Below are 72,089 nucleotides of genomic sequence, written 5' to 3' on the forward strand. Positions count from 1 at the left end.
GGGTCAACGCACTAGTGGATTTATAACAGGGGTGTCAATAGTGGGGGTGGGGGGTGGGGGGGGGGGTGACAAATTCATGGGGCCCAGCAGATACAGGTTAGAAGTTATGAACATTTCGTGTAAGCTCCTAGCGGTGCCCCAGACTGTAGACATTTAAACTGACTCCTAATCACTTCTGATCACTACAAAAATAGTCCTTGAAGGTAAAGTCTCTGCACTTTTACATAATTGAACTCCCATAGCGAGTTGTAAAAGATGGCCGACAGATAAACATTTCTACACATCGTCCCCTGACAGTCTGCATTCACTAAAAAACATAAAAGCATTTCCCTTCCATCATGTTGTGCAGGTTGTAATCACCAAAGCAAATGATGTTAAGTAAAAAAAAAAAATAGTAATGGTGTTGTGTTGTTCATTCCTACTATTATTACCTCCGCCAGGAGGGACTATGATCACTTTACTTTGAGTGTTTGTTTGTTTGTAAGCAACTTTACAGGAAAACTATTCCACCCATCTTTCCCAAATCTTCCCCACAGACAGGCCTAGGCCCTGGGACCAATCCATTAAATTTTGGTCCCAGTAGGCCAAAGTTCAAGGTCACAGCAAGGTCACAAAATCTACAATTTTCCTATCTATCATCATTGAGCAATTTTCAAAATTCATCAAAAATTCAAAACGACTCCGATTAGCCTCCGATTTGATCCACCCGTAGCTTAGAACAATATCTTGTATCTGGCACAAAACTGTCCACATCCACTGTGGAATGTGGACTCTGTGGACATTTACATTTAACAGTGAAAATCCCATTTACCACACATTTAAAATTAGAACTCAACAAATATTGATGTGAATTGAATCTAACTGGACAGACACATGACTGGTACCAAGCTGCAACTTTTTCTGCTGTATGGAACAACCTGGAAACTGTTGAATTTGAAAAGAAATAGTTGATCCACACATGCACACTGTTCAGGGTGCTTGGCGGAGGTTTGTGTTCTCTGAACACTTGTTAATATTTTAATGACTTCATTTAATGGAAGCAAATGAAAACTGTGTATAGTTTCCATTATGGTTCTCTCTCTCTCTCTCTCTCTCTCTCTCTCTCTCTATATATATATATATATATATATATATATATATATATATATATGTACATGTGAATTGGAAGTGTGCATGAAGGGCAGCATGCAATTACAATCTATGCTTGTCTGACAAAGCTGTGGTGTGTGTGTGTGTGTGTGTGTGAATGAACCTTAGTGCAGAGCCCTGCAGACTGAAAGGCAGATTAATTAAAAATGCTTCAGATACCCAGACTCAGCTGTCGCTCCCCAGACAGAAAAGACCTTCATAACAAAATCCCTCGAGCATATACCGACACACACACACACACACACACACACACGCACACACACACACACACACCCACCCACACACACACGTGCACACACACACACACACACACACACACACACACACACACACCCACCCACACACACACGTGCACACACACACACACACACACACACAGGTTGGTTTCAGGTTGTGTGTTTGCTGGTGCAGACCTCTGCTGTCAGACCCCACAGGTTATCCATAAACACAGAATCCAAACGTCAGTCCCATGGAGCGTCCAGCAGCGCTCATACACACAGTCACACACATGGAAGTGGAAGGATCATACTTAGTCCTACAGTAGATCTGCTTCCATCTCCCAAAAGGACACACGTCTCTGCTGCTGTTTTTTTGGGGGGTGGTTTTCCGGCCCCTCCTTAAGAGGAAGCGTCGCTGTTGAAAAGAGCGACAGTGACAACAGCTTGACTGTGACGGGCATTTTATCAGCTCTTCAACACAGCTCCGTGGGTGAAAACAGATGAGTGGGCCTGTTTTCACAAAGGTAAGGAAAAACAAAAAAAGGAAAAATCTTCAAAACTTAAAGAACAGAAACAAGAACCAAAACAAAACCAGTCAAATTGCAATTAAAGCAGTTTAAGTCGAAGTCATACACTATGTGGACAAAAGTATGTGGACACATTGAATCCAGGTGTTTCTTTTCTAACAGGGGTCTGGGATTCAAAACAATAATGACTAATATCAGAATAGAGTATTATATTATGGGATAAATATCACATTGATTATTAATATTGATGTTTCTATGTCCGATCCTCATGAACAGGACGTCTGACAGCTGGAGACATAATGTGTCTCAATATTTATGTCCATATAGTTTAGAAACATCAATATTTTCATTCATTTTGTCCATTTTTGTTCATTTTTAAAATTACATAATATAGTTTTATATTATAGGATAAATATTATTGCATTGATTATTTTGCTTTAAATTGTTATATTTGTTTATAAAATGCCTCAGAGATGGTTTGGACTTAATTTCTCTCAACATAGATTTTTTTTTTTTTTTTTTTTTTAATCTATGACTGATTTTATATGTTCTTCCTCTTAATTTCTGAAATATTGTTCCTGCTCTGACTGTAAATAATAATTTTCTACCACATCCAACCATCTATTTTCATAACATCTGACTAAGGAAGAAAAATCTACCATTAAACTTTAAATAAATATTGATGTATCTAAACTATATGGACATAAATATTGGGACACATCATGTCTCCAGCTGTCAGCTGTTCATGAGGATCAGACACAGAAACATCAATATTCTATAAAGCAAAACTTTCCCAAACTCTAAAAAAAGAGACTAAAAACAAGCTTAAAAAAATTACAGAAGTTAGAAAATTTTTAAAAAATTGCTAAATGTTATGAGAGAATTTAAAAGTGACGCAAAATGTTCATGACTTTAAAGAAAGAAGATAAAAATAACAGAAAATTCCACACATTTTAAGAGAGAAGCTAAAAATAAAGCTAAAATTTTCACAAATATTAACGAGAGATGCTAGAAACGAGTGTTCTGTATCTAAACTATATGGACATAAATATGTGGACACATCATGTCTCCAGCTGTAAAATGTCCTGTTCATGAGGATCAGACATAGAAACATCAATATTGTAGAAAGCAAAACTTTCCCAAACTCTAAAAAAGAGACTAAAACCAAGCTGGCAAAAAAAATAAATAAATACAGAAGCTAAAAACAAACTAAAACTCTGATAAATGTTATAAGAGAATTTAAAAGTGAAGCAAAAAGAGGATAAAAATAATAGAAATGTTCCACAAATTTTGAGAGAGAAGCTAAAAAAATGCTAAAATTTCCACAAATATTAATGAGAGATGCTAGAAATGAGTGTGAACTGGTGAGAAATGAAAACCAGGTTATAGAATCAGATCTATAAACCACCTGTGGTCTCTTTCTAAACTATATGGACATAAATATTGGGACACATCATGTCTACAGTTGTAAGATGTCCTGTTCATGAGGATCGGACACAGAAACATCAATATTAATAATGAATATGATATTTATCCCATTATATAAAACTCTATTCTGACATTAGTCATTACTGTTTTGGCTCCCAGACCCCTGTTAGAAAAGAAACAACTGAATTCAATGCGTCCACATACTTTTGTCCATTTCTGTTTGATTTAGACAATCATGATATGACGCTAACAATTGTTAAATAAATAATTCTGCTGAGTAAACATTGTGCTCTCTTGTATCCTACGGTATAAAGCGAGTCGTTTCTTCTCTCGACGTTCCCCAAAGTCGTCATTTTAAACTCCGACAGATCAGAAGGAACCATGAGAACCCACGAAAAGCATCCACGAAAAGCAACGTCATCAGATCAAAACACATCCAGAAGAAACAGAACAATGAAAACACATGTACTTCCAAGTAAATACATAAGTTAAAAAAAAAAAAAAAGAAGAAGTAAATACAACATTAGAAAGAAAAAGAGACACTTGGGTTCATTTCTACAGATGTTCGGTTCCGGTGCGCCCCCCCCACACAAAAAAACACCCGCCGTTTTGGCACTTTAAGACCATTTGTGTCTGTAAACGTGGATAGAAATAGTCAGTCCATATTTTGTGTAGGCAGGTGTGAATATGTTATGCTAAGTGTGTTGCACATGTGTGTAGGACGGTGTTGTATACGGATTTATGCATGAGAGCGTATATGTTGTGTGTAATCTCACATTTCATGTCCATATAGTGTAACTCTAATCTATTCAAACACATACAGTATATTCATTGATTCTCTACAATAGTGTGTGTGTGTGTGTGTTTGTGAGTGTGTATTTGTGTTTGTCACAGTTGGCCACCGGTAGAAACTTATCCACTTTTGTTGTTGTGTGTTTTGTTGGTTTTCACAAAGTCGGTAAAGTCTTTGTTATTTGGTTGACGATGAGTCGGGGTTGTTTCGACTTATCGGCTCAAACCGTGAACGAACCAACACGTTAATGAAGCGATCTCAACAGCAGACGGTGCGTCGTTGGCAGATCAAACCCACAGTCCCAGTCCTAGTCCTGCTTCCTGTCTCAGAAGCGGTAAAAAAAAGAAACACAGCCAGGGCCGACACAACTTAACTGTTCCAAGAGTATTCAGGGATGGAAAGGATGTGAAACTACCAATGACTCCTCCTCCTCATCCATCCATCCCCTTTTTTTTCTGTAGCGTCGTCAGGATTCGGTCGAATGGAATTCATCCAGATCAAATCTGTGCTTTTGTAAAGTAGGAATATTTGTGCTCCCGGTTTGTATAATGCCCACCAGTAAATACGTACCAATCAAATAATCATTATCTAGGTCACACATGAATACAGTTTGGTTTTCTAGTCCTGTGGAGGAGATCGAGTGAAGAAATGGAATCCAAGGGTGTATTCAGACCTGGAAAGTCCTTTGGTCCGCGTATTACCTCCGCCACGGAAGTTTTTGCCAGGGTTTGTTTGTTTGTTGGTTAGTCAGCAACAGAACTGAGAAAGTTATGGAAGGATTTTGATGAAATTTTCAGGAAATGTCTGAAATGGGATGAGTAACAAATGATTAGATTTTGGGAATGATCCGGATCACTGTCTGGATCCAGGAATTTTTAAAAGGATTCTTTATCATTGGGAGATAGGGATATTTTCAACATACAGTATATATGTGTAACTGGTCAGAGTGCTTGGTAAAAAAAAAACTATAAAATAAGTTCCCAACGGTTTCTACAAGATATTGAAGATTGATTCATCATGTGTAGCAAAAGTGCTATAGTTGTTTGTCTGTGTGCAAGATAACTCAAAAAGTTATGGACGGATTTGGGTGAAATTTTCAGGAAATGTTGATACTGGCACAAGGAACAAATGATGAAATTTTGGTGGTGATGGGGGGGGGGGGGGGGGGCAGGGAACAACTGATCTGTCTTGGTGGAGGTCTGCGCTCTCTGAGTGTTTTTCTAGTTTGGTTTCATTTTTCATTTTATTTGTGTATTTCGATCATTTTCAGGACACATGCAAATTCAAAATGCCATGGATGGAATGCAGACTTAATTTTTTTCATTTGGGTCGGATCACACTCTCATTGAACTTTTTGCGAGTGGACCAAAATTTGTAAACAGAAGTACATCTGTGACGAGCTGCGCTGGCATTGGACAGAAAAGTTTGGGGCGGGGTCAATCAGAAATGGCAGGTGTTGATGAAAACAAACATGGAGGTCCTGCGTGCAGTTGTCGTTTTCGGAATATGTGTTTTATTTTTGCGCAAATTTACGAAAATAACGTTAACAGTCAAGAACAGCTCATTGGGAGACAGTTACGTAACATGGACATCTAATAATAATAATAATAATAATAATAATAATGATAATGGATTAGATTTCTATAGTGCTTTTCAAGGCACTCAAAGCGCTTTACATTACGTGTGACCAAATGTCAATCTGACATTCAGTGTCCTCGTTGGTCCACGTCTGTCCACGGCTCATGGCTGCTGTTGTTAGCTTTGACTACCCATGAGGCTCGGCCATTTCCAGTGGCTACGGTGGCTCGTCAAGCACAAAAAGGCACATAGTTCCTTGGTTTGTTTGGGCTCGAGGTCGGTTCTATTCACACCAGAAGCAAATCGGCCCAGAGTCCATTTGGAAGTGGACCCAGACCACCTAGAAGAGGCGGTCTGGGTCCACTCGATTGGTTCAAATCAGAGTTAGTATGTTTGTGTTCACACCGAAAAAAAAAAAAGCCGAAGAAACGGACCAATGGAAGCAGGTCTGGATACACCCTTAAACAACCATTACAAGGTCCGCCTCCAAACGGTAAAACCCGTCAACTCAAACCTAATAAAATACCAAATAGCACTGCCAGATGGGAAATGTACTGGACTAGAAGTTTAACCCATAAAGACCCACCGAAACACCTACTGATCTGAACTGTTTAATACCTGTTGATCCACTAATTCTATGAATACATGTCAATAATTAGCGTAAAATACAGTTGGTCGTTTTTTCACAGTCATCAGATATGACCCATTTGGACGTTAAAGCCATGGAGTTGGATCAGTGACAGTGGATGGAGACTTTTGTTTTTATGTTTAGTTAAAGATATTCTCACTTTTTCCGAATTTTTTCCCAATTTGTTCAAATAACCTTTGAATTTTAATGAACATCTACATGATCAGTGAATTAAATATAGAAAAATACACAATTTATGCTGAAAAAACCTCAAATAAAGAGGATAATACTACAATAAATGGTGATAAATCGCTTAAAAAAAGGTTAAATATAGAGAAAAATCCATTTGAAAACTGCCATAAAAGTAATACCGGGTCTTTACGGGTTAAATATGAGATTTCCAAAGAGGATTTGATTAATGGTTTTGTTGACAACATCACCGTTAGCTTAAAGATGTACTATGAGCAGACACATGAACACAACACAGGATCCATAAGTTCTTCCTGGTTGTGTTAAAAATACGCACAACCATGACCTAAACATTCATACAACTGGCATTATCGATCATTTAGAAGGCAGAATGATCATTAAAATCAGATAATTATTGTACATCTGCCTTACGCTGACCGCTACCACAACAGGATGGATGTGTTTATACAATAACTATAGACTTGCAGTTGGGAAGTCAGAAGTGGTTTGGTCGTCAGTTAAGCCGTGACGAACCCTGATCAGCTTTTGAACAGAAAGCAGGACTTCCACCCCGTCACATTAGAGCACAAAAATATCGTTCAAATTGCACCAAACAGCAACTTCTGAAATATATCTGATGTAAAAAGGTATTTTACATGTTTACAACATAAATATACTTTTCTTTATAGGATAATACACAATTTTTCTAAGACATAAATGCAAATGGGCAAAGTGAGAGATTCACTTCTGGGGACACTGTCGCGTTCCCTTTACCACCGATTTCATACGCTGATATTAAACTCCAGAAGTCAGAAAAAGATACATTGGTTTGGACGTTGCATGAAAAGGAGGAAGGGGGGGTTTTAAGGGGAAAGGAAGAGGGTCCTTCTGGGTTTAATCCTGTAAGTGTGAAGCCAGCTTCTCTCTGTGCAATAATGTTTACAGCATTAAAAAAACCAAGTCCACGTTTCCCACTCTGAACCTCAAACGTGTAGATTCAGAAGTTTAATTAAAGAGGGCTGAAGACACTTTCCTGCCATTCCCAGGGAACCACTGCAAGTCTATAGTTTCTCTGGCTCTCAGAGCAACTACAACTCCAAAGGGAGGCAATCAGGAGGGTTGTTCCCTCCATTTTCCACGACTATTGATTTGTGTTTTTCAATAAGCCTGAACTTCGACAAAAAAAAAAAAAAAAGCACAAAACTGAAATGAGAAACCAAACTTATGAAGCAATAAGTTCCCGAAGGAGACGACAGTGTTGTCTTTAACTGTGGAAACCCCCTCATGAATTCATTTGAAGTGTGGAACTGGAACTATTGTTGTGGTTCTTGAGATAACAAACGGTGCTGCCTATTCACCAGAGCTGTTCTACCCACTGTCCCAGTGAATCACAAAGACCATAATCTGGACATTCACCCGACCCTCTTTGGCACTTGGAGTCTTTTTTAGAACTGCAACCGATTAATCGACTCAAAGTGATCCAAAAAAATCCTTCAACCATAATTCTCCTGAATCAAAGCTTTGTTTCCTTCATTTCTCTGCTGTTAAACATTGGTTCCACTGTTGTGTTTCACACGGACGCTTATTGTGACGCACAAAGAAGCTTCAATTCAGGAAAACTGCAATAGAATATTTCCCTTCAATTCGAATTGATTAATCAAATCGTGAATTTTTGCATTTGCTTCAAGCACCTAATCGATTAATCGGTTGCAGCTCTACTCTTTTGTTTCCCAAACTCGGTGAAAACCCGAGGCCTGGTGAACGGTTTTCATTATGTCTAGGGCTGTGAGAAAATATCGGTTCTGCAATATATAGCGATATTTCATTTCGCAATACTGCATCGATATTAAAAAATACCATATCGATATTTTTAGGTGTTTATTCAAATGCAGATCTTGTGGAGGTTCATTTTTGTTTTTCTTTTTTGTTTATATTTTCTTTATTATTATTTAACACTGTTTTATTAAATAATATTTATCTGAAGCATCCTAAAAGCACTTTTTACTGTGTGAGGGGCAGATGTTAGTTCCTTCGTTGGGATTGTGCAAAAATACTGTTCTGGTGTTAGTTCTGAACTAATAGAATCTGAACATTTGAACAGGATCTTAAACTGTAATGTCTGTAAAACAGAATTTCAGTTTGAACACAGGAACATTTTGTGATATAACATTAGATCCTGTTGGGATCAAATAAAAATGTGTTTAGTATTTGTGCAGATTTCTGGTGTAATTCAATTCTTCCAGGAAATAATCATTTAAAAAAGAAACAAAACCAATAAAAAATTGCCTTTTTAACAGTATCAAGATATATTGTGATTAGGGATGTAACGATATGAAAATTTCATATCACGGTTATTGTGACCAAAATTGTCACGGTTATTAATACTATCGCGGTATTGTTGAAATTGTGCTCATATTGTTCAAAAAGTACTGATACACACTGAAATAATCTAACCAAGTTGGATTTTGAAAAAAAAAAAAAAAAAAAAAAAAAAATAATAATAATAATTGGCACAATGTACTTTCTGTTGCAGAAACATTCAAATATTAACCCTTAGTGGTCTGAGCCTATTTTGTCCGTTTTTCAGTCCTTTTGATTTTGCCTTTATATACGATATAAACAAATGTTTACTATACCCATGTTTGGGATATTCTTTTTCAGCACAACTTCATCTATATCATCTGTCTATTATTTTTTTCACTTTAACCTAGTATATCAACATAAAAATATAAAAAATCCGATTTGAAAAATGCATATAATTTATTGCATAAATAACACACAGAAGCTTACTGAACCTTTTCAAAGACTTTAAAAGTGAATATTGGTTCCAAATATTAGGTATAGAAAATAAAAATTGTAATAAATTAAAACTATACTCAAATATTTGACATAAAAGCAGATCTTTACATCGGCGTTTTCTCCCCTAAATGTGCGGTAATCAAACACGGTTATCATGATAATTAGAATTTAAACGGTAATACTAACCATCTGCAATTTTACCGCGGTTTATCGTTACACCGGTAACTGTTACAACCCTAATCATGATATATCGTATCGTGATCCTAGAGTTGTGATTTGTATCATATCGCCAGATTCTTGCTGATACACAGCCCTAATTATGTCTTTGTGATTTAGCAGGACTTCCAGCTCTGGATGGAAATGGTTTGACTCTATTCTTCTGGGTTTTCGTGGGTTTGTCTGTTCCTCTTCCCCGGACGGTTTTTCCTCTAAAAGCCTGAGACTGTCAGCCACTTCCTCACATTGATTCATCATTGTTAATTAGGTAGACAAGCCAGAAGACGCAGGCCATCCCAAAGGTAAACTTATGTGTCTCAACTTGTGGACCCTGAGGAATAGAGTCAGACACCGTGGATATTATTTAAATACGCTTAAAAGAAGAAGAGGAGCAAGGCTTGACCAGTACGGACTATTAAAGCTTCATTCTTGTAACGGATGACTGACAAACTACCCACATTATAGAAGACTGGACAGAACTGTTTAAAGAAATTTCCCTGATGGAGAGACTCACATTTGCTTTGAGACTAGAACACAGGTGTCAAACATGCGGCCCAGGGACCAAATCCGGCCCACCGAAGGGTCCGGTCCGGCCCTTGGGATGAATATATGAAATACAAAAATTACACTAAGATATTAACAATCCTTTTAGTTCAGGTTCCACTTTCAGAACAATTCAGTCTCAAGTGGGTCAGATCAGTAAAATACTATCATAAAAACACAGAAATAATGACAACTTCAAATGTTTCTCTTTGTAAATGTAAATATTTTCATGTATTTACACGAAAACAAAGTATAATTCTGTAAAAAATGTGAATAACCTGTAATGTCTTAAGAGAAGTAAGTACAATTTTAACCAGATTCTGCCTGTTATTCAATGTTTTGTGTGTTTGTAGATCCACTGTGATCTGTAAGTTATAATGTACATGTGGAAATGATAAACTGAGGCAGAATATTATGAAAATTACACTTATTTTTTCAGTTTGTTCATATTATTCACGTCTTTTGAAAGGATAGTTTGTAAATGTAAACCTTTTCATAATGGAAATTAACTTTTTTCGCTCTAAAACATAGAGAAAAGTTTGGAGTTGACATTATTTATATATTATTATGTTATTATTTTACTGGTTCGGTCCACTTCAGATCCAATTTAGCTGAATGTGGAACTGAACTAAAATGAGTTTGACAGCCCTGGACTAGAACGTGACAAATTTACCTCCCAGTATTTTAATTAATTGAATGTGCAATAACCTGTTCTACATCCCAGTACTTTTAATTCAAATATGCAATAACTTGTTTTTACCTCTCAGTACTATTATTATTATTATTATTATTATTATTATTATTATTATTACTTTTTTTCCTGATCAATACTCTATTTTACAAATGTGCATTTGTGCTCGTCTGTGCAATAACTGTTTTTATATGTTTTAGCTGTGTTTATGTTTTGTTTCTGTTTTTTATTCATATCTTTATCTTTTTTCTAACTCCGTGACTCAGGGAAATGCTCAAGAATTTCAATGGACCTATACTGCTATGTATCTGTGCAAACGGCAAATAAAGTCTGTTCTATTCTATTCTATTCTATTCTATTCTATTCTATTCTATTCTATTCTATTCTATTCTATTCAAATTTGAGGAACACTGGAAACCATGGGTGGACTTTGTGAACACTCAACAGGAACAAATTGTGACACCCACTGTTGTTTAGCTACTATGACTGTCGTTTGTATTATTATTAATTATTTTATAATTTTTTTTTTTATGTTTTGTTTAAAAAAAAAAAGGGGGGAGGGGCTGTCAAGAAGTGAAAACACTGGAGATATACATAGAAAAACAATTGTATAGATAGTTATGTTTTTGCTTTGTTTGTTTGTTTTTTGGTTAGTTAGTAAGAAAACTCAAAAAGTTATGGACAGATTTTGATTCAGTTTTCAGGAAATGTTGATACTGGTACAAGGAACGAAAGATTACATTTTGGTGGTGATGGGGGGGGGGGCAGATTTTTTTGTTGGCCTGGTTGTTAGCAAGATAACTCAAAAACTTAAGGATGGATTTGGATGAAATTTTCAGGAAATGATTATATTGGCACAAGAAACAAATGATTAAATTTTGGTGGGGATGGGGGGGGCTGATCGGCCTTGGCAGAGGTCTGTGCTCTCTGAGTGCTTTTCTAGTTTTTTCTTTTCTGAAAAGAAAAGAAAAGAAAAACAACATTGTAAAATGCTATATGTGTATGTGAATGTAAAACATGTAAATATGTCCATTACAAAATGAAATAAAAACTTGAATTATTAAAAAAAAAGAAACAAAAAAAACAGTTCATTCCTGTAGTGTCCGTTTATAGACACACAGTCATGCCAGAATCCAGAAGTGTGTTTGGCAAACAGGCGAGGGAGCAACTTAATTAAAGTTTAAATGAATTTGCATGAAAACAACTGTTTAAACAACGGGCCGTGGTGTTTCTGAAGAACTGAGCTGGTGTTCTTCCATCTATGCGGAACAGCAGAACGCAGGTAACCTCGGCTCCATCCCCCATCCCATCCAAATGGAGCCATCATTTTGAAGCTGCATGGCCTGTGGTACTAATCTAAAGCTAATTGATTGGTGATTCCTTGGACCTAACGCTGAGGGGAGCTGCCAGTGGAGTCTGAACAAAGGGCCAAAAACTGAAAACTAAGCTCTTTATAAAAATGGAGGCTGTCCAACCGAGCGCCCAAGGGAGTTTTCTCTGTTTTTTTTTTTTTTTTATTTGGTTCCACCCGTCCAAATTAAGTTCTATTGATTTGATAGCAGAGTAATGACATGTCTCCGACATCCTGTTGAGAGCGCTGGTGGGTCTATTGGATTGGACCTCACAGGTGACATGGAGAGGTCAGAGGGACTGTCAGTATGAAAACACAAAGGGCTATTAATGCTGAAAGCACTGGGTACACAATGAAATCTGACAGCTTTTCATTGGAACATAATTAATGGGTTGCTACTATTAAATTACATAACTTCGTTTTCACCCCTGAAGGCAGGGGTGTCAAACTCATTTTAGTCCGGCCGCCACATTCAGCTAAATTTGATCTGAAGTGGGCCGGACCAGTAAAACAATAACATAATAATTACAGGTGTTAGAAAATATCGGTTCTGCAATATGCAATATTTCATTTCACAATACTGTATCGATATTAAAAAGTACCGTATTGATATTTTTAGGTATTTATTTAAATGCAGATATGGTGGAGGTTCTTTTTTTTTTTTTTCTTTTTTGTTCATATTTTATTCATTATTATTTAACACTCTTTTATTAAATAATGTTCGTTCCTTTATTGGGATTGAACTAAAATACTGTTCTGATGTTAGTTCTGAACTAATAGAATATGAACATTTGAACAGGATCTGAAACTAATGTCTGTAAAACAGAATTTAAGTTTGAACACAGGAACATTTTGTGATGAATTAATAATAAATCAACAAAATAGCAAGTAACATGAACAAAATAGGAAGAACTGAAGAAAAAAGAATGAAATGGAACACTGATTCACCAGTAAAACCCATAGAGTTGGATCAGTGACACTGGGCTTATGTTCAGTTAATGATAGATTGGGCTGAAAAAGTCACTATTTTTCAGTTTTCTCTGTTTTTGATTTAAAAACCTTTGAATTTACTCTGAGTTTTTATAAACATCTACATGATCAGCAAATTAAATACAGGAAAATACCTGATTTACACTGAAAAAATGCAAAATACAGAGGATAATACTAGAATAAATGGCGTTAAATCACTTAAGAAAGGTTAAATATTGAGAAAAAACATATTTTGGAGGTGACCCAAAAGGAGCCCTGGGTCTTTATGGGTTAAATGGACTCCTCATCTAATAAGTGACCTTTTAAACAGAGTCCACTGTGAGCGTCTTCATAGGTCAGAGAGTTAATGCCGTCCTCTGCACGCCTTTAAAAACTCACACTTTGAGCAGCGGGTGAATTCAAGTCTTGTCCGGATGATAATATCAGGGTTAACCTGATGGAAAATCACATGAGACGGTGTTACCTCAAGGCCTGAGCGACCACACTTTTCCAGACTAATCAGACTTGAAAGAAAAAGAATAACACCCGGGAGCCTAACAAAGCGAACCGCTGGCTCAGACCTAAGCCTGACCGTGATAAAGCATTGATTGCAACCTGTTGTTCTAGTCCAGGGCTGTCAAACTCATTTTAGTTCAGTTCCACATTCGGCTAAATTTTATCTGCAGTGGGCCGAACCAGTAAAATAATAACAGAATAATATATAAATTATGTCAACTCCAAACTTTTCTCTATGTTTTAGAGCAAAAAAAGTTAATTTACATTATGAAAAGGTTTACATCTATAAACTATCCTTTCAAAAGATGTGAATAACATGAACAAACTGAAAAAATAAGTCAAATTTTCACAATATTCTGCCTCAGTTTATCATTTCCACATGTACGTTATAACTTACAGATCACAGTGGATCTACAAACCCACAAAACATTTAATAACAGGCAGAATCTGGTTAAAATTGTACTTACTTCTCTTAAGACATTTCAGGTTGTTCACATTTTTTGCAAAATTATACTTTGTTTTAATGTAAATACATGAAAATATTTACATTTACAAAGAGAAAAATGTGGAGTTGTCATTATTTCTATGTTATTATGATAGTAGTTTACTGAATCCTGCCCACTGGAGATTGAATTGTTCTGAATGTGGAACCTGAATTAAAACACTGTTAATAAAAAAAAAAAGAGAAAAAAAATAACGTAAAAAAACAGTATTATTCTGGCAGCAGAGATGCTGAAAAAAAATTGTAAAATAACGGAAAACAACATCTCATAAAAATACGGTAATTTTCCATAATTAAAATACAGTTTTTTGCCCTAACTTTACATGAGATTTGGCTTTTTTTTTTTTTTAACTTTTAATGTTTAATAAAGAACATTTTCATGTATTAAAACAATCAAATTACCTCTAAACATAAATATATAAATAATTTTCAATGAGACTCAGTTGTCCAATCCACTGATAAAAACTGTATTTGGACAGTTTATCAGTGCTTATACATGTTATACATTCACAAAAATACATTTATTCAACATTTTTGTTGTGAAACCTCCTGTAATTACACAAGATATTTGTCAATTAACAAACAAGTCTGGTTAAACTGACAGAACAAATACTTATTTTATGGTTAATTGTCAGTAATTTTATCTTGTTTTATAACTTTTTTTTTTACAGTATTAAACTTTAAATTAACAGTTTAATCTCATAAATAGAAAAGAAATATTTGTGAAATTATGATACATTTGCAAATGTATTTTAAGGGTATTTTTCTGTAAAAAAAGAAAAAAATTCTTTTAAAAAATGGAAATTTTTTGGTTATTCACACTTACAGTTTTTTCATGTTATTTTACATTTGACATGTTCTGAATGTGGAACCTGAACTAAAACACTAAAAAAAAAAGTCACAGTCTATTTTTGTCATTTCATTGATCTTTTCCTGTATCTTAAAAATACAGGAAAAATCTGTAAAATAAACAGTGAAAATTCTGTTATATTACAGATTTTTTTTTACAGTGAAGGATTGTTAATATTTTAGTGTAATTTTTCCATTTCACAAATTCATCCCAAGGGCCGGACTGGACCCTTTGGTGGGCCGGACTGGACCCTTTGGTGGGCCGGACTGGACCCTTTGGTGGGCCGGACTGGACCCTTTGGTGGGCCGGACTGGACCCTTTGGTGGGCTGGATTTGGCCCCCAGGCTGCATGTTTGACACCTGTGCTTTAGGTTGTTGTCGGAGCATTTTTTGGTGTTTAAGCGTCGGAGACAGCCGTGAACATCTGATGAAGGAGGCGGAGACGCACAGGCCGATCAGGCAGACAAAGGCATCCGTCATTAATTTCAATCAGTCTTTGAGTCTGGCAGAGTTAATATTATCAGCACGCTCTTCTGACCTCAGACGACGGTACAACATCAACCTCCGCAAATTACTCATTAATTTACCCGATTAAGTTGGACAGAGGTGGTGGGCTGGGGAAAAACATGGCCGGGAAGGAATTAATTAGACATTTTAAAAGCAGAATTTATAGCTTCTCTCTTGAGATGAGTCGCAGTAGTGGAAAAAGATCAGAATGCCAGGGGTAAAGATGGAAATAGTATTAAAAAAGAAAAAGAAAAAAGAAAGCGAGAAGGGAAGCTGCAATTAACCCATAAAGACCCGAACATCCACCTTTAACTGAAACCATCTACTGATCTAAACTGGTTAACACCTGTTGAGACACTAATCCTGTCAATACGTGTAAATAATTGGTGTAAAATACAGTTCTTCATCTTTTCATGGTCATCAGATATGACCATATTTGGACGTTCAGAGGCTCCGTAGTTAGCGTGGAAACACCGTCATCTTCTACAACTAACTACATTTTTAGGTATTTATTCAAAGGTATGGTGGAGGTTCATTTTTGTTTTTCTTTATTGTTTCTATTTTATTTATTATTATTTAACACTGTTTTATTAAATAATGGTTATTTCAGTCATCCTAAAAGCACTTTTTACTGTCTGAGGCAGATGGTAGCTCTTTTGGAAACTAGGAGAATTAGAAAAAAATGTTGTGATATAGCATTAGATCCTGTTCTGATCAAATAAAAATGTGTTCATGATTCAGGGACTGTACACTATGCATTCTATTCAAAACTAATAGAATATGAACATTTGAGTAGGATCTTAAACTGTAATGTCTGTAAAACAGAATTTTATTTATTTATTTGTGTGTGTGTTTTGTACTTGGAATTTTATTTTTATTTATCTGTTAAAAATGTTAGTTTTTGTGATATAGTATTAAATCCTGTTCTGATCAAATAAAAACTGGTTTAGTAATTGTGCATATTTCTGTATAATTCAATTTTTGGTGTTATTGTAAAAATATACAGAGGAAAGTGTGTGTTAACAAAGCAAAGGAAGCAGATCTAGTTTGATTATTAGTTTCTAAAAATGGGGTGAGAGTCAATAAGTCATACTTCTTCCCACTCCTTTTTGAGCGCAGAAATTTAATTTTATTTTTTTTGCCATGTTGTATGATTCTTTGTTATCTGATGATTCTATGTGCTTGAAATAAAACTACTACTACTACTATTTTGCCAGGAAATAATCTCTTAGAACAAGAAACAAAAACAAACAAAAAAATACTGCCCTGTCAACAGTATCATGATATATTGCGATATATCGTATCATGATCCTAGATCCTACTGATTGTTACAGGATAGTTTGTAAATGTAAATATTTGTATAATTTAATGTTATTTTTTTGCACTAAAACAAAGGCAAACATTTGAAGTTGTCATTATTTATAGACGGATGTTTGACACCCCTGCATTAGATCCTGTTGTGCTCAAACAAAAATGTGTTTAGTATTTGTGCATATTTCTGATGTAATTCAATTCTTCAAGGAAATAATCATTTAAAAAAAAAAAAAGGAAACAAACCAAAAAAATGGCCGCTTTAACAATATCGTGATATATCGTGATATTTCGTATTGTGATCCTAGTATTGTGACTTGTACAGTATATGTCAGATTCTTGCCAATACACACCCCTACTCATAATAGCGTCAAGCCTTACTCCTCTTCACTTTAATGTGCATTTCTAATTAAACCAGCTTCGTTACATTCTCGATCCGAGGAACTACCTCATTTTCTATAAAACCACGTCGGAAAGGAAACAGCAAAAAAAACATAATAATTACTACATAAACTTGTGAAACCTTCTTTCCCAAGGGCACTTTGGTCCATAGCAAGCTCCTGCCCAGAGCAGAGCCGAGCAGAGCAGGGTAATATATACTGAAGTGGGAAGTGGTGCAGTTTGAGGCAGTGGAGATCCCTCAGGCTTTCCCTCGGCTTACAATCCATTTTATCTCACTGCCTAGTGTGGGGAGCGTTTGACACATTTTATGTTTTCATGCCGCTTCGCCTTGAGCTGATACATCTCCAGCTGAAAAACACACTGAACTTTATGGCGTCTCCATGTTCAAAGCCAGATGCAGCTGCAGCAAAAACCTCTAACGCCCCCCCTTCTGTTCCTACTGTAAATGTGATTACGTGCTTCTTTAATATAGGCGCTAACACCTGTCTTGCCAACCTGAATAAGTCACCCGACAGTAATTTCTGTGCCACTTGCATTATTGGAATTACACCCCCCTCCACCCCCCCATAGCTTCCCTTATCAAAAGAAATATGCTATACATGCAAATAAGAAACAGAGAAGCAGACAAAAAAAAGGCCTGCAGGTTTTCGAAGGGGTTTACTTCATGCTATCTCTGCAGACAGGTGTCGATGCATGTACTCCAACATATACACGACTCCCCAACCATGTTATCTATATGCAAATAGGGCTGTAAGAAAATATCAGTTCTGCAATATATCACGATATTTCATTTTACAATACTGTATCCATTTTCAAAAATACTGTATCGATATTTTTAGGTATTTATTCAAATGCAGATATTGTGGAGGTTCATTTTGTTTTTTTTTTGTTTATATTTTATTTATTATTATTTAACACTGTCATTAAATAATGTTAGTTCCTTTGTTGGGATTGCACACAAATATTGTTCTGATGTTAGTTCTGAACTAATAGAATATGAACATTTGAACAGGATCTGAAACTGTAATGTCTGTAAAACAGAATTTCAGTTTGAACACAGGAAAATTTTGTGATATAGCATTAGATCCTGTTGGGATCAAATAAAAATGTGTTTAATATTTGTGCAGATTTCTGGTGTAATTCAATTTTTCAAGGAAATAATCATTAAAAAAGAAACAAACAAAAAAAATTGCCTTTTTACCAGTATCATGATATATCGTGATATATTGTATCGTGATCCTAGTAGGGGTGTAAGAAAATATCGGTTCTGCAATATATCACGATATGTCATTTCACAATACTGTATCGATATTCAAAAGTACTGTATCAATATTTTTTAGATATTCATTCAAATGCAGATATTATGGAGGTTGATTTTTTTTTTATTTATATTTTATGTATTATTATTTAACAGGCTTTTATTCAATAATGCTAGTCCCTTTGTTGGGATTGAACTAAAATACTGTTCTGATGTTAGTTCTGAACTAATAGAATACAAACATTTGAACAGGATCTGAAACTGTAATGTCTGTAAAATAGAGCTGCTACCGATTAATTGATTAGGTGCTTGAAGTGAATACAAAAAATCACGATTCAATTAATCGACTCGAATTGATTGAGGGGAAATATTCTATTGCAGTTTTCCTGAATTGAAGCTTATTTGTGCGTCACAATAAGCATCCCTGTGAAACACAAAAGTGGAACCAATGTTTAACAGCAGAGAAATTGAAGGAAGCAAAGCTTTGATTCAGGAGAATTGTGGTTCAATGACTTTTTTGGATCACTTTGAGTCGATTAATTGGTTGCAGCTCTACTGTAAAACAGAATTTCAGTTTGAACACAGGAACATTTTGTGATATAGCATTAGATCCTGTTGGGATCAAATAAAAATGTGTTTAGTATTTGTGCAGATTTGTAGTGTAATTCAATTCTTCAAGGAAATAATCATTAAACAAAAAAAAACAAACAAAAAAATTGCCTTTTTAACAGTATCATGATATATCGTGATATATTGTATCGTGATCCTAGTATTGTGATTTGTATCGTATCGCCAGATTCTTGCCAATACACAGCCCTATATGCAAAGCAAAGCGTCTCTCCTTAGCTGACCACTTTACTACCACAGAGAAGGGAGAATAACGAAGGACTCATCCCCTGAATCCAAGCCCAACCCCACCCACTCGCATCAGCATTAACAAACTGTAAACATGCCCACACACCTGCGAACACATGTACTTAGGTCAGTGTTTTTCAGCCTTGGGGTCGGGACCCCATGTGGGGTCGCCTGGAATTTAAATGGGGTCGCCTGAAATTTCTAGGAATCGATAAAAAATTTAAACTAACTAATAAAAATTTACATTATACAGCAGTGGTTCCCAACCTTTTTTGGCTCGTGACCCCATTTTAACATCACAAATTTCTGGCGACCCCAGACATTCAAAACTGAAACATTTTTTGGGCTAAAATTAATTTGTTTTTGATCGTGTAAGAGTTTGCTATATGTTGCAAATAAACGTTAATTTTAGGCAACATTTAGACTATATAATGTACATTTTTATTAGTAAGTTTTAATTTATCAATTACTAAAAATTTCAGGTGACCCCACGTGTGGTCCTGACCCCAAGGTTGAAAGTAACTGTTATATAGCCTAAATGTTGCCTAAAATTAATGTTTATTTGCAACATAGTATAGCAAACTATTACATGATCAAAAACAAATTAATTTTAGCAAAAAAAGGTCTCTACTTTGAATGTCTGGAGTCGCCAGAAATTTCAAATAATTTATTAAAAAAAAATTAACTTAATAATAAAAATTTACATTATATAGTCTAAATGTTGTCTAAAATTAATGTTTATTTGCAACATATTATGGCAAAATGGGGTCACAAGCCAAAAAAGGTTGAGAACCACTGACTTAGGTGTTTGGAATCGTATTTTCAACACACGTCTACTCTTACGCCAGCTAATTGCCAGGAAGAACAAATAGCCTGATAAGTATCATTTAATCTCCTCCCCCCCGAAGAGAGAGAGAGAGAGAGAGAGAGAGAGAGAGAGAGAGAGAGAGAGAGAGAGAGAGAGAGAGAGAGACTGGGGCTATTCTAAAACAAACGTGGCTAATTCCTCATCCTGCTTCCTCATTATCTCCCCTAAACGATGCTTCTATAGGAGAGCAGGTGCATGGCGGTGTGTTGGAATGATTGTTTTTGTGAATGGTGGTTTGATGGGATTAGAGAAAAAAAAGGGCCGGGGCTTAACTGGTGAATGGGGCTGCTCCTGCTGAGATAGAAGAGCTACAGTATGCCAGTAATGAGGTAGAAGACACTTGGTTGCCACCACCTTTTCCTTCGCTCATTAGTGCGGTTTCAGCAGGCTGGAATGAAGCCCGCTATAGGACCGAAGTGCCCGCTACCAGGCAGTCAGGTGAACAGCTGGACTCTGGCTAATTATCGCTCAGTATTGTGATGAGAAACAGACAATCTCCTTTCAAAAAAAAAAAACCCTCGAAATGTCATTGAAGCATCGTAGGATCCCCCTAAAAAGAACAAAAAACACCCTTAAAAATACCTCTTTAAATCTGGATCCAGGAAAAGGACGACCCCATGGTGCTGGACCACCTCAGAGGAGACGCTATTATCGGTCTTGCTACATGAAACATTAATCCCTTTGAAAAGTCTGCTGTTGTATCCAACCTTCTTCTTTTTTACGCCATTAAAACCTGCTCTGTGGGCTCACAGCTTTTGTTGGGCAGAAACCCCCTTCCAGTAGTCCAAAATATCATGGAGGTCCTCGTCCTTGGCGAACTGCACCTTTTTCCGCAGGGCGTGACCCGCGGCTATATAGGACGCTTCCTCTCGGGGGCTTTTCTTGTAAGGTCGGAATCGCTCCCAGATCCGCAGTGTGCTCTCGGACGAATATTCCGGACTGGAGGAGTAGCCCGAGTTGTAATTGTGGTGACGCGAAGGTGAGAGCTGGGAGTAGGCAGCTGTGGCATCCCTCTTGGTGCGTCCCAGCGGCTTAAGGAACGAGGCCTTCTGGGCCGGGGAGGGCGAGTCGTTGGCGCCTTCGTAGTAGAGAGCCGGAAAGGAGTGGCGGTGCTCGGAGCTGTGGTAGTCTGGCTGGACCTCCAAGTGGTGCTGCTGTTGTTGTCCGGCGGCAGCGACCACCACCGCGCCTCCGCCGCCGTTATTACACCCCATCCCTCCCCCGTTCACGCTCACCCCGCCGCCGTTTACGTTCCCCATTCCGTTCCCGTTACAGCCCACGACTCCGCCTCCTCCACTTCCACCTAGAGGGCTGCCTTTTTCCGTCGGGTACTTGGGAGGGTCGCTGCGTTGCTCGGGGATATCCACGCTGTATACTCTGGTGCTTTTGACGGAAGGCCCGGCGGGGGGGGCACAACGGTTCTTTACTACGGCTGTGTCGGCGCTCAGCTGCCTCTGAAGGGGTCGCACCGCGTTGGCCGGCGGCGGGTCACGGTAAGGCGGGGAGAGGAATCCTCCCCCGCTGATGCCCGGCCTCTCGGACAGGGGCATGACGAGGGGCACCGGGGCCATAGAAGGCGGGTGGGGCTGCTGATGTAGCTGGGGGTGTGCCTGTGGGTGTGGGTGCGGGTGAGGGTGAGGGTGCGGGTGCGGCTGTGGCTGAGGCTGGGGGTGCGACTTGGGGTGCACCTTTGGCGAGGAGACCATGATTTGATCTCCGGGGTGGCCTGGAGAAAGAGGCAGGAGGTTGCGGGGCAGGGAGGTGACGCAGGTGAGAGGCTGGGCGGAGGACACGGCGTTGGCGTTATCAGCCGTGGTCACAACATTAGCGGAGGCGTCTAACTTCAGCGCATCAATGCAGTTGTTGATGATCTGGTTGACCTTGTCCACCTCCTTGGCGATCGTGGAGATTTCTGATGCTGAGCCACGGCCGTCGTCGTCCGAATCCTCCCCAGCCTCGGTCACGTTCTCAGCCCCGCCTCCTCGCATATCCACCGCCGTTTCCCCTCCTCCTCCTCCTCCTCCTGCTCCTCCAGCTGTTACCCCCTCCCCTGCCACCCCCCCTGTCCTCACATCCATGTAGTTGCCCTTCCCGCTTATGGCCTCGGAGAAGGCGGTGGCCATCTTCTCTACCTGTGGCAGGGTGGAGAGGCGTGATGAGCTGGTGTTGGTGGATCCATGGAGCATGCCGGTGCTGGAGGAGGCAGACTGGGGCAGTTTGCCTCCGGCCCCCCCTGCGTGGTGGTGCTGGTGGTGGGCCTGCTCCTGCAGACGCTGCATGGCTCCTGGGTCGTTGGCGACGGCGGCTGCAGCCTCTGGACCGTACCTGGGAAATACACGAGTTTTTTGGTCATATTTCTGCAATAATGAAAGTGTAGAACATAAATACAACATGGGCATTCACAGGAAAAAACATGGACTCCATACGTACAATCACTACGTCACTTTGTAATGGAATTCCACTCTGCTGTGATATAATAGTAACAGAAGCCACACTTTAGACTGACACCACCCACTGTACTGAAAAAAGACTGAACACTATAGTCAGAACCGTCCCCTATACATTCTGTGTATTTAACACCGGACTCACTTTTGTGTGTGTGTGTGTGTGTGTGTGTGTGTATGTGTTATTTTTTACTTGACTGTTTTTTTTTTTTTATACTTATATTACCTTTTACTCGACTGTTTATATGTATATTCTTTTTCTCGCATGTATAATTGATTGTAAAACCAAACTTTTTGCAAAGTACAATGGTATTTTGGAATGACAATAAAGCTTATTCTATTCTATTCCGTTCTATTCTATTCTATTCTATTCTATTCTATTCTATTCTATTCTATTCTATTCTATTCTATTCTATTCCGTTCTGTTCTATTCTGTTCTGTTCCATTCTATTCTATTCTACTCTACTCTACTCTGTTCTATTCTGCTCTGCTCTACTCTATTCTATTCTGCCTTTTTTATATCTAATATCTCATAATAAACGTATGTATGTATCAGGCTCTCATTGCAGATTTCAGATATCAGACCAGATGTTAGGAGCTCCATAAAATAGTGAAGTTTCCTTCTAAACTTCTCACACAGTTTCATTTTTAATAATTACTCAAATCATCTAAGGTCTCACCAAAGTCAAATATGAGAGAAACAGTGTAAAAACAGAAAACAGGTTGTTGTTTTATCTTCCCTCTCATATTAATCACCTGATAAGATCCATCTGAAGTCCATCTAAATGAAAGCAGACATTAAAACAGTTCAAACCCACTCCTGCAGCTTTAATAGTTCACCTGCTGATTTAGAATATTAGTCAAAGGAATCAAATCACTCCCTTAACTTCAATACTTCAACTACATTTTGCGACCAATACTTCTGAGCTTCTATTTAAGGGGGATGTTTCATGCAGGAAGTTGAACACATATTCACTTCAAGATGTTTTAGATAAAACTCAAAGAAGCTGCAGTCGAGACGATTATTTGAAAAGTTAAAACCAGGCGACTAAATTAGGCTTCTAAGGAATTCAGATCCAAATAAAGCAAAACAGCACAACAACTAATGAAATGAACCTGAAGCAGGGGCGTAGAATTGCGTAGGGACCCTAGGGACCCGCCCCTACCAATATCCATCCACTGTGTACTCACTACCAGTCCAACTGTTGTCCGTAGTGTTTAGTCAATGATTCTGGCACACAAAGGGTTAACAGTCGGTCTGTGCTAGAAGTCCCGCCTCTAACGTAAATATCGCTCTCCGATTGGCTCTTTGGTTTTGCTAACGTACATGTGATTGGCCGTCCCCGCTGTCACTCCATCTACTTGTAAAAGGAACCTGTTAGTTGGAGCGCTAACATAAGTTTTCAATATGTTTGGATTTGTTCTGCCTGGGTCACATCAGCTAGACAGATCTGAATATCAGTGGTGTCATTTACATGTACAGCTGTACGTGTGTGTGTGTGTGTGTGTGCTTGGCAATTAGAATTTGAAGAATGTCAAAGAAAAGAAAACTGGCCACTTCTTTCGGAGTCAAAGTGTAAGTTAGTTCAAGGGTATAGAACTGTCAATACAGATACTGAATAAAAGACACTATTTAATGCCAAACATATACACTTTTAAAAGTGATTTTACTTATCATTTTCATGTATTTCTATGAAAGAGAGCAACTGTTTAAAAAACACAAAGAAAATTTGGGGGGGAAATACAATAAAATCTCAGATTGTAAATGTGATTCTAGATGTGATTTTGTCCATATTTGTGGGGAATAAATTACATGTAATAATTGAAAGTTATTGCTCAGGCAATAACTGTACCATCAAACTGTATGATCACTGTATCCCTACTCTGTTCATCTGTCATGCATCAACATATTTATGTCAGGGGACAAACAGTAAAGAGGAGGGAGGGGGTAGAGGAGGAGAGGCTGAAAATTCACAGGTGAGGTTCAATAATAATGGGTATGTTAGTCATGAGAATAACTTTGCAGAATGCATTAAATTCTTGTATTGTCCTTAGATATTCAGATATGCATTATAAACATGTCAATTACTGAATTGTTTTTTCTGACTATGATTGTTTGCTTGTTTGATCAGCTCTACATGACGTGAAATTATGATCGCAAATGCAAAAAAAACATCACCTTTCAGGAGTGCTGCCTTGGAGCGCTTTTGTGTCCCCACCAAACCAAATCAAACCTACTGCCTTGACCCGAAGCATAAATTGTTCCCAGGAAATCAATTATTCCTGAGGTACGCAAATAATAGCCGTCGTGTTTATAGTGGCTAAAATATCCCAGATGTACTCATAAAAGGGTCATCTGTGGCCCCTCCTACTTTAATGAACATTGTTTAATACCTCATCTCCAAAATTGTTTTCTTCACGCTTATAGCTTTCTCCTTTTCTTCCTGGATGCGTCGCCGTCGGAGACAGTAATAAACCAATCCGAGTACAATGACCATGCCGAACAGACATCCCAGAATAGTCATGATGTAGTGGGTGGTGGTGGACGGGTTGTTCCGGGGTTCCACCGCCCCGTTAGCTTTTGTCGTAAAAGACAAACACGTGTGGTTGTAGCGCTGGTTTTTGCCCACGGAGGCCACGCAGAAGGTGTAGTTGGTGTGAGGTTTGAGTCTATCCAACGTGATCGACTCCTTCTTCATTTTCAGAGGTTGAATGTCGGAAACTAAAGTGTGGTTGTACTGCGAAAGGACGTACATCTTATTGAAGGGGTCCGGGATCTGCACGGTGACGGAAGCAGTGTAGAAGGACACCGCTTGAGCCATGATTGTAATCCGGTGCTTATTGGTGGGGTCGGCTGTAGACGACATGGTGGGCTGGCGGTACAGACCTTGATCTGGGTTGTCTACACCCATCCCTGAACCGTCTAGATCTGGCAGCTGCGAGGGCATGCCCGGAATTATCACCCCGTCGCGACACCTGGTGGAAAGAATGGAACGGGCGTTTCTTCCGTGTCCGGGCACCGGGCTCAGGAGCGGGTATCCCATCATATCCCGCGGCGTCTCGCACTGGAGGCGGTCGTAGGTGTGGGTGACGTTGTTGAACGCCTCCAGCCAGGTGAGGAAGTTGTAGAGTTCGCAGCCGCAGTGGAACGGGTTTCCCGCCAGTTCGCACACCATGAGTCTGTTGAGGACCACGAAGGTCGACGGGTCTAGACGGGCCAACTTGTTGGAGGATAAGTCCAGGCTGCTGAGGCTCGGACACTCCCAGAAGGCATTGGTGGAGATGACCTCGATGAGGTTGTGCTGCAGGAAGAGGCACTGCATCCGACCCAGACCTCTCAACATGCCTTCTGTCAGGTTGGTCAGCTTGTTATAGCCCAGCTGAAGAACCTAGAACACAGAGGAACATGACACGAGTTAGTACTTAACCCTTAAACACCCAAACAGCCACCGACAACCAAAACCATCCACTGATCTAAACTGTTGAATACCTGTTGAGCCATCAGTCCTATCAATACATGTCAATAATTGGGAATACGTGTCAATAATTGGTGTAAAATACAATTTTAACTCAATTATTCATAGGAGAAAATGTACAAAAACTTGTGAAATGTGCAAAATACTTGAAAAATAGAGAAAAAATAAACAAAAAGCCTTGAAATATGGCATAAAAGTCAACAAAGGCCTCTAAAGTGTGAAGAACATGAGAAAAATACATAAAGATGAGCAGAGTTCATTGCTTTGTAACATCCAGAACCCTGTATTTATTCTGTTAACCCTCATAAACCAAAACCATCTACTGATGTAAACTGTTTAAAGGTGCAGTCTGTAGGAATTCTGTTCTCACTAATTCTAAAATGGCCTTGACTGTCACCAGACATGAAGGAATCCTGTTCATTTCAAGTCCTGATCTCACTGACAGTAGGAGTCCAGACAGAAGATGTGCATTTGAGAAGCTCAGTGTCAGCCCCCGAATGATGTTTGTGTTGTTACTGTGTGTTTTGGCCACCAGTTCTGGACTGCTGGTCCAGGACTGGTGGAGAGACCTGGTACCGGTGTAGGACTGGTGGAGAGACCTGGTACCGGTGTAGGACTGGTGCAGAGACCTGGTACCGGTGTAGGACTGGTGCAGAGACCTAGTACTGGTGTAGGACTGGTGCAGAGACCTAGTACTGGTGTAGGACTGGTGCAGAGACCTAGTACTGGTGTAGTACTGGTGCAGAGACCTAGTACCGGTGTAGGACTGGTGCAGAGACCTGGTACCGGTGTAGGACTGGTGGAGAGACCTAGTACCGGTGTAGGACTGGTGCAGAGACCTGGTACCGGTGTAGGACTGGTGCAGAGACCTAGTACCGGTGTAGGACTGGTGCAGAGACCTGGTACCGGTGTAGGACTGGTGCAGAGACCTGGTACCGGTGTAGGACTGGTGCAGAGACCTGGTACCGGTGTAGGACTGGTGCAGAGACCTGGTACCGGTGTAGGACTGGTGCAGAGACCTGGTACCGGTGTAGGACTGGTGCAGAGACCTGGTACCGGTGTAGGACTGGTGGAGAGACCTAGTACTGGTGTAGGACTGGTGCAGAGACCTGGTACCGGTGTAGGACTGGTGGAGAGACCTAGTACTGGTGTAGGACTGGTGCAGAGACCTGGTACCGGTGTAGGACTGGTGGAGAGACCTAGTACTGGTGTGGGACTGGTGCAGAGACCTGGTACCGGTGTAGGACTGGTGGAGAGACCTAGTACCGGTGTAGGACTGGTGCAGAGACCTAGTACTGGTGTGGGACTGGTGCAGAGACCTGGTACCGGTGTAGGACTGGTGGAGAGACCTAGTACCGGTGTAGGACTGGTGCAGAGACCTGGTACCGGTGTAGGACTGGTGGAGAGACCTAGTACCGGTGTAGGACTGGTGCAGAGACCTAGTACTGGTGTGGGACTGGTGCAGAGACCTGGTACCGGTGTAGGACTGGTGGAGAGACCTAGTACTGGTGTGGGACTGGTGCAGAGACCTGGTACCGGTGTAGGACTGGTGGAGAGACCTGGTACCGGTCCAGGACTGGTGGAGAGACCTGGTACCGGTCCAGGACTGGTGGAGAGACCTGGTACCGGTCTCTGTCTCTGTCTTGTCTCTGTCCATGGTAGCTCCTTGTAGTTCAATGTTTTCTGTGGAAGTGACCTGTGCATGTAGCAGTGTGTAATCTGAAGGGGTGTGTGTGTGTGTGTGTGTGTGTGTAGGTGTGTGTGTGTGTGTGTGTACGGTAGTGGTCTGTATCGCTTGTACTTCATGGAAGTAAAAGGTAAACTTTAGGCTCATTTCTCTTTTCTCTATCTCCTGAATCTGTGTAAACTTTCATTTGAGTGTTCAGGACGTTTGTCCTGTTCTATTCTATATGAGACTGATGTAGAATCAGACTGGTGAGGATTTTTTTGGATGAAATTTATGGTGTGGTGGCAAGGATTAGTGGAAACACTAGTAGTAGACGCTCATGCTGGATCTGTCAACCCCTAGTCTGGGGGGAGGAGCAGAGGACACCACGCCCTACAGCAGGGCTGTCAAACTCATTTTAGTTCAGTTCCACATTCAGCCTAATATGATCTAAAGTGGGCCGGGCCAATCAGACAATATAAATAATAGAATAAGAACTTTTGAGTAAAAAAAGTAAATTCCGTAATGAAAATGTTTACATCTACGAATTGTACTTGAACATAGCATGAACAAATATGAACAACCTGAAAATTCATTAGTAAAATAAGTGCAATATTAACAATATTACACCTCAGTTTATTATTTATACATGTGAATCACAACTTAGAGATCAGTGGATCTACAAATACACAAAACATTAAATAAAGGGGAGAACATTATTAAAATTCCACTGACTTCCCTTAAGACATTTCAGATATTCACATTTTTTGTAAAAGGATAGTCTGTAAATGGAAACATTTTTGTGCAATTTTGCTTCTTTTTACACTAAAACAAAGAGACAAATGTACAGTTTTCATTATTTATAGGTTATTATGATCGTAGTTTACTGGTCTGATCCACTTTAGACCAAAAATGATTTTTACACTATTGACTGTTAATATCTCCAGTGTAATTTTTGTATTTCACAAATTCATCCCAGAGGCCGGATTGAACCCTTTGGTGGGCTGGATCTGGCCCCTGGGCCACATGTTTGACACCTGTGTTCTACAGTATTTGGAATGGGATTGTGGTAACAGTTTTGGTCACAGTCCTACATACAGCACCTTTAAGAAAAGTGAAATATAGAGAAAAAAGCAAATTTTAGAACTGCCACAAAAGTATCTCTGGGTCTTTAATGGTTAATAACGTGGTTTCCTTTAGGGGATTTACTTCTTTGGGTTTGTCATATTTCTTTCTGTGGTATCTTGGAAACTTTTCTTTTCCTTTCCTTGTATCTGAAGTATCAGAATAAATAACAGGCACAGTCCTTCATTGTGTGTCTTTGTTTTCAATCCAATACAAGACAAAGAAATGGACTTTACGAGTCAATACAAGATAAAAAACAACCCCTAAAACATAAATACATCCACAAAAACAACCAAAAAACACAGAGCTAAGGGAAAAATGGGGAAAAACATCCTTAATTCTGTGGTTTCGATCAATGTGTAGCAGCGAACCACGGGGGACGACGATTCATTTAATGCTGTTCTTATTAAATTCTGTTCTATAAGACTAAATAAACTCCACCCCCCCATTCCAACATTTATCAGACGTATCAGTTTTAAATCTTTCCATCAAGTTAACATGATTCTAAACGTACATTTGACAGAAGCCGTGAAGCTGCAGGATACACACGTGTAAAAGTTCAAAGCAATCATTTAACCCTTTCATTATGACAACCTTAGCCAAGATATTTTTCCTGAGTGTTTTTGTTCCTCTTTAGGCATGAAAAAACAAAATGCAATCAACTTAATTTTTTAAAGGAGTTGTTCTTGTTGCTTATTATTTTTGTCATTTTTTTCTATTAATTTTGTTCATTTTGTTGATTACTTTGGCTGTTTTTGTTAATTTTCTTGCTGATTTTATTGTGTTTTACTTCATTTTAGTCTTTTTCTTTAGCTTTTTTTTACGTTACTTATTTTGTTAATTTTATTTACTTTTAAATACATACAACCAAAAAAACGTGTAATTTTTTTTCAATTCATGACTCTGATTTTAAATGTTCTTCCTCTAAATTTCTGTTATAGTTTTCATGCTTTGACTGTAAATAATTTTCGACCACAACCAACCATCTACTTTCTTTTTTTTGGATGCATTTTGCTCATTATGATGCTCTTTTCTTCATTTTTCTTCATTTTAAGTCTTTTTGGGTGATTCTTTTATGTTTGTGTTGCTCATTTTGTTCATTTTGATGCTGTTTTGTTCTTTTTGATGCCTGTGTTGTGCATTTTTTTTAATTAATTTTGTTGCTTGTTTTGTTCATTTATTTACTTTTTTTGCTAACCATCTACTTTCTAAACATCTGACTGAGAAAGAAAAATCTACCATTAAACTTTAAGGAAATATTGATGTTTTTAAACTATATGGACATAAATATTGGGACACATCATGTCTACAGCTGTGAGATGTCCTGTTCATGAGGATGGGACACACAAACATCAATATTAATAATCAATAGGATATTTATCCCATAATATAAAACTCTACTCTGACATTAGTCATTACTGTTTTGTATCCCAGACCACTGTTAGAAAAGAAACACCTGGAAAGTGAAAATTATAGCTTTTTCTACATTAAACAAGTGTCTTGATTGGAAACTGCATAATGCAATAGTTTTTTCTTAGACATTTTTAAAATTATTTTTACTTATTTATGTATTTTTAAATGAAATGTCCTTTGCAATGAACAGCATTTTTTTTAAGTAAAACTGTCAAACTTTTGTCCCCCACAGAGGACAGAAATGAGTTGCTGGGTCTCAGGTGAATATCAGTGACAAAGATGAAAACAAAGGGAATTTTATCCATAATTTTTATATGTTTTAGTTATTTTCATAAGCACACAACACAGTTTCAGTTGGTTATCGTTTTTTCTTTCATTACAGTTTTTATTTATTTCAGTAAAAATGTTTTTTCGATTCTAGTTTTTGTCATTTTGTTAGTTTTAATAATAACCTTGGTCTGAACCAGAGGTGATTTCTGTCAGACTGCAGTGGAAGCTCAGTTTCCCCTAAAATGACTGAAATTAAATGCTCAAATCTGTTCGGTTGTGTTGACATTTCATTGACTCCAAATGTGTTGGAACACGTTCATCTCACAGACCAGTTTGTTCAGAATCAGTTTTATCCCAAATCAACAGACTGGATGTTGTTCACTTCTCCATTCCCGTGTCTGTGTTTTCTCATTCCATCTCTGCTCAGTGCATTTGTCCGTAGACGCTCAGCGTCCATGCACTTCAATGGGACTGAGTGGAACTGGTTTATTCATCGCCTCAAAACTGGACGGTAATTGGATAAATGACACCATGTTGTCCTGCCCCCGGACGCTCGGCGTCTCTGGGGGTGAATGGAGCTGTGGGCGGAGCTCAGCCGGGCTGGACGCTGAGCTTCCACGTGCTGATTGGAGGATCAGTCAATAGGCTGAATCCCGTTTGATTGACAGCTGTTTTAAGATCTAGTCCTTCACTGACACAGTTCAGTTTAATACCGTCGCACATTCTGCTGTGAAATCGAGAGAGAAATCACTACAAAATTACTTGTTCATTTCTTGCACTGTAAATAAAACACACTCATTGTACTTCCTTGTTTCAATTTAACATAATTTCAATGTTTTCTTGTTTCAGTGACATCATTTAATTATTTCTTGTTCGAGTTTAATATCGTTTTGTAGATAGTTAAATCAATCAAACTGTTGGCTAGGTCGGAGTGAACTAGCTATCAAGTCCCTAGAAAAGACGCCTACTTGGTACGATAAGGTCACTGAGCATTTTCTTCAGGAACGGAGGGACGAATTTATGTTTAAATAAATAATAATAAATTTTTTTGATGTAAGCCGACAATGAGCTTCCCCGTCTGAGAGACGAGCAGCCGCCACTGGTCTGAACCCACATCACTCATCTGTTATCTGATTCATCATCACATCCTCTAAATCCTAACATAGTAGATATAAAAGTCTAAAAGATAAAAACACTCCTCTGTGTTCAACTGGAGGTACTCTTCATCTGCCTGCACTATTTCCATCCTGTAGAACCCATTCCAATCTATCATCTAATCATACTATTTGCTTCATATACATTTAATATGTTTGTTCTTTACATAGAATTCCCATTAGTTTGAACCCCAGTATATGTCTGGGCGTCAAACTGAATTCACTTCAGTAAATATGCAGATGTTTATCAGACTGTTTCAACAAATGAGACACTGCTGTGGAGATGCTAATGAGCACTGGCATTAATTCATTTGGCTTTAATTTTAGAAAGAAACCAAGGCTCAAAGAAAGATGGGGAACGGAAATGCAGATGGAATTAAAGGGATCAGGATGTACCCAATACTACAGTCATTTTACCTCCTAAATGGGATTTATTCTATAAAAAGGCAATGAATTCAACCAAGAGTGTGAGCGGAAATGTGATCAGGATCAGGACCAGGATCAGGGTCAGTGCTATACATGACTGCATTCACATTTGGATACTATGGGTCTGATTTACTGAAGGTTTAAAAGTACTCTATTACTATTACTACTGCTTCTATTTTTAGATTCATTTGGAGTGTAGTCTTTATTTTTAAAGCTGCATAACATCTGATTAACTTTATGGTTCCAACAATAATAACAAAACGCGACTGATCGATAGATAGATAGATAGATAGATAGATAGATAGATAGATAGATAGATAGATAGATAGATAGATAGATAGATAGATAGATAGATAGATAGATAGATAGATAGATAGATAGATAGATAGATAGATAAACAATAACAAAGCCACATGGAGCCACGAGAAAAGGACCCAAGAATTCACACAATTAAACCAACTAAGATTCAAAATCACGTATTGAACAATTAATGGAAAAACACACAAATTCAAACACACAGTTTCCCCCCCAAAGTCCAAACTCAAAAAAATCCACCAACCAAGCAAAATCAAACACAAAATTTCCACTTTAGATTTGTAGCAGTCTTTTAGAAGAAAAGGGGGGAAAAAAAACAGTTCAGTTCGTTTTAATTAAAAATTCCGCTCAGGGTTTTCCACAGTCTCCTAGAAAAAAAGTAATTCAGTTCATCTCAGTTCCTTAGTAAAATTAAAAAAAACAAAAAAAAACAAGTGCACAGTACTCTATTACTACTGCTACTGCTTCTATTTTTAGATTAATTTGGAGTATAGTCTATATTTTTACAGCTGCATAACATCAGGTTGACTTTATGGTTCTGACAATAATAGCAAAATGTATTAAATAAATAAATAAATGAATAGCCTTAGTGTTATTCATTTCCACATGTTTTTTGACATAACCTCATGGAGCCACTAGAAAAGGACCCCAGAAGTGGTAAAAATCTAAATCTTAACAAGATAATTTTCACTTGTTCCATTGGTAGATTTTTGCTTAATTCGAGATTTTTTGCTTAATTCAAGCAAAAAAATCTACCAACTTCTGAAGCAACTTCAGTGTGTTGTGAAAATTTTGTGTAAGCTCCAGAGTAAAAGAGAAAAAAAAAAGTTTCAGTTTTAGCTTCACACCAGTTACGATACTTGGGTACCTGTGGCACTTATGGAATTCTGGAATGTTGGCAGATTTTTTTGCTTGAATTAAGCAAAAAAAAAAAAAAAAGTTGAATTAAGCAAAAAAAATCTTGAATTAGGAAAAAAAAAAAAAAAAAATCTGACCCCATGACATCGTTACAACCCTAGTTGAGATGAAGCAAAAACAACTTCTACTGACTGACATTTCTAATGGGAGGAGCTGTGGCGTGTGGGCGGTACCTGGAGGTTGGCCTGTCCAGCGAATGCCCCGTCCTCGATGTAGCTGATCTCGTTCTTGGTCAGATTGAGATCGGTCAGGTTGGAGAAGCGGTACATGGAGGTGAAGAGCACAGCCTTGAGTTTGTTCTCATTCAGCCTCAGGTCGTGGACCTGTGGGGAGACCGCAGAACAGATGAGAGTCAGCTGATGCACCGCAGCCGCTGGCAGCCCATGAGCACAACTGTAGGCCCCAAGGAGCTGCCAACAGCTAATCACACCTCCACATATACGGGTTTACTGGGTCATCTACCCAAATATGACCTCATGTGTTTGGATTTAATCAGCTAACTGTTTTAAAATCAGCAGGGCCTTTCCTCTTAGATATTTAACAGTATTTGTCAGGTATGGACTGATGCTAGCAATGGAATTTACTGTTGTGTGTAAAATTACAATCTAGCTTCTACTTGACACGTGGTTCCTTTTTAAAAATTTTTTTTACATATTTTATTAAGAGGTATTGTGATCACTTTGCTTTGTGTGTTTGTTTGTGTATTTGTTTGTTTGTTTGTTTGTTAGCAACTTTAGGGGAAAACTCTTCCACCCATCTTTCCCAAATCTTCCCCACAGATAGGCCTAGGCCCTGGGACCAACCCATTAAATTTTGGGCCAAGTAGGCCAAAGTTCAAGGTCACAGCAAGGTCACAAAATCTACCATTTTCCTATCTGTCATCATTGAGCAGTTTTGGAAAATTCATCAAAAATTCAAAACGCCTCTGATTATCCTCCAATTTGATCCAGCCTGTAAGAATATCTTGTATCTGGCACAAAATTGTCCACATCCACTGTGGAATGTGGACTCTGTGGACATTTACATTTAACACTGAAAATCCCATTTACCACATTTTTCATTAGAACTCAACAAATATTGATTGGAATTGAATCTAATTGGACAGACACATGACTGGTACCAAGCTTCAACTTTTTCTGCTGTATGGAACAACCTGGAAACTGTTGAATTTGAAAAGAAATAGTCGATACACACATGCACACCGTTCAGGGTGCTTGGCGGAGGTTTGCGTTCTCTGAACACTTGTTTAAAAAGCATCTGAAAAGGACTGTAATTCATGAAAAAATGTAAGTCTGTATATAATTTGATTTGTATTTGATGATTTGTAATGTGATTTGCATTTTTATTGCTTTTACTTCAGTTTATTATTTCAGTTATAATGTATTTTTAATCCTTTTTTCTTTTATTTCCTGTGTATCGTTCATTTCCGGGGAGGTATTCATATAAGCCTTTTTTGGCTTCTAACCTTTCCTGCACAATGACGTTACTTGTTTGAATGTTGTTGATTTTTAAAATTTTCTCTTGCTGTATTATGATGTGCAAAAAATAAATAAATAAATAAAAATTTGATTGACTAGCGGCATTGTACCTGTGGTGCCACTGTGTGTGAAAAGTGCCAATACATTATTGTAAATGGACACAGTAAGAGCGGCAGCAATTTTGTAAAAAATTGTCGCGATATTACTTGTTCACATTATTTGGGAGTAGGATATTCAAGGAATATTTTCAAGACACAATTATGCATTTAGGCAGTTTGCTTATTTCAGTACCATCAATTTAGAGTATATGCAGTGAAATGCTGCCTATTTGCATTCTTCAACAAAACTGTACAGCAGCAAAACCACTTCTGAAAATGGAGTATGGCGGCAGGGATGAAGATTTCAAAGTAGAGAGAGGCTCAAATCTCCCAGCATACCACACAACATTTGAATACAGACATAAAATTGTGCCTAGTAGATAGTCAGGTAATGTTTCTATTCATTTGGCGAGTTTGGCAGCGATTGGGCCTGTGAAGGCTGAGGAAAACCTGTACAAACGCCCTCCTGTGCTGCAACATCGATGGGACACAGAACGTGTATTATATAGTGGGATTAAAATGACTGAAGTGATCCATCCCAGCTCCAGGTGTGTGATACTGACCGTGCTGTTGATGTGCTGTGGGATGGTCTCATACGGGGGCTGGTTCTGACTGCAGATGGCCAACCAAACGTAGCCTTTATCCCCCTCGATCAGCCAGCAGTCGGCCTCCACCTCAGCCGGCAGGTGGTGGAGGAGCAGCAGAGCAGGGAGCAGCAAGGAGGCGCACAGGAAGGAGGAACATCCGCCGGCCATGGTTAGGAGGACCAGTGTGTGACGTCAGAAAAGAGGAAGAGGAAGGAGGAGGAGGAAGGAGCTGAAGGGAGGACGGCGGCGGCGGCGGCAAGCGGGAGCGTCTAAATCCGGAGGAGCTGCAGGTCAGGAGCAAGGTTATTATCGTTAACGAAAACTAACAAAATGATGAAAACTAGAATTGAAAAAACATTTTCGTTAACTGAAATAAATAAAAACTATAATTAAAAGAAAAAATTATAACTAACTGAAACTGTATTGTGTGCTTACAAAACTAACTAAAACTATAAAAATTATGGATACAATTTTTGTCTTTGTTAATGTCGGATTGATACAAAATCAACTTATTTCGCTTTTAGCAGTTTTAGCTGGCGCTTGTCGTTTAGTTGTCTTCTGGTCCCCACTCTACCTGGAAACATGGAGACTAAAGTTGGGAGAAAGCAGCAGAGTCCTGTCTGGGATTTATTTGAATATGACGACAGAGAAGAAGAGAAAAGAGACGACTAAACTAAAACTAATACTAAAACTAAACTAAAACTAAGCATTTACAAAAAAATGACAACTAATAAAAATTAGCAAACCTGCTCTATAAACAAATTAAAACTAACTGAATTAGAGGAAAAAAAAGTCAAAACTAAATAAAACTAAGCGATAATGAAAAATCCAAAACTATTTGAACCTTGGCTCCAGGAAATCTGTATTTCATGAAAACTAATAAAAAAAACTAGCAAACCTGCTCTAAAAAACAAATTAAAACCAAGGTTATCGTTAACGAAAACTAACGAAATGGCGAAAACTAGAATTGTAAAAACATTTTCATTAACTGAAATGAAATTAAAAGAAAAAAACGATAACTAACTGAAACTGTATTGTGTGTTTACAAAACTAACTAAAACAGATAAAAATTATGGATAAAATTCCCTTTGTTTTTGTCTTTGTCAATGTCGGATTGATATGAAATTGATTTTTTTCACTCTAGCAATTTTAGCTAGCGGCGCCCTATGACTTTGAAGCATTTAGAAAAAAATGAAAACTAATAAAAACTAGCAAACCTGCTCTAAAAACAAATTAAAACTAACTGAATTAGAGGAAAAAAGTCAAAACTAAATAAAACTAAACTATAATGAAAAACCCGAAACTATTAGAACCTTGACTCCCAGCTCCGACTTCTGACGTGATGTAGCAATGGCGCCCCCCCATGGATGTGGTGTTTATGCAGATTGTATATTAAAACAAGGTATTGCTCTGACATTATTTATCTGCAAATGTTCTGTATAATCAGCAGCTGCTCTAGTGTTAGCTAGTTTTCAGTCCAATGAGTGCAAGAATAAATTAATACCAAATACGAATCCAAATATACAAATAACATAAAAGGTAGAACAGTTTCTTTTATAGAAGATAAAAGATACGACAAAACTACAATTAATACTAAAACTAAACTAAAACTAAGCATATACAAAAAAATGAAAACTAATAAAAACTAGCAAACCTGCTCTAAAAACGAATTAAAACAAACTGAATTAGAGAAAAAAAAAAGTCAAAACTAAATAAAACTAAACTATAATGAAAAATCGCAAACTATTCTAACCTTGGTCAGGAGGCGAGCAGGCCCGAGTAAACACAAAGGTGAACGGAAGGGCGTCTGAAGGGCGATTAGAGTTGAACCTGCAGCATGGCGGCAAGTCCTCTGCCCATTTTAGGTGTTCCACATCAAAGGTGTTCGGAGGATGTCACCCCAGCAACTACTCATGGCATCAGAGAGGATGTCTTAGTCAGCACAGGTCCCCCCCGAGACCAACCAGAGGCCTATATATCAGAGAGAGAGGGAGGGGGAGAGGGGGGGGGGGGTGTCACCATTAATAGTGATAATGACAAAATGATTAAGAGTCGGCAGAAAATTGTAATACAGTTCACGTATCCCCAGATGGTGTTGAATTAATTGAGTTTAGGTCTCATTTAAAAAAGGTACAGTGTAAAAAAAGAAAAAAAAACAGAGGAATCTAATACCCATGTTACCCAATCCCTTCAAGGTAATGCACCACAGTAATAAATCCATTAACGGGAATGATTATTTCATTAAGCCTTAATAAAGCCCAGAGAAATATATTGTGGCTTCTTATAAAAAAAAAAAAAAAAAAGCTTTTTATGCTTTGCAATTATTCCTGTTCTTCTACGACAGGGCTGTCAAACTCATTTTAGTTCAGGTTTCCACATTCAGCCCAATTCGATCTCAAACGGGCCAAACATTAAAATAATAGCATAAAAACACCAATAAATAATGACGACTCCAAGTTTTTATCTTCATTTTAGTGCAATAAAAAACATTAAATTATGAAAATATTATATATAATATTAAATAGTATCTTTTCACAAAAAAGACGTGAATAACCAGAAAAAAAAATAATTTAAGAAAAATAAGCTAAATTTTAACAATATTATGCCTCAGCTTATCACTTGTACATGAGCATTTACACACAATGTTACACAAACATAATATTGTTGAAATTTTGAAGTTTGGAATGTGTAATTAAAATAAGAATGTCTACAATATTATGTGTCAACTTATATAACCTTGTATTTATTCTGTTAAGCCTCAAAAACCTAAACCATCTACTGATCTGAACTGTTTAATACCTGTAAATTCACTAATCCTATTAATACATGTCAATAATTGGTGCAAAAAACACATTTATTTCAATTATTCATGAATAAAATGTATAAAACCTGAGCAAAGTACTTGAAAAATAGGGGGAAAATGAACCAAAAACCTTTGAAATATGGAATAAAAGTGAACAAATCCTTCAAAATTAAGGAGAAAATGAGCAAAATACTTGAGAGATGAAGAGAGTTCATAGTTTCGTAACTTCCAGAACCCTGTATTTATTCTGTTAACCCTCAAAAACCAAAACCATCTACTGATCTAAAATGTTGTTGATCCATTAATTCTATCAATACATGTCAATAATTAGTGTAAAATACAGTTTCATCTCAATTATTCATAGGATAAAATGTATAAACCTGAGCAAAGTACTTGAAAAATAAGGAAAAAATGAACGAAAAAACTTTGAAATATGGAATAAAAGTGAACAAATCCTTCAAAATTGAGGAGAAAATGAGCAATATACTTGAGAAATGAGCAGAGTTCATTATTTCAGAACATTCAGAACCTTATATTTAGTCAGTTAACCCTCAAAACCAAAACCATCTACTGAGCTAAACTGTTTAACACCTGCTGATCCACTAATCCTATCAATACATGTCAATAATGACGAATAATGACAATAACAATACTCGGCTGTTGTTTTATTTCAACTTTAAGGTCTTTAATGAAACAATAATAGCGTGGTATCTGCTGTTATGTAAGGGTGAGAGCGGGGGGAGATGGGCTAAGTTTCAAACAGGCCGGGGCTTGTTGTAATTTGCATGTTTTAACACGATGCTAGCTGACATTTAGCTATTTACCTGTCTCGGGGGATTAACCGTGGATTAGGCTGTAATCCAGCGTAAAATATTATGTATCTCATCACCGCAGCTCTGACTCTTTTAATTTGTTTCCAAAGTTTCTGTTCCCTCCCCGGGGGGGGAAACTTTTCTAAATATAGTCAGGACAGTGAATGACGGCGAAAAGATAGAGAACAACTGAGTAATAGAATATCTGTGAGTAAACTGTAAAAAAAAAAAAAAATGTAAAAAAAAAAAAAAAAGGTATTATTCCAGCAGCTGGTGCACCAAAAAAATACTGTTAAATAACAGAAAATAACCATCTCATAAAAATACGGTAATTTTCCATAATTAAAATACAGTTTTTTTGCCCTAACTTTACATCAGATTTTGCATATTTTTTTGACTTTTTAAAAAATTAACCAAAAAACTTTGAATATGAAATACAACTGAACAAATCCTTCAAAACTGAGGAGAAAATGAGCAAAATACTTGAGAAATAAAGAGAGTTCATAGTTTCCTAACATCCAGAACCCTGTATTTATTAGGTTAACCATCAAAAACAAACCATCTACTGACCTAAACTGTTTAATACCTGTTGATCCACTAATCCTATCAATACATGTCAATAATTGGTGTAAAATACAGTTTCATCTCAATTATTCATAGGATAAAATGTACAAAAACTTGTAAAATGAGCAAAATACTTGAAAAATAAGGGAAAAAAATGACCAAAAAAGATTGAAATATGGAATAAAAGTGAACAAATCCTTCAAAAGTGAGAAGAAAATGAGCAAAATACTTGAGAAATGAAGAGAGTTCATAGTTTCATAACATCCAGAAAAAACCCCGTAAAAAAAAATGGTAATATTCTGGCAGCTGGGGCGCCAAAAAAATACTGTTAAATAACGGAAAATAACCATCTCATAAAAATATGGCAATTTTCCAAAATTAAAAGTAAATCATGTTGTTTGTACTAAAGTAATAGAGTTTACCGACCTAGAGAAGTCTTGTGGCATTTAATCAATTATGGCCAAGTTGAAATAACTTAAAAAGATGAATGGAAATTGTTACATCAGTTTTTTTTTATGTTGAGCCAACTTATCATTTTTTACAGTGTAGTCTCTTTTTCAATTCCAAACAAATGCACCTTTGTGTTCCTCAGGCTCATCCACATGATGAGAATACGCCGCTGGAGGCCGGTACGACCGTTGCTTATACTTGGACTTGTCTTGTCTCATAGTTCTGCCTCAGACTCTCCGTCACTTTTCATTTTTGTCCTGTTGCACCTTGAGCAGCTCTTGGTCCTGTCTTCACATTCTTCCATCGAATTGATATCGACAATTCAATTCTTTCCTCGTAAAGCTTCCACTTGCCGCTGCCCCGGCATCGCAGTTTATGAAACATAAAGGAGTAATTTACAGGCCCCGCAGAGTGGAAAAACAAGCGGAATGACCCTTTTTAAGGAAACCCTCCCATTAATCATGTGTTACATGGTCAGCTTTGAAGTAGTCTGATTTAGTGATTTAACCCACAAAGACCCAAACAACCAAAACCATCTACTGATCTAAACTGTTTAATACCTGCTGATCCACTAATCCTATCAATACATGTCAATAATTGGTGGAAAATACAGTTCAAGCTCAATTATTCATGGATAAAATGTACAAAACCTGAGCAAAGTACTTGAAAAATAAGGGAAAAATGAACCAAAACACTTCGAAATATGGAATAAAAGTGAACAAATCCTTCAAAATTCAGGAGAAAATGAGCAAAATACTTGAGAAATGAAGAGAGTTCATAGTTTCAGAACATCCAGAACCCTGTATTTATTCTGTTAACCCTCAAAAACCAAAACCATCTACTGATCTAAACTGTTTTTATCAATACATGCAAATAATTAGTGTAAAATACAGTTTTATCTCAATTATTCATAGATAAAATGTACAAAAACTTGTAAAATGAGCTAAAATACTTGAAACAGAAGGAAAAAAATGAGCCAAAAAAATCTTGAAATAAGGAATAAAAGCCAACAAATGCTTCCAAAGTGAGAAGAAAATGAGAAAAATACATGAAAAATAAGCAGAGTTCATAGTTTCAGAACATCCAGAACCCCGTATTTATTCTGTTACCCTAAAAACTAAACCGTCTACTGATCTAAACTGTTTAATACCTGTTGATCCACTAATCCTATCAATACATGACAATAACTAGTGGAAAATACAGTTTTAGCTCAATTATTCATCGGATAAAATGTACAAAACCTGCGCGAAGTACTTGAAAAATAAGGGAAAAATTAACCAGAAAACTTCAAAATATGGAATAAAAGTGAACAAATCCTTCAAAATTCAGGAGAAAATGAGCAAAATACTTGAGAAATGAAGAGAGTTCATAGTTTCAGAACATCCAGAACCCTGTATTTATTCTGTTAACCCTCAAAAACCAAAACCATCTACTGATCTAAACTGTTTTTATCAATACATGCAAATAATTAGTGTAAAATACAGTTTTATCTCAATTATTCATAGAAGAAAATGTACAAAAACTTGTAAAATGAGCTAAAATACTTGAAACATAAGGAAAAAATGAGCCAAAAAAATCTTGAAATATGGAATAAAAGCCAACAAATGCTTCCAAAGTGAGAAGAAAATGAGAAAAATACATGAAAAATAAGCAGAGTTCATAGTTTCAGAACATCCAGAACCCCGTATTTATTCTGTTAACCCTAAAAACTAAACCATCTACTGATCTAAACTGTTTAATACCTGTTTATCCATTAATCCTATCAATACATGACAATAACTAGTGGAAAATACAGTTTTAGCTCAATTATTCATCGGATAAAATGTACAAAACCTGAGCGAAGTACTTGAAAAATAAGGGAAAAATTAACCAGAAACACTTCGAAATATGGAATAAAAGTGAACAAATCCTTCAAAATTCAGGAGAAAATGAGCAAAATACTTGAGAACTGAAGAGAGTTCATAGTTTCAGAACATCCAGAACCCTGTATTTATTCTGTTAACCCTCAAAACCCAAAACCATCTACTGATCTAAACTGTTTTTATCAATACATACAAATAGTGTAAAATACAGATTTATCTCAATTATTCATAGAAGAAAATGTACAAAAACTTGTAAAATGAGCAAAATACTTGAAACAGAAGGAAAAATGAGCCAAAAAAATCTTGAACTATGGAATAAAAGCCAACAAATGCTTCCAAAGTGAGAAGAAAATGAGAAAAATACATGAAAAATGAGCAGAGTTCATCATTTCAGAACATCCAGAACCTTCTATTTATTCAGTTAACCCTCAAAAACCAAAACCATCTACTGATCTAAACTGTTTAATACCTGCTGATCCACTAATCCTATCAATACACGTCAATAATTAGTGGAAAATACAGTTTTAGCTCAATTATTCATGGATAAAATGTACAAAACCTGAGAAAAGTACTTGAAAAATGAGAAAAAAATGAACCAAAAACCTTTGAAATATGGAATAAAAGTGAACAAATCTTTCAAAATTCAGGAGAAAATGAGCAAAATACTTGAGAACTGAAAAGAGTTCATAGTTTCAGAACATCCAGAACCCTGTATTTATTCAGTTAACCCTCAAAAACCAAAACCATCTACTGATCTAATCTGTTTTTATCAATACATGCAAATAGTGTAAAATAGTTTTATCTCAATTATTCATAGAATTAATGTACAAAAACTTGTAAAATGAGCTAAATACTTGAAAAATAAGGAAAAAATGAGCCCAAAAAAATCTTGAAATATGGAATAAAAGTCAGCAAATGCTTCCAAAGTGAGAAGAAAAATTTTAAAAACTGCATGAAAAATGAGCAGAGCTCATCGTTTCAGAACATCCAGAACCTTCTATTTAGTCTGTTAACCCTCAAAAACCAAAACCATCTACTGATCTAAACTGTTTAATACCTGCTGATCCACTAATCCTATCAATACATGTCAATAATTAGTGGAAAATACAGTTTTATCTCAATTATTTATAGATAAAATGTACAAAAACTTGTAAAATGAGCAAAATACTTGAAAAATAAGGAAAAAATGAACTAAAAAAATCTTGAAATATGAAATAAAAGTCAGCAAATGCTTCCAAAGTGAGAAGCAAAATTTTAAAAACTGCATGAAAAATGAGCAGAGCTCATCGTTTCAGAACATCCAGAACCTTCTATTTAGTCTGTTAACCCTCAAAAACCAAAACCATCTACTGATCTAAACTGTTTAATACCTGCTGATCCACTAATCCTATCAATACATGTCAATAATCCAGAACCTTGTATTTAACGTCTGCAAAGTCCAGCTCGTGTGTGAATGTGAACATGAACTCACTGAACTGAATCGAGTAAAGTGAATTATTTATCAAACAAAGACGTGGACGTTGATCAGGAAGCCATGCTGACGCTGGTCTTTTTCTTTTTTTTCTTTCATCCTGTTTCTGAATTCCTTCTTTTCTTCTCACTCTTTGAAGACAACTCCAAGTCAAGTGTCATGACAGCGTTTGGAAAAGGCTCTGTGTCGTTGTTTACACTGAGGTTTGAGGGAACGTAAAAATCCCATCACAGTCTTTTTTCTACACTTCTGCAATTTGAGAAGATCTTTTTTTTGTTTGTTTTTACGGCCACGTGAAATTACTCTGACGTGCTTATGATTCCAGTTGTTCTGTTTTTTTTTTTGTGGTTTTTTTTTTTTTCGTATTTTGGGCCATATCTGATCCAACATGACTCTTCGCCCTGCTGTGGTGTTTTCTGCGCCCCCACCGACATGAAAGAGCAGTCATTAACAGTGGGTTGAAAGCCAGTTGTTTGCTTCAGAGTCCAGTCACAACAACTTACACTGTAAAAAAAAATCTGTAATTTAACAGAATTTTCACTGTTTATTTTACAGATTTTTCCTGTATTTTTAAGATACAGGAAACTATCAATGAAATGACAAAAACGGACTGTGATTTTACACGTCAAATGTAAAATAACATGAAAAAACTGTGACTGTGACTAACCAAAAAAATCCAAATGTTTTAAAAGAAATTTTTTCTTTTTTCACAGAAAAATACAGTTAAAATACATTTGCAAATGTAACGTAATTTCACAAATATTTTTCTATTTATGAGATTAAACTTTTAATTTAAAGTTTAATAATGTAAAAAAAAAAAAATAAATAAAACAAGATAAAATTACTGACAATTAACTGTAAAAGAAGTATTTGTTCTGTCAGTTGAACCAGACTTGTTTGTTAACTGACAAATATCTTGTGTAATTACAGGAGGTTTCACAACAAAAATGTTGAATAAATGTATTTTTGTGAATGTGTAACATGAATAAGCACTGATAAACTGTCCAAATACAGTTTTTATCAGTGGATTGGACAACTTAGTCTCACTGAAAATTATTTATATATAAATTTATAGGGAATTTGATTGCTTTAATACATGTAAATATTCTCTATTAAACATTAAAAAGTCAAAAAAAAAAAAAAAAAAAAAGCAAAATCTCATGTAAAGTTAGGGCAAAAACTGTATTCTAATTATGGAAAATTACCGTATTTTTATGAGATGGTTATTTTCTGTTATTTAACAGTATTTTTCCGGTACCCCTGCTGCTGGAATATTACCGTTTTTTTTTTAATGTTTTTTTTTTTTTTTTTTTACAGTATATGATTCCAGCTGTTCTGTATTTTTTTTTTTTTATCTTTTTTTCGTATTTTGGGGCATATCTGATCCAACATGACTTCGCCCTGCCGTGGTGTTTTCTGCGCCCCCACCAACATTAAAGAGCAGTCATTCAACACTGGGTTGAAAGCCAGTTGTTTGCTTCAGAGTCCAGTCACAACAACTTAGATCAGCGCATCATCTTTTATTTATAACGCTGTAATAATCACCAACAGTGTGTCTTATCATCTAGGTCACTCTCCTGTCTCTCATTCCTTCTTTTTTATCCGTCTGCCTGTCTACCTTCCTCCTGTCGCCATTGTTTTATGCCTGCTTAACTCCGCCGCCTTTCAACTAGAAACACAAATGAATCTGCTTCATCGCCAAAAAAACACAACCTGACGCCTTTTGGTGTCATCCCTCCCTCTCTCCTTTCATCACGTTCTTTGCCATTGGTTTTTATCTTGACAAGGAGCCAAAGGATGAGACAGCCTCATTTTTTTCCCCCTTTATCTTTATTTTCCAATCTGGACTCTCTTTGTGTTTAATTATCGTCCCCGATAGCCGAGCTTTAATTAAAGCTTTGGATCTGACAAACAAAACTAATGATGTCAGGTCACAAAAGCAAATGGAAAGTTCCCAAAGTAAACCTGGGAGGAGTCGAGATTAAAGAATTAAAAAAAAAAAAAAAAAAAAAAAAAAAGGTGTGTTTTGTGCCACGATGGGGTAGCATTTCACAGATCTGACGTTCATAATCTGCAGTGTTTTATGTCTGAATATCTTTGTCCATTTTCCATCATGAAAGTGATTCAGTCTGGACTCGTAAAAGGCCTGTTCGCATTAATCGCTGCTGTGGCTGGAACAGACTTCACTTGTGCAAAATAGATCTTCAAAAATGAATAAAATGACATGTTCAGCGGTCATTTCTCGATTGACGAAAGTGTCCATCAGAGCAAATGACTGCAAAACATCCAAACGGCTTTTTTATTCACTGAAAAGAACGAGAAACTGACGGATTTATAGAAGAGCCAAGGTACCCTGCAGAGGCCAATAATGTAATAACAGCTGATAACGTAATAAAGGCCGATAACGTAATAAAATTGCCATTTTTAAAATGGAATAAGTCGGGATGGGAATCTAGAACCGGTTCTTTTTGAGAACCGGATCCTTGGAATTGTTTGCCTGCCTGCTTAACAATTCTGCTTATCGATTCTGCCTTTGTTGCGAATGCACGATGACGTCACGTGTACGCAGCATTGTTTTGGTCAGAACGTAGACAACATGATGTTGAGGCAGAAACGGTCCAAACAGACCACACCAGGTCCAAACAGACCACACCAGGTCCAAACAGACCACAGCAGGTCTAAACAGACCACAGCAGGTCCAAACAGACCACAGCAGGTCTAAACAGACCACAGCAGGTCTAAACAGACCACAGCAGGTCCAAACAGACCACAGCAGGTCTAAACAGACCACAGCAGGTCCAAACAGACCACAGCAGGTCTAAACAGACCACAGCAGGTCTAAACAGACCACACCAGGTCCAAACAGACCACAGCAGGTCTAAACAGACCACAGCAGGTCCAAACAGACCACAGCAGGTCTAAACAGACCACAGCAGGTCTAAACAGACCACAGCAGGTCCAAACAGACCACACCAGGTCCAAACAGACCACAGCAGGTCTAAACAGACCACACCAGGTCCAAACAGACCATACCAGGTCCAAACAGACCACAGCAGGTCTAAACAGACCACACCAGGTCCAAACAGACCACACCAGGTCTAAACAGACCACAGCAGGTCCAAACAGACCACAGCAGGTCCAAACAGACCACACCAGGTCCAAACAGACCACAGCAGGTCTAAACAGACCACAGCAGGTCCAAACAGACCACACCAGGTCCAAACAGACCACAGCAGGTCTAAACAGACCACAGCAGGTCCAAACAGACCACAGCAGGTCTAAACAGACCACAGCAGGTCTAAACAGACCACACCAGGTCCAAACAGACCACAGCAGGTCCAAACAGACCACAGCAGGTCTAAACAGACCACAGCAGGTCCAAACAGACCACAGCAGGTCTAAACAGACCACACCAGGTCCAAACAGACCACACCAGGTCCAAACAGACCACACCAGGTCCAAACAGACCACAGCAGGTCTAAACAGACCACAGCAGGTCCAAACAGACCACACCAGGTCCAAACAGACCACACCAGGTCCAAACAGACCACACCAGGTCCACTTGAACTCTGTCAAAGCTTCCATTTCTTCTAAAGGGTGAAATCCCTCCGATCTGTTCAAACATTTGTCCACAGCATGTGATTCATTCACAGGAATGTCACGTATTTGATTCAATACTTAGCAGCGCTTGTGAATCTAGCTGCAGAGTGAACGCCAGACCGTCATCTGGGCCCAGTTCTAGTTCCGGTGCGGGGAGCAAACATCGTACCCCCTCAAATACAAGTTTCTGAAGGTAGGGGAAAGGAAATGAGGTGCACAACAACAGGAGACGAGCAGAGTCGAACCGGTTCCACATAGTGGAAATGTGGCAATAGAAGAATTAGTAAAGAGTCTGTAGTTTCACTTTCACTATAGCCCCCCCCCCCCCCCCCAACCGGGCCTGGTGTCATCTGTTCTTATTATTTGTGCATACTCTATATGTTATATTTTCTGTGCAGATGGAAATATAAAAGACAGTTAATGCAAACACACCTGCTTGTACTCTTTTATTCCTTCACCCAATGAGAATCGATAAGAGAATCGGATCGATAAGCAAAATCGATAACAGAATTGGAATTGTTAAATTCTTATCGAATCCCATCCCTAATAATAAGCCAATAACAGAATAAAAGTCCTGAACCGATAACGTAGTCACTTTTGGCCAATAACATTATAACTTATTGGCTGGTGATTACATTATTGACCTGGTAAAAAAAATTCTTTGCAAATGTAATAACAGAGCCAATAACGTAATAAATTATAACATTATTGGCCAAAAGCTATTACATTATCGGTTGTTATTACATTATTGGCTCCTACAGACCCACTCACCGGTACCCTCCATATAATTCCGAAAATCCCTCCTGGATTCTCCATTTTCAGCCAAAGGGCAGTGACTCATCAGCAGAACCATGGGAGGTCCAGGACCAGAGCCTTCACAGGTACTGTGTGTGCTCCACTCACACCAATCAGCTGACCCTCATGTTCTTTCACTCCACTGTGGAAAAGCAGAGCCACTTTTCTGGGCTTTTTATGTTGCAGAATAATAATCCCATTTGACCGAATCTTAACTTAATTATCTGTGATAATTACAGCTGTCGCAAAACATGTGAGAGGCTCAAACCAACGACAGTACAGCAGGAGTTTGTGCAGCCAAAACATGGAACATTGTTCATGTGTGCTTGTTGTTCCTCATCTAGTTGGTCTGTGTTGTCCATTACCTTCTGCTGTTGTTCTTACCACTGCTGGGATGTGCTGCCCTTTACCATTAGTGCTATTGTAGTTTTTTGTTTTGTTTTCTTACCATTGTTGGTATGTAATTATTGCTGTTCTGTACCACTTGTGGTATTGTAGTTTTTTTGTTTTTACCATTGTTGGTATGCAATTATTATAATGTAAGTTGACGGTTAACTGTTACCATGGTAACACCACCAGGAATGTACTTTGTTTCTATTTTTCACACACATTTTGGTTATACAATGTAAATACTGTCAAATGAGTTCAATCTAATTTGGTTTAGGCCTATTTTGTTCATTGTTCTGGCTTGAAGTCAAAGGACAGGAGTGAGGATTTCAAATGTCATTATGTTCAGTTATTTGATGATGAGAATGGGGGTGGGATTAAAGAAGTTTTTCTTCTTCCCACTCCTTTTCAAGTGTAGATGAATGATTTTGGAATTCTGAATTTGCATGTATTCTGTAAATGCTCGAAATAAACAAACAAATGAATTCAATTGTTTTGTTTGGTATTGGTTTATTGTTCTTATTTGTTGTTTTTAACTGTACAGCTTTTTATGTTTTTAAACTATTCTCGTATTTTATTCTTTTATTTAGGTTTTATATATTCTTCTGTATTTTTATTTATTTATTCATTCATTTTCTATTTATTTTTATTTTATTTTTTATAGTTGTTTTATGTCTTTTAATCTATTCTTGTATTTTACTCTGTTATTTTGGTTTTCATTTATTCTTCTGTACAGCACTTTGATCCACTGTGGTTGTTTTAAAGTGATTTACAAATAAAGTTGGATTGGATTTTTTGACAAAAATGTCTGAAACAGTACGACAGATGACACTTCGCAGACTTCATCAGGAAAATCACTTGTGCAATCAGCTGTGATTAGAAAACCCACTGGACCAGTCAGTCAGTAGTCAGTCATCAGAGCGCTGGTCCATCAGTCTGTCAGACATGAGTCCGTCCACCGCTCAGACAGACACTGAGTCAGCTGGAGCAGCAGGTCCGTCTGTGGCTCAGCCCGTCTGTCTGGTACCGCTGTGGAAAACACCATGACAGGAGCTATTAGTGCTATCAGCGAGGCCCAGCCGTCCAAACAGCCGTCCAAGCAGCCGTCCAAACAGCCCAGCCACCGCTTTACCTTCAAAGCCCCTGCACTGTTCCTTCAAATCCATTTCCTCGCTTCTTTGTCCTGTTTTCCCCTCAGCCTCTCATGGATCTGCATGGACATCCTCCGCTTCCATGTTTCAGTGGGTTCTTCTCAGGTGGGTGATCGCTGCAGTTTGGACTTTTCAGTACTTTCCTCTTTTTACTTTCACTACGGCTGCGTTTACATATAAACAGGTATTCTGGAAAACTACACTGATATCTAGAAGTATTTACATGTTATATAGCACAGGTGTCAAACATGCGGCCTGGGGGCCAAAATAGGCTCGCCAAAGGGTCCAGTCCGGCCCCTGGGATGAATTTGTGAAACGCAAAAATTATACTAAGATGTTAACAATTCTTCTAGTTCAGGTTCCACATTCAGACTGTCATGGTGGCAGCCCATGCCCTGTGAGTGGGTTGAACCTGTGTCCTTTGTTCTCAGGCTGGGCCTGGTTCTGGTTTGGAGTGAAAGGGGGAGCATGGGTTTGGGGCCTGCTAGCTTAGCTGGTATAGTTTTGTTTGTTTCTATTAATCATATTTTCATTTCATATTTATCATTTTTGCATCCTTAGAAATAGTTACATAATGGGCCCACAGATTAATTGAAACAGATTGATAAAGCACTTTGTGACTCTGTCTGTGAAAAGTGCTCTATAAATAAAATTTACTTTACTTTACTTTACTATTAAAACATATTTTGCATAGCTTAGTCTGTTTCTTTTGTTCCTTTTGTTACCTAACTGTTTGATGCTCTCTCCATCTCATCACCAGATCCCAGACCCGACAGACAAACAGGAAGAGGGAGGTTCCCAAACCTTTTATAGTAGAGGGGAGTTTTGTGAGTTGGCCACTAGTTAACCTTAAAAATGCTCTAAACTAGGTTTAAACTGTTAGAGACTTTTTGGGGAAGTATTAAATAAAAGTAGCGAAATGAGGTTTAGGTCAAGATATCAGTAATATTCCAGTAAATGTTAATTGGAAGGTAAATCGAACATTTGTGATTGGTTTGTTCATGTGGGAGGGGCAACGGGTATAAAAAGCCTGGAGTAGAAGCTCCTCGAGGAGAAGTGTGGCTCTGCTTGAGTGAAGCAGGCCGCTGAAGCTAGTTGCCCTTAGCCATGGGCTGACCTCTATTTTCTGTTGTTGAAGACTCATTTTCCTTATGTTTTGTCAAGCTGTTTTTCATCAGTTAGTTTAGGTTTTTTTTCCACTAACACAGCTCAATCGGCGATGTCACCTGGGCAAACACTGTAAATAAATCATACTGCGGTGAAGATTATTCCAGCCTCCTGGTGTGTTTCCTCCTCCACATGGTCAAGCATCACACAGACCAATTCAATCTCAGGTGGGTTAACCTATAAATACTCACAACTCCAATTTTTTCTCTTTGTAAATGTAAATAATTTCATGTATTTACACTAAAACAAAGTATAATATTGCAAAAATATCTGAATAACCTGAGCAAACATGAACAACCTGAAATGTCTTAAGAGAAGAAAGTACAATTTTAATAATATTCCACCTGTTACTAAATGTTTTGTGTGTTTGTAGATCCACTGTGATCTGGAAGTTAGAATGCACATGTGAAAATGATAATCCGAGGCAGAATATAATTAAAATTACACATTTTTTTCAGTTTGTTCATATTATTCACATTGTTTGACAGGATAGTTTGTAAATGCAAGCATTTTCATCATGTAATTTTACTTTTTTTGCTCTAAAACAGAGAAGTTTGGAGTTGACATTATTTATATATTATTAAATTATAATTTTACTGGTTTCTGTCCACTTCAGATCAAATTTAGCTGAATGTGGAAATGAACTAAAATGAGTTTGACACCTCTGTTCTAAAGCATCAAAATATGGACCTTTATAAGTTAAAGCAAATTTTTAATGTTTCAGAAATTCAACTTTAAAAATTTCTGAAGACCATCATTAGAGTTTGTAGACACTGTTCCAGGGAAGCAACAAACAATTTGAAATTAATTCACTCAGTTGTTTTGGAGAAGAAGAGTGTTGAACTGTAGACATTGGTGACTGAGTTTAACCCTTCACGGTTAGTTAAGGTCAAAGGTCACTCAAATGAAAGTCTATATATGACTTCTATCAGTGATCAACAGGAACTTTAACCATCTTTAACAATATAATCTGTATTACTACTCATTTTATTGTTCTGCAAAGGATGACCATGAAAAGCACTGATTCTCACAAATTACTCCTCTGTTAAGTATTGCACTGGAAAGCCTATATTTAAGACAATATTCATGAAACGATTCACAATTTACCTTTTTTTTTTCCTTTTTTTTTTCAATGAGCAATATTGACACCTTTTTTTTTTTTCTTTTTTCAAAAACTAAAAAAGAATTCCATTTTAAGAAAGACAAATATTTTATTAGTGATGCAAAACCTCATGTTGTTAATCAAGGTGCTGTCATACTGCTTCTGACTAAGATTTATACTAACAATACCATTTGTTTGCTGTGATTGTTATTATTTTCTTTAATTTCCATCCTATGTCGGAGGTTTGTAGGAATACACATACAGCTGAGAAAAAGGAAAAGAAACTAACTGAACTGTATTTAAATGCATACATTTTACTGTACTGATTAAAAAAAAAAAAAAAGAAAATCTAATAAAAACTAAGTAAAAAAAAACAAAAAAAGCAGAATATCACTGCTTTAAAAGCTGGTTTCCAAGTACTACACACCATCCACTTGTGTATTTACATAATGTTCACTCTTTTTGCTCTACTTTAGTAGATAATAGGGATGCCCACATAAAAGCAGATGCATTCTAAAAAAAAAAAAAAAATACAGGACACATCTACAAATTATACAGTAAAAAAGTTAAATATATTCACAAAAGTAAAGCAGTGGAACTTCACTCTGACGGTACTGTTGAATGCAGGTTATGAGCTCTGCACCCACAGTAACATCTGTGGAGAACAGTAGGGCTTATGATGCAATCGCAGCTTTAATAAACCCTGCCTGTACTTTCCTTGTCTCCTCTGTTGCCTGCAGGGTATGATGGATGCACGGTTTAGGAACTACGGTTAAAATGAGCTCTATTTATTCTTAGAATTCCTTTAAACACAGGAGGTTGCATTTGCTAAGAAAGTGGTGCTAACGTAAGTGTGTGCTGCACGTTCAGTAGTTTAGTGGTAAGAGGATAATGACTTTAAGATTCAGTGCAGCATCTTCCTTTACGTGCATTTAATTTGGCGAGTTGGAGCAATTAACAAGCAGCGAGTGAAAGAAGAATGAAACTCATATGTGAACCTTCACCTGGAATCAGGGCTCAGGGGTTAAAGCCCAGGTGTCAAACATACGGCCCACAGGCCAAAAGTGGCCCGCCAAAGGGTCCAGTCCAGCCCGTGGGATGAATTTGTGAAATGCAAAAATTACACTAAGATATTAACAATCATTTTAGCTTGATTATAAATAATGACAACTCCAGATTTTTGTCTTTGTAAATGTAAACATTTTCATGTAATTTTACTGTATTTATACTAAAATAAACTATCATTTCTCAAAAAAAGAATAACCTGAACAAATATAAACAACCTGAAATGTCTTGAGAAGTGCAATTTTAGCAATATTCTGCCTGTTATTAAATATTTTGTGTATTTGTCGATCTACTGTGATCTGTAAGTTGTAATGCACACACATGTAAATGATAAACTGACACATAATATTGTTAAATTGCACTTATTTTTCTTCAGAAATTTCAGTTTGTTTATGTTATCTACATTGTTTTAAAGGATAATTTGCAGATGTAAACATTTTCATAATGTAATTTTACTTTTTCACCCTAAAACATAGAGAAAAGTTTAGAGTTGACATTATTTATATATTATTATGTTATTATTTTACTGGTCTGACCCACTTCAGACCAAATTTGGCTAAACGTGGCCCCTGAACTAGAATGAGTTTGACACCCCTGGGTTAAAGGGTTCATATGTGAACCTTTACCTGGAATCAGGGCTCAGGGGTTAAAGGGTTAATATGTGAACCTTAATATGTGCAGAAAAAAAATTGGATTTGTGCTGTTCAAAGTGTCTAACAGATCGGATACAGGTTGCATATGGGGAAAAAAATCGGCTTTAGCCCACATTTACCTACAGTCTGACCGTAGCCTTATAGACACGACCACAGGAGTAAAGGCTTTAATAAATCTCCTGATCTTAAATCTTCAGTCTTTGGATCCGTTTGTCTCGTTCATATTTCTACCTCCCGTCTCCCTCGTCTCTTATTGTGTGTCCATTCTCTTCACTTTATTGAACGTGGATGTAACATCTGCTATAGTCGAGCAGGAAAACTCCCACAGGAACAGCAGACCACAGAAGAAGTCTGCAGCTCCTGTGTTTTCAGTCACATGCTGTGTTTTGTAAAAGCTGGATTTTGCCAAAAGAAAATGTCAAGACAAGTGAAGCGTCATGGGTCACTTGGATAGAACGACTGGGACGTTCTAGGCTTCAAACCCCACAACAGTCTGACTGGATGTCTGGGCCTGAAAAATTACAAAAATGTTAAAAAACTCAAAGCTGTGTTCAGGTCCTCCAGGATTTAAACCAGTGGTTCCAACCTTTTTTGGCTCCTGACCCCATTTTAACATCACCAACTTCTGGCGACCCCAGACATTCAAAAGGGAGAAATTTTATTTTTTTGCTAAAATGAGTGTGTTTTTGATCATGTAATTGTTTGCTGTACTACGTTGCAAATAAACATTAATTTTAGATGACATTTAGGCTATATAACATAGAGATGTACAGATTTTTTTGCTCAAAATAAGCAAAAAAGATCCTGAATTAAGCAAAAAAATCTGCCTAGGAACAAATAAAAATGATCTTTAAGATTTCTTCAAATAAGATTTTCAAGATCTATTGTCTAAAAATAAGTTCTTATATCTCACTTAACATTTACTTTTTAGGTGATTCTGTCTTATTTTAAGTGTGACGAGATATTTTGACCAGAAATGAGAAAAATACACTTGGTAAGATTTACTGTACTTTCTGGACAATAAGCCGCTACTTTTTTCTCGTTTTGAACCCTGCGGCTTATACAGCAATGCAGCTTGAGTATAGATTTATACGTTCTAAAGGCCACCAGGGGGCGCTCTAGCAGGAAGCACAAAAGTGAGACAGACAGGTGGAAGAGGGGATGAAGAGAAGTTTTAATCTGAACTTTGAACAATCATTTTGTCATGCACAAACCCTCATCATGGAAAACACATGAAGAAATGCAGATTTTGCAGCTTTGACGTTAAAAGCAATTGATGTGTCTGTAAAGAAGGAAATAGAGCTGCAGCACCAAAGTGCCGTTGAGCAACAACGGAGGAGAGACGTAGAAGGAGTGTGACGGAGAATTTGAGGATGTTCAACTCCGACGCTGAAGAAGACGACTGCAGTGGTTTAATGAGCAGAAGGAAGATGAAGATACAGATCAGTGACTTTTGTGGGTTTTTCAACCAGCCTGTTCCTGCTGTTTTACTGACATGTTACAGGCAAAGTGTGTAAAAAAGCAGTTAAGGGATGGAAATAAATATTTAAAAAATCTTTCTGTTTACCATCTGTCTGTGTAAATATCTCATGTCACAACGTGGACACCTGCGGCTTATAGTCAGGTGCAGATTATAGCCCAGAAAGTACGGTAGATTTTTGCAGTGCAGTGCTTCAGTTTCAGCTTCAGAGTTTGTCTTGTCTTTTATGTATTGTGATTATCTCTCTCACCCCACCATATATTTTTTATTAGTAAGCTTTTTTTTTTTTTTTTTTTTTTTATTAATTACTAGAAATTTCAGGCGACCCCACGTGGGGTCCTGACCCCAAGGTTGAAAAACACTGATTTAAACCCTTCAAGACCTACAGCTGTTTTCTATTTATTTAGCTATTTTTCATAATTTTATTTTCTTATTTGGGAAGATACTTTACAACAGACGACTAAGCACATTTGTTTATCACGTCTGAAAAATCAATAATGGTAAAGCATGAAATCTAACACACACACACATTCCATATAAGTTCTCTGTTTAGAAAAAAACAAAACAAAACCAAAAACAACTGTTCTTAAAGTAAGTCTTCCCTTTTTTTTTTTCTATATTTTGTTAGAAAACAAACCTTAGAACAAATAGATGTCACATTTTCCCCTTATTTTCATTATTCTTATTCCAAAATCCACCCCTCAATCACCATTCAATCATTTTGATGGGTTGGTTAAAATGATTGGAAGGTGTTTTTTCAGTCCTGTCTGTTCCACAGGTGACCAAAAGTTTGTATTTTTTTTTGTTAGAGCATTTAATTAATTGGTTGCAATCGGGGTTTGAAGTAAATTTTAAGCAATATAGTAAAAAACACTCCAGGAAAACATCTCCTACCCTACCTTTAAATATATGTTGCTTGTCAATATAAACAGACACTTTTGGCACAGGAACTAATTTTGCCATTTTTTTTTTTCAATCCAACATGCTGAAGTGAGAGTTGGAGGTACTTAGATAAAAAACAAAGTCTATTTCAGGGGGTAGTCCACTGTAAAAAGTTAGAGAACCACTGCAGTAGTGGATGGTGATGAGGTGCTTGTGGTTGTTAATGTTTCGTTCTTTGAGGGTTAAAACATCACTTAGTCCTGATACAGAGTATGAATCCAAACCACTGTCTAATAATATCCTTAACTGATTGACTGCAGAAGTCATGTGACCTCATCTACATGCTCTCCAGTCAGCCGTTCCCTCTTCATTCACCCCCAGAGACCAGGGCGTCCAGGTTCAGCGCTGGGTTACATAAATACGTTTTACGAGAGCTGCACTTGACTAAAACGCTCTACTTAGACGCCCAAACTGACCCTGGTATCCGAGTGAAAACAGACACTCATACGCTCACATCCGTCCTGACAGGTGGAGCGACCGCAGAAACACAAACACACACTGTAAAAAGTGCAGAGGCAGTTCCAACACCAAACACACACTGTAAAAAGTGCAGAGGCAGTTCCAGTGTGGACTCCGCCTTACACTATACCTCTGTGTGTTAATTACAGTTAAAGCCCATGCACAGGCTCTGCCCTCCAGCCCCACTCAGCAGGAGTGGTGGAGTAACAACCCACTGTGGGACAAGCACTGCCACGCCTGGAGGGGGGGGGGGGGGGGGGGGGGGGGAGTGGAGCTTGAACTAATTCCTCAGTATTCATTCCTCTTGGCTATCATTCCAGTGGGTTAACCCTTTGTCGGCCAAGTACCTATTTTTGGTCATTTCCACAAACATGATAAGACAATAACAGTAGAGTTCCAGTGAGGACAGAGAGTCAACGATCTCAGGTCCAATGTGGTCTACAGAGCCTGTAAAGACTTATGTTTATTTATTTGCCACATACGGGCAAGGAACCAAATACGGTAACTTCATTGAGCTTGATTTCTACAAAAAATGAGTGAAATAAATTTTTTTTTCTGTCAGTCTGCCCCAGGGCAGCTGTGGCTACAGATGTCGTTTACCACCACCAGAGTGTGAATGTGAGCGCGAATGAATAATGGGTCAATAATGTAAAGCGCTTTGGGTGTCTAGAAAGGCGCTATATAAATCCAATCCATTATATTATTATTATTATTATTATTATTATTATTTTTTAAAAATTTGGAAAAATTCCGCAAAAGTAATAAAGTCTTGTTCTGTCCTCTAATAACATACTTTTCTTATATTTTTTTTTGCCAATTAGGGGTAAGGAACCATATACGGTACCTTCACTGAACTTGATTTTCTACATGACACTAAACATTTTTTGAAAAATCACACAAAAGTAATAGTCTTGTTATGTCCTCCAATAACACACTAAGGTTTGCATTTTTATTTCTTTATGTTTTTTATTTTTTGCCACTTGTGGGTAAGGAACCAAATATGGTAACTTCATTGATCTTGATTTTCTACATGACAATAAAATTTATTTGAAAAATTTCACTAAAGTAATAAAGTCTTGTTATGTCCTCTAATAACACACAAAGGTTGATTTATTTATTTATTTATTTATTTATTTTTTCCACTTATGGGTAAGGAATCAAATATGGTAACGTCACTCACCTTGATTTTCTACATAAAAATAATTTTTTTAAAAATCCACAAAAGTGAAATAGTCTTGTTCTGTTGTCCAATAACACACTAAGGTCGTCATGTTGAATATTTCAACGTATTTCTCTGAACTGTAAAGGGTTAATTAAACCCCCCACAGTGTGAATCCTATCTTCTGTCTTGACCTACACATGGAACGAGTGATGAGGAGGAGAAGGAGGAGGGAAGTGGATGTTAGCATGTGGGCTGAAGAGGCTATTTTTAACTCTAACTGTGCTAACTCTGTAGGAAGAAACTGCACTTTTTCTCCACTTTTTTTCTCCAGTGTAAACAGATCTGATCAGATTAATAAGCATCCTCAGACCGATCCTTTTTGTTTCCGTGGCAGCAGATGGAGGAAACGCTCGCACATATGCACACATTCACACTAGCTGTACAGTATAAGCTGTCCTCGTTCCTTTTGGCAAATCCTGCGCCTCAGTGCTACGAGTTTGGCTTCAGACGAATTCAAGCAAGAGCAGATCAAATAATGAAAGCAGTAAAGTTTACTTTTAAGAAAAAAAACAGATATATTTCAGCCACAAATGAACATTACCAGCATAACCTGATGTCTAGGACCAGCCCTCCCACCCCATGTATTTACTGTGTTTAACCCACGCCACACCTGGAACTGATGGGAATAGCTTATCACCTGCTGATGCTGTACAAATAATGTAAATGTGTGTATGGTAGATATTAGGCCTGTAACGGTACACAAAATTTTTAGTTCGGTACGTTTTCAGTTTTGAAAGCCACGGTTCTTTTTTTTTTTTCGGTTCAGTATGGGAAGAAAGAAAACCCCTCAAAATGTCTTTAATGCATTTATAATGAATTTTTGAACATTTTCCCTCCAATTTTTGGAGACAATACAATATAGAAAAACAGGAATAATATAATTCTGCTGCTATAAATCAAATAGAAAATAAAATAAATAGAACATTACTAAATGTATTTTAAACATTAGTATTGCACATTTCCCAGAAAGGAAGGTTTGAACAAACAAAAATCTAATCCAAGTTCTGTCAGTTCACATTCTGCATTAAAATAACTAGAAGCACTCGGAGAGCGCAGACCTCCGCCAAGGCTGATCAGTGCCCCCCCCACGCCAAGGAGGTTATGTTTTTGCCAGGGTTTGTTTGTTTGTTTGTCTGTCTGTCTGTCCGTTAGTGTGCAACATAACTCAAAAAGTTATGGACAGATTTTGATGAAATTTTCAGGGTTTGTTGGAAATGGGCCCCCCCATGGGCCCCCCCACCCCCGATCACCACCAAAATTTAGTCATTTCTTCCTTATCCCATTTCCAACAAACCCTGAAAATTTCATCCAAATCTGTCCATAACTTTTTGAGTTATGTTGCACACTAACGGACAGACAAACAAACAAACAAACAAACCCTGGCAAAAACATAACCTCCTTGGCGGAGGTAACAACAAAATTCCACATGAAGTGCAACATTAACAAGAGGGCAAACTGGTATTCTGTTTAAACAAATGTAAGAGCAACACTGACAACAAAACCAATGTAAATAACAGCAGGTTGTGACAGTTTTCTTCCACCTATATCCTACATTACTGACACTAACGTTCACCTGACCCCAACTGTCACAGTCTCAGAATTCATGAACATCCTCATGCACTGGGGCGCCGTAAAAGGGGGGTGAATGTGATAAATTCATGGGGCCCAGCATTTGTGAGGGGGCCCACAGACAGTGGAGGGGGTCCAGTGGATACAGGTTAGAAGTTGTGAAAATTTCGTGTAAGATCCGCTGAATAATAGAGGAATAGAACCAGGAGTTTGATGTTTCACGCCAGCATTAGGTAGATAGCAACTGCCCCCCCACCCCCACCCCCAATCCGATAAAACATCCTCCCCTCTGTTTTTTTGACAAATGGCACACTAGATACACACACACAGCACATTGGATTTTCAAGCATGATTCAACACTTTTACAATCAACACACACCTTAAAGCAACACTTCAGACTTCTTCATCCTTTAAACTCTATTTTCCAGGTCGCTTTGGTTTTAAAACTACTCACAATAGGCTCAATTACACTTTCATCATCACTCCAGAACATCTGTGTCGCCTGCATTGGCACTATGGAACTCCTGGGTTCAGGTACAAACCCCTACACAGAAACAAAATTTGACTGCTTTATGGCATACGTGACTGGTATGCCACGTATACCGAATGTGATGAACAAATGCGCACACAATAACTTGCAGTAAGGAGTTTGGCATCCTGGCATTTGAGCTTTTATATTTGTTTTTAAGGAATAAAGGAGACGAGCTCCAAGGGAACGTTCACTTCCAAAAGCATTTGAAGGACTGTTGTGTCATTTCACCAAGACATGGCTCAACGAACAGGACCACAACTCTGATCTTGATCCCGATCTATCTATCTTGACGAACGATGGAACGATGGAACGATAGATAGATAGATAGATAGATAGATAGATAGATAGATAGATAGATAGATAGATAGACTTACAAGTTTATCTCCTGCAAAGTCCAGTCGCTGTCCACAGGGGAGGTGCTGAAACGCTTTGCCGCGTGTCTGAAAAAGGTGAAAAGAGGTCGGACCCATGGTTAGGAAAAAGAAATTTAGCAAAATAACTGCACAAAAAGCACAAAACGCCAGCACAACACAATAATGATGCTTTCACGGCCAGGTAACCATGGTAACCACGTGAAGTGAAGCAGTGAGAAGTGGGATGCTGGGCAGATGTTGTGCCAAATAGCGGTGGCGTATCTGGAGTTCACTCGTAACTGGGAATTTGACTCACAACTCGAAGCAAAAAAATCGACTGAACACCAGCTCGTAACTTTGAAAACTCGTAAGTCAAAGTAAAACTCTGTATATATAATAACCTGTATATGATAACCTGTATATAACACAAACACATGATTAAGGTTAAATAGCTTCCAATAGACCAGAGAACAATACTAACCATAGGGCACAAAAAAATATATAATTTACAACAGAAAATCAAGTGTCACAAGGTTCATGTAGCTGCTTATACTGTCACAGGTGTATAACTAAATTGAAATTAAAGCTTATATTAAAATTTAAAACTGCCGTTTCCTCCTGAGAAAGCTTGAAGCAGTTTCTGTCATCGTGTAAAAGTGAAGCCAGCAGCAAAGTTTATTCAAATGTAGAAAATCCTAGTTTCATGTCAGACCACTTACATTAAGCAGAAATAAAATTATGTGATTTGTGCCAAATGGTGCAAAATAAAGAAAAAGTCCTGCAGCTTTAATTGCAGTTGCATTAGTTTGATATGAGGCTAATTTCTGAGCCTCCTGTTCTTCCAGTTCAGTGCCCACTGACACACACTTACACAAACGACCATATTCACTCAGTTTTGGTTCAAAGTCTTTCAGTTATAAATGCATGAACGGCTCCAGACTCATTCAACAACACCATTGTCTTGTGGAGACTGGGTTTTAATATTTAACCTCTAATAAAAGAGACGTAAACAACACTATTCAAGCCTGTCATCTGTCAACCTACACTGCAAAAAATCTAAACTTTACCAAGTGTATTTTTCTCATTTCTAGTCCAAATATCTCATCACACTTCAAATCAGACAGAATCACCTACAGAGGAACTTTTCAGTGAGATATAAGAACTGATTTATAGACAATAGATCTGGAAAATCTGATTTCAACAAATCTTACTGAGATAATTTTCACTTGTTCCATTGGCAGATTTTTTGCTTGAATAAGCAAAAAAAAAAAATCTTGAATTAAGCAAAAAAAAAAAAAAAAAAAAAAATCTTGAATTAAGCAAAAAAAAAAAAGATCTTGAATTAAGGAAAAATCTTTAATTAAGCAAAACAAATCTTGAATTAAGCAAAAATCTTACATTAAACAAACAAAAAAAAATCTGGCATTATGAAAAAAAATCTTGAATTAAGCAAAAAAATCTCAAATTAAGGAAAATACTTGAATTAAGTAAAACAAATCTTGAATTAAGCAAAAATCTAAGATTAAACAAACAAAAAAAATAAATAAATCTTGAATTATGGAACAAAAAAATCTTGAATTAAGTGAAAAAAAGATCTTGAATAAAGGGAAAAACCTTGAATTAAGCAAAAAAAATCTTGAATTACAAAAAAAAAAAATACTTGAATTAAGCAAAACAAATCTTTAACAAAGCAAAAATCTAAGATGCAGCAAAAAAAAAAAAAAAATTCTTGAATTATGGAAAAAAAAATCTTGAACTAAGGAAAATCTTGAATTAAGCAAAACAAATCTTGAATTACGCAAAAATCTTAGGTTAAGCAAAAAATTTTGAATTAAGCAAAAAAAATCTTGAATTGAGGACAAATCTTGAAGCAAAAAAATGAAGAGATCTTTAATTTAGCAAAAAAATAAATAAAAAATCTGCCAGTGGAACAAGTGAAAGTTTTCTTGGTAAGATTTGTTAAAATCAAATTTTCCAGATCTATTGTCTATAAATCAGTTCTTATATCTCACTGAAAAGTTTCTTTTAGGTGATTCTGTCTGATTTTTAAGTGTGATGAGATATTTGGACTAGAAATGAGACAAATACACTCGGTCAGATTTAGATTTTTGCAGTGTACATACATATACATATACACATACATACACACTCACAGGATACACTTTATGTGTACATGTAGTTGTACGATCGACAACAACAGGGTGCATGTCGAGGATCATCAGTCACTATAATTACATTTAACCAGACTCCATCGTCTGTCTTGTCTTGGTAAATGTGTGGTGGCAGCAAATGAAAACACATCATTCTTCGCAGGAATATGCAGGAAAGAGCCGACGACGGAGGGAAAAGTGTCAGATAGAGGGAGTTAAAGTGTATGATTAGACGCTTGGTTTTAATCAACCTCTGTAGACTCCTGCCGGCTTTTATTTTTATGAAGAATGTTGTTAAACTGCGCAGCCTTTAGCTTTGAATGCACTGACTGAAACGTATAAGGACGAAAAGACCGAAAAAAGTAGGAAACAGGACGGACGCATTCATTATGGAACGGACGCAGTCAGTGTTATAACAGGATGTGATTGTAAACTTTATTTTGAGGAAGGAAATGGAAAGAAAATGAGAGAAATACCGGCGTAACCCCCGTCTATTTCACTTTGGTTTAAGGATGTTGAGTTTTTTTCTTAAATTAGAAAAGATCAGACTCTCATTACAAGGTTCCTCAACTACATTTTTAAATAAATGACAATCTTTTTTAGATTACTTTCGATCTTTACGAACACTGCCTTCAGATTGATCTCTCACGCCTCCACCCTATTCTATTTTGTTATTGTTTAGGTGTTGTTGTTTTTTGTTGTAGTTCATTCTGTCTACCAATTATTGTCACGTTTGATACATCTGTGTAATGTCTAATATTTTAAAGTAGGCACAGGTATCTACAAGCTATGTTTATTTTTTCAATTATTGTTATTTTTATTTATTTATTTATTTATTTTTATTTTCTTCTATTTCCATCCATAGCTCAGTTAATATTCTTGTACATCACAGATTCGTTACTGCTTGTACTTATTTGATTTTCTACTGCACACAGACTTCGTTATAATGTTCTTATTTCTGCTGTTGCCCCTTCTCAGAGGGCTTTGGGGTTGGTTTGGGCATGCGGGAAAATGATATAAAAGGCAATGTATAATGTATGCACTGGAATTCTGTTCCTTTGTATGTACGGTCACATTGCTCAAAAAAGATAAATAAAAAAAAAAGGAAAGAAATACTGGTGTGAGTGCATGTAAATACAACACAGTCAGCGAGAGAAGCAGATGTAAAGCGACAGATACAGAGAAATAAAAAGAACAAAAAAAAAAAAAAACAGCTGAGAACTGTAGAAGCAGAAACCCAACATGACCCGCTCAAAAAAAAAAAAAAAAAAGTGGAAATAACAGCGATGGCGGCGTCCCAATCAGCTGGTAGTCCTGCTGAGTGTTTGGAGGAAGGCAGATGTGGAAGCTGCTTCCACTCAGATGCAGTTTTCCATCCGCCTCCATCTGCCGCCGCACAAACAGTAATGGACGCTTTTTCACACTTAAAGGAATTCCAGCGGAGGTGATTTGGTGTGAGTGTGTTTGAATATGTGGGCGTATCTCCACCTTCAAATCTGTGTCAGGAGTTGGAACGTAACTGCAGAGTCCAGTAAATACAAAACCACACAAAACACAGAAGGTTTAAGGTTCAAGGTTTAAGGAGGTTTTCACTCTGACACTTCAGTTTGTTCTGTTTGGTGTCGTTTTGTTGAGTTTTACGACATTTTTCTGCATCCTTGATGTTTGGAAGGATAGTTAAGGTAAGTAAGGTAAGATAAGTTAAAGTAAGATAAGATAAGGTAACATAAGAAAAGGAAAGATATGGTAATGTAAAATCAGATAAGATGAAATAAGATAAGGTAAGGTAACATAAGAAAGGGAAAGACAAGAAAAGATCAGATAAGGTAACATAAGGTTAGGTAAGATAAGATAAGGTTAGGTAACATAAGAAAAGATAAGGTAAGGTAAGACAAGATCAGAAAAGATAAGGTAACATAAGGTAAGCAATAAGATAAAGTAAGGTAAGATAAGATAAAGAAAGGTAAAGTAAGATTAAGAAAAGGTAAGATAAGATAAAGTAAGGTAAAGTAAGATTAAGACAAGATAAGATAAAGTAAGGTAAGATAAGATAAAGTAAGGTAAAGTAAGATTAAGACAAGATAAGATAAAGTAAGGTAAGATAAGATAAAGAAAGGTAAAGTAAGATTAAGAAAAGATAAGATAAGATAAAGTAAGGTAAGATAAGATAAAGTAAGGTAAAGTAAGATTAAGACAAGATAAGACAAAGTAAGGTAAGATAAGATAAAGAAAGGTAAAGTAAGATTAAGAAAAGATAAGATAAGATAAAGTAAGGTAAGGTAAGATAAGATGAAGTAAGGTAAAGTAAGACTGAGACAAGACAAGATCAGATAAGGTAACATAAGGTAAGGCAAGATAAGATAAGGTAACATAAGAAAAGATAAGGTAAGGTAAAATAAGACAATATCAGATAAGATAAGGTAACATAAGAAAAGATAAGGTAAGGTAAAATAAGACAATATCAGATAAGATAAGGTAACATAAGGTAAGAGATAAGATAAGGTAAGATAAAATAAGTTAAGATAAGGTAAAAGGTAAGGCAAGACAAGGTCGGATAAGATAAGGTAAGGTGAGATAAGATAAAGTAAGACAAGATAAGATAAATATTATCTTAAATGGCGCGCAACAATGAAAAAACCCCACAATGATAAAAATACAACCAAATATACACAGAATAAAATCTAAAATATGTGCAAAAATATGCAAAATTTGCAAAAAAAAAAGAAAACTTTGTGCAAAATAAGTAAAAACTCTGTCAGAGTAAAAGTCTATTATTATTATATGTGAATGTAAACAGGCTCAGTGTTTCCTCTACTGTCTGCACTGACTTTTCCATCGATATGTGTGAATAAATCTAATTTATAGGAAAAGTGACGACTTCCAGAAACAGCCAAACACTCGACCTATAATCAAAGGTGTTATTTATGGTCCAAGGTCCAAAACTAGGTCCAAACTGTCTGTTTCTGTCTCTGAAGCTGCACAGATCTGTTCATGTGAGCTGATGTCGTCACCGTGTACGTTAGCATACGTTCCAGACCCAGAGGAGGACACACTCTCGTTGATGATTATCGGCGGTCTTAGAATGATGAGCTCAGAAAACACAGTTCAAGTCGACGCCAAAGGTCAACAGAAGTGATGTGACACCACTGGTATTTGAGCAGAGGATGAGTATATTTACAGCACAGGGAAAAAGAATCGTCACGCTCCAGTGTTTGAGCCATCACGACTTTTGGTTTGATGTGGATTTTGTCTCACACCGATGAAGCTACAAAAGCGAAGTCTGTAAACATTACATTAGAGAGAGAGAGAGAGAGAGAGAGAGAGACAGCGAGAGACAGAGAGAGACAGAGAAAGAGAGACTAACAGGACAGATGTACTGCAGTAATAAGAGACGACATGCTAACCGTTAGCCTCCTAGCATAATCACAGATAGCATAGTCATCCACAAATGGACAAAAGTATGTGGACACGTTGAATCCAGGTGTTTCTTTTCTAACAGGGGTCTGGGATACAAAACAATAATGACTAATATACAGAGTTGTTTCTTCAGAAAAAAACAAACGGAGCGTGTGTTGGATGATGTAACTATAGCGGCCATATAGAAAAGAGCAAAAAAAAAGCCCCTCCACTGACGATCCACCAGGGGGGCAGAAAACACGTATCAAAGTAGTTCTCAACCTTTTTTAAACACTTTACATTATCATGAGGTTCCTGCCCCACCCACCCCCGAAAAAAAAATTGTGACGGGGGGGGGGGGGGGGGGGGGGGGCTTTTAGTGCTCCATAGGTAATGTCCCCCTTACCTCATTATTACACTCTTTTTCACATCCATCCCCCTTCTGAAACAAGTTGTCGAGTGGAGGGGGATGTGACAGACGAAGAACGGGGGGGGCTCAATAGGTGCTGCAATGAACTTTATTGCGAGGGGAATTCACCATTGACATAAAACGCTGTATATATCTCCTTTATTTAACCAGGTAAAAAAAGCCTCATCCTCGTTGAGATCTCAAATGTCTTTTTAAGCATGATCTGGCCAAGAAAAGCAGCAGAACACAGTTTCTGACGAGACAGTCAACACAAAATAAAATAAAAAAACAACTTAAATCGATAAAACAATCATTGTGTACGTTTAAAAACAGTTCCATTGACCAAGCTCATTGATTTCACGCTCCTTTAAAACAGCTTTAAATTCACCTATAGTAACAAGTTCAGATAGATTTAGGTTGTTTTGCAGGACGTTCCGTGGTGGTGGTGGTGGTGGGGGTGCAGCATATTGAAATGCAGTCTGACCCAACTCTGTTCTGACTCTAGGAACCACCATCAGTATGTTTTTCTGCGAACACAGAGCGTACTGTTGTTGGTTTTTCCACATATAAGTACAGAGGTTAGATGGGAGGAGCCTGAGAATATATTTGAAAATAATAATAATGTGTTAGATTTCTATAGCGCTTTTCTATGAACACATACTCAAAGCGCGTACAGTGAATCCATTGTTCATTCACTCGCACGTTTTCCCTCTGGTGGTGGTAAACTACATCTGTATCCACAGCTGTCCTGGGGGGGGGGGGCAGACTGACAGAAGTGTGGCTGACAATCTGCGCCTACGCCCCCCCCACCACCACCGAACATTCACACACATTCATACACCAGTGTGAGTAGCAGCACTGAAGGCAAGGGGGGGTGAAGTGTCTTGCCCAAGGACACAACAGCACATGGACAGAGCGGGATTCGAACCGCCAACCCTTTGGTTATTGGACGACACGCTCAACCATCTGAACCATGGCCACCCCCAAGATGTCGAGTGGAGGGGGATGCGAGAGACGAAGAACAGGGGGGAGGGGGGTTGAAAATCAACTGATGAGACCACCTGTGAACATACAGAGAAGGGAGTCCAGCCGAAGGCATACAAAGTACAACAGTAGAGGGGGTTTCCACAGGCAGTCATAAAACGTACGCAGTGGTCGACACTGTCCAGCCTGTTTTAAAGATTTTCAGATGCAGTCATAAAAAAGGAGATCGCCATAATCCATCAGAAGTAAAAAAAAAAAAAAAGTAGCAGAAATTAATTGTTTCCTTGTATGAACTGAGAAAGATCTTGATACTTATACAGACTAACGCCCCCCCTCTTAGCTTTCTCGTTCCAAACACCGCCCCCTGATGATGTCCCACCCCCGTTGAGAAACACTGACATCTCAGATCATATGCAACAGGTTTATAAGGAAAGTATTGATCTTGTTGATAAAATAAAGGTCTCAGAACCAAGGTTATTATCGTTAACAAAAACTAACAAAATGACAAAACCTAGAATTGAAAAAACATTTTCGTTAACTGAAATAAATAAAAACTATAATTAAAAGAAAACAAGGATAACTAACTGAAACTGTATTGTGTGTTTACAAAACTAACTAAAACAGATAAAAATTCTGGATAAAATTCCTTCGTTTCGTCTTTGTCAATGTCGGATTGAAACGAAATCGATTTATTTCGCTCTAGCAATTTTAGCTAGCGGCACCATATAATATTTAAGGGTCCGTCACTTGTGGTTTCCAGTCGTCTTCTGTTCCCCTCTCTACCTGGAAACATGGAGACTAAAGTTGGGAGAAAGCAGCAGAGTCCTGTCTGGGATTTATTTGAATACGATGACAGAAGAAGAGAAAAGAGACAAATACTAAAACTAAACTAAAACTAAGCATTTAGGAAATAACGAAAACTAATAAAAAACTAGCAAACCAGCTCTAAAATGAATTAAAACTAACCGAATTCGAGAAAAAAAGTCAAACCTAAATAAAACTAAACTATAATGAAAAATCCAAACCTATTAAAACCTTGCTCAGAACCTGGTGTACCAATATGATCCAAATGGTTTTAAAGGGTTTAATGTGTGTGTGTTTTTAAAATGTTCATTTCACTATCGTTGAAGACAATAAAAAATCGTGAATCTCCTTTCTGATTTTCCTCTTGGCTCATTCTGAAAACCTCCTTGTCTCCTTCCACTAAATCTCTACATTTCATCCACCGGTCCGCTACAATTTTTGGGGCTTCTGCTGTTTTCTGTATTTGCACCTCATGTGAAATTCATGTCCTTCAAGCTCTTTGTCAGATGAATGACTGTACATATTCTACATTCCTCTGCTTCCACATACACTGACTGAGGACTTTCGGGTTCCCATTACTCTTTTGTATGCGGGCTATAACACATGGGATACTTTGCTTGCAGCCGTTTTCTGTTCTCCTTTCCCCTCTTTTTTTCCTCCAGGGTTTAATTGATAGTCTGGGACTTATAAAAAAAAATAAATAAATAAAAGCATCTGTCACAGTCAAAGTGGGCAAGGCTGAGGATGTATGAGTAAAGGAGTAGAGGGTTAGGAAGGAGAAGAAGAAGAAGAAGGAGAAGAAGGAGAAGAAGAAGGAGGAAAAGAAGAAGAAAAAGAGAGGAATAAGAAGAAGAAGGAGAAGAAGGAGAAGAAAGAAGGAGGAGAGGAGAAGAAGAAGGAGAAGAAGAAGAAGAAGAAGAAGGAGGAGAAGGAGGAGGAGAAGAAGGAGAAGAAGAAGAAGAAGGAGAAGAAGAAGGAGAAGAAAGAGGATGAATGTTCTTCTGTTGCTATTTTGCGTCTTTTTTTTCATTTGTTCAAATGTTCATCTTTGTTACAAAAATGTGTTGTTCTTCTGAAAAAGTCACTTATTGTCAGAGTTGTCAGATAATTGTGTATTTCCCCATTTTTAGTTGTAAAAATATTGTCTGAGGGAGCAGTTGAGTTTATTTGTAATTTTATTTAATTTATATTTATTTTAATTTGAACAAAAATTAATTCAAGGAAAAGCAAAAAGCTTGTTGCAATATGGACGTTTTTTTTCAATAAAAGTTGTAATTGCACCACTGTTACAATGTTATTGAGGTTCGGGGGGGGGCTGGATATTTACAGTTCTCCAAAGGGGGGACGACGGAAAAACACTGAGAACCACTGTTTCCTCATTTTCCCACATTTATTACAACCAAGATTATTACAATCAAAACAGGGAAAACTGAAGAATAAGTGACTTTTTCAGTCAAATCTGTCATCAATCAATCACATTTTATTCTATCGCACTAAATCATAACCAAAGTTATCTCATCTTCTCTGAATACTGGTCCTAAAAACACGACATGGAGCTAAAAATTCAACCCCGATGTACACAATGTTCTGAAGGCAGGTTTGGAAACACTGTGGGTCTGTTTTAAAAAATAAATACTTACTGGAGATAAAAGAGAAACTATTTTTTAGATACAAAACATTTTATATTATTTTACATTATATTTTATTCAAAAATCCGTATGTAACACAGTCAAAAGGACACGAAAATTACGTGTACTATTTTTTTGAATATCTCTGTATTCTCTCACAGGAACATTTTGGGAATTGAACTAATTATTCAAGGCAGAGTGTTTGACAAAAATGACCGGCTGTTGAAAAATAATTCACAATTTATTTGTGTTTAACTGTTCAGGTTTCTGTATGTAACACCAGTGGACACGATGGGTTCCACACCAAACCTGGAATGAGACTCAGATTGATGCCAAACCCACATGTGTGGATTAGAAAAACCACTAGGATCCACACATTGAACCCAGTCTGTATTTAGAGTCTATAGAAGAGCATTTACACACGTTTACACATCTAATGCACTGACACCTAGGGAGATTTAATGTCCATATTTGGGTCCTATTTTTGGATCCAATATTGATTAGAAATTCATTAATTATGGGATGGATCAGAGTAAGAGTATACTTTTTTTTTGCATTTCTCTGAGGTCATCATTAGGTCCATCCTGGGGGAAATCTGTCTACATTTACCTTTACTATTGGGGTCTAAAAAAGATAGAAAAGAGTGACAGATACTAAAATAAACCCAGTTTCATAAAAGCACCCAAAACAGAGCTGGAATAAACCCGACTCTAAAGCCAATTTTCAGACCCAACAGAATCCTCCACCTGTGACTGGTGACAGTGGAAGGACAAACTTCTTCCGTTAATAAAATCAAAACCATTTCCATGGAACTAAACCCAAACAGACACAAACTTCTCCCGCTGTACGTCGGCTTCCTGTCGTCACTGCCGCTCTTTGTCTTTCTTCATCAGCGGGGCTTTGTTGTGATTCCGACGCCTGCTAATAAGCGTCATTTGAGCGGCTGTCTGTTTATCACACTGAGAATATTCATTACGGCAGCATGAATATTCAGCAGCGTCCTCTATCCTTGGAGCACTTGGATTATTGATGGACTGCTCAGCGGCTTTTCTCTTTTTACTGTGACAGCTTCAGAGCTTACCTGAGCTCTGATAAAGGAGAAGAACAGGACGGGGATTTGGAGTTTAGTCATGACGGCTTGTCCAATGATGCTCATTAAAAGCCTCATGACATCCACTCTTTAGGTGCTAACTTTATACTGTACTTCACAAAAAAAAAACAGACGATTCTTCTTAACCTTTTACAGTTCACTCATAGAAATACTCTGAAATTCAACATTTTAACCTTAGTGTGTGATTGGAGGACATAACCAGAATTTAGTACTTTTGTGAAATATTTCAATCTTATTTATTCTCATGTAGAAAATCAAGGTCAATGAAGTTCCCATATTTGGTTCTTTTTTCTGTCTTGTAAATTTGTAAACAGTATTTTTCATTTTTGACTTCACTTTGTACATATAACACTGCACTTTTGGGAGGCCGACGGTAAAGAAATGACCACCTTTTTCTCTTTTTTTTTTTGCACCTTCAACTACACCTGTGGTGGGGTTTTTTTTTGGGTGGTTTGAAAAAGAACGAAGCAACATTAACCCTTATAGTTCACTCATAGAAATACTCTGAAATTCAACATTTCAACCTTAGTGTGTTATTAGAGGATGGAACAAGACTTTATTACTTTTGTGAAATATTTCAAACTTATTTATTGCCATGTCGAAAATCAATGTCAAAGAAGTTACCATATTTGGTTCCTTGCCCATAAATGCCAAAAAAAATAAAAAAATAAAAAATCAAGATTTACATATAAAAAAAGAACTGTGTAAAATGGTTCAATTGAAATTGCCAGACTCAGACCTATGTTGGCGCTGTCACAGGAGTAAAGGAACACTTCTACACGTACTTTATGAATGTCAGCTGACCCATAACCTAAGGGAGAATATATTAACATCCATTAACAAAGCGCTTAGTGCCAAATTTGTGCTAGAGCCGGCACTTTGTATATTAGGAATTAGTACGAGGAGAGAAGGACTGACAGCTCAGCAAATCCTAGAGTGTAGATTGGACCTTCTTACAGGCTGCATAAGATAAGATAAGATAAGATAAGCCTTTATTCGTCCCACAAGGGGAAATTCCAGGTTTACAGCAGCAAAGTACAAGTGCAAAAAAAGTGCAAAATCAAGATCAACACAATCAATAAATCTATATACACTGTTTACAGTGGTGCACATGCTGATCATGCCACAGCTTTATTGCACACTTCACTGTATCGTCTCTTCTACGGTTATTGCACAGAATTTTTTGGAGTCCTTATTGAGGAGCCTGACAGCTGCAGGAAGTACTCAGGCACTGGAAAACTACTTATACCGTACCGAGATCATTTTCATTTGTTCCATTGGCAGATTTTTCTTTTTGCTTGAATTAAGCCAAAAAAATCTTGATATAAACAAAAAGAAAAATCTGCCAATGGAACAAGTGAAAATTATCTTGGTAAAATTTGTTAAAATCAGATTTTCCAGATCTATTGTCTATAAATCACTTCTTATATCTCAATAAAAAGTTCCTCTTTAGATGATTCTGTCTGATTTTAAGTGAGGAGATATCTTACCAAGTGTGTTTTTCTCATTTCTGGTCAAAATATCTCATCACATTTAAAATAAGAAAGAATCACCTATTTGTTATTTATTTATTTTTTTAATTCAAGATTTGTCCTTAATTCAAGATTTTTTTTGTGTGTAATTCAAGCTTTTTTTTTTTTTTGCTTAATC

The 72,089-nt window shown here is 37.3% G+C and overlaps 1 protein-coding gene across 1 annotated transcript; it reads right to left on the reverse strand.

Annotated features, from left to right (window-relative positions):
• Nucleotides 1-20,865: 20,865 nt before the first annotated feature.
• LOC115429621 (protein phosphatase 1 regulatory subunit 29-like) lies at nt 20,866-35,686 on the reverse strand. The gene is made up of 4 exons (XM_030149236.1): nt 35,495-35,686; nt 33,529-33,678; nt 24,987-25,981; nt 20,866-22,473 (listed from the first exon to the last, which is right to left on the reverse strand). Exons 1-4 carry the CDS (start codon nt 35,684-35,686, stop codon nt 20,895-20,897), a joined length of 2,916 nt encoding a protein of 971 aa, XP_030005096.1. The 3' UTR covers nt 20,866-20,894.
• Nucleotides 35,687-72,089: the final 36,403 nt, after the last annotated feature.

Source organism: Sphaeramia orbicularis, chromosome 1, assembly GCF_902148855.1.
Source record: "Sphaeramia orbicularis chromosome 1, fSphaOr1.1, whole genome shotgun sequence".
Lineage (NCBI taxonomy): Eukaryota > Metazoa > Chordata > Actinopteri > Kurtiformes > Apogonidae > Sphaeramia > Sphaeramia orbicularis.

Excerpts from the sequence above, each read along its gene's own strand:
- LOC115429621 (XM_030149236.1), bottom strand. The coding sequence starts at position 35,686 with ATGGCCGGCGGATGTTCCTCCTTCCTGTGCGCCTCCTTGCTGCTCCCT. Across the intron at positions 25,982-33,528 it reads CTGGACAGGCCAACCTCCAG|GTTCTTCAGCTGGGCTATAA; the intron begins GTACCGCCCACA and ends TCTGTGTTCTAG. Across the intron at positions 22,474-24,986 it reads AAAACAATTTTGGAGATGAG|GTACGGTCCAGAGGCTGCAG; the intron begins GTATTAAACAAT and ends TGTATTTCCCAG.